This window comes from Oreochromis aureus, linkage group 19 (assembly GCF_013358895.1).
Source record: "Oreochromis aureus strain Israel breed Guangdong linkage group 19, ZZ_aureus, whole genome shotgun sequence".
Lineage (NCBI taxonomy): Eukaryota > Metazoa > Chordata > Actinopteri > Cichliformes > Cichlidae > Oreochromis > Oreochromis aureus.
In genome coordinates, this window is record NC_052960.1 from 28,033,987 (window position 1) to 28,104,695 (window position 70,709).

Sequence of the window (70,709 nt, forward strand, 5' to 3'; positions counted from 1 at the left end):
AATTGAGTATAATACAATGATGCCAGAAAAGAGTATTGCACTTAGTTTTATTGCTGTTGCACATGTGTGGATGTGTGTGTTTGATCAGTTGAAGTCTTTGTTGTAGAGTCTGACAGCAGTAGGGAGGAGAGACCTGCAAAATCTCTCCGTCCCGCATCGTGGGTGCCGCAGCCTGCCACTGAAGGAGCTGCTTAGTGTTGTCAGAGTCTCCTGCATAGGGTGGGAGATGTTTTCCAACATGGATGACAGCTTAGCCACCATTCTCCTCTCACTCACCACCTCCACTGGGTCCAGAGGGCATCCTAGAACAGAGCTGGCCCTTCTGATCAGCCTGTTCAGTCTCTTCCTGTCAATTTCAATTCAATTCAATTCAATTCAATTCAATTCAATTCAATTCAATTCAATTCAGTTTTATTTATATAGTGCCAAATCACAACTACAGTTACCTGAAGGTGCTTTATATTGTACAGTAGACCCTATAATACATACATACAGAGAAAAACCCACCAATCAAATGACCTCCTATGAGCAAGCACTTTGGCGCCAGTGGGAAAGAAAAACTCCCTTTTAACAGGAAGAAACCTCCGGCAGAACCAGGCTCAGGGATGGGTGGGGCCATCTGCTTCGACCGGTTGGGGTGAGAGAAGGAAGACAGGATAGAAGACATGCTGTGGAAGAGATACAGAGATTGATAACAAGTACAATTCAATGCAGAGAGGTCTATTAACACATAGTGAATGAAAAAGGTGACTGAAAAGGAAAAACTCAATGCATCATGCCTATTGCAGCATAACTAAGGGAGGATTCAGGGTCACCTGATCCACTATATGCTTTAGCAAAAAGGAAAGTTTTAAGCCTAATATTAAAAGTAGAGATAGTGTCTGTCTCCCAAATCCAAACTGGAAGCTGGTTCCATAGAAGAGGGGCCTGAAAACTGAAGGCTCTGCCTCCCATTCTACTTTTAAATAGTGATATGGTACTATAAGGTCATTAAGATAAGATGGGGCCTGATTATTTAAGACCTTGTATGTTTTTCCACAGGAGCACAACAGCCACACACAAGCTCAAATCTACCCAACAACAGATGGGCATGCCTGCTGAAGCTCAAACAAGAATGTGTCACAAGGTGGAACTCCAACTTTCATATGCTAAAACGGATTCTGGAGTCCAAGGATGCAATCATCTCTACCCTGGCAGTTATCAATGCACCCTCTGAGCCAAGAGGAATGGGAGGTACTACAGGAGGCATGCACTGTTCTGGAGTCATTTGAGCAGGTCACTGTGGAGATCAGTGCAGACAGGTGAGTGTGCAAATGTTATTGCATTATTATTATTATTAGTAGTAGTAGTAGTAGTAGTTATAGTAGGAGTAGTAGTAGTTGTTGTTGTTGTCGTTCTTCTTCTTGTTCTTGTTGCATTACTGGTAATGAAAAGCAGATCAGACATGATCATAAATAATAATATACTTCTGAATTTAAAAAAGCATAATTTTAAAACTTGTTATTTACTCTTTTTCAGCCATGAGACAGCCTCCAAAAAATTAATTCTGTGCAAGGGTCTGCAGAGCAGTGGCGGTCCTAGCCTGTTTGGTGCCCTGGGTGAACACCCCTTCTGGAGAGGCAGATGTTGTCCAAGATAAGGACAATCATCGATAATACCTCCCACCCACTCCATGACGTACTGGCTACTCACAGGAGCACGTTCAGTGAGAGACTGAGATTATCAAAAAGCACAGCTGACCGACACAGGAAATCATTTCTGCCTGTGGCCACCTCCCTGTACAACTCATCCATCTAACACACTGTAAACACTGCAATAATTACACCCGTTTTAGACACGCTCTTTTCTACTCTGTAATATTCTTGTCAATTTTGTGTAAAATCTGTAACATAATGTATTGTTTGGAGTTTAGTCTGTTACTGTTACTATTTTTAGAATTTCTTCTTGGACCAAATGTAACCCACATAATTTCCTTAGGGACTAATAAAGTATTCTGATTATGATTCTGGTTGTTTCAGGACACATGACCTGCCATTATCCAATTACACATCTGCTTACCTATATCTTTTGCTCGTTTCGCCTCCTCTTCTTTTCTCTTTTTTCTAAACTGAGCACCTGATGGCTTTGAACTTTTCTTGTCCATCTTCCATAGGCTTTAATTTTGCACTCCAGTATGAACACCCGTCCCCCAACCCGAGGATCCCCACAACATAACCTAATAGACCTACACCTTAGTTCACAGATATGCTTTGTCTAGGGTTTATTTCTGGGATTTCGCACAACCCAGGATTCAAATCATGAATACATAATGGGCTTGGATTTACAACATTATAAATAAAATGTGCTCTATTTGGAAGCAGCCGGCCCCCCTCCCCTTTTGACAGGTTGTGTTTGAGACTTTAAATCATCAAACTGTAAATTATAAATTTTAAATTGTTATTGATCCCTTTACCCCTAGCCCTAAAGTGTGTATTTATTTTCTTACTCCTCTTATATTTATTGTTTGTTTACTTGCACTGCTGTAACTGGAGCCTCGTCATCTCGTCTCACTATACACTTATTTTGTTTTATTTTGCGAGTTGGTTATTAGCTGCGACGATCAATTGACCAAGCTGGCATCGGTGTCCCCTGGCACGAAGCGCGTAATCTCACTGACTTGGACTTCCCGGATCACATCGCCCTGCTGGGCTCGACTCAGGAAGACCTCCAAAAGCCCTGCAGAGGGAGGCAACGAAAGTTGGATTAAGAATCAGAGCCAAAAAGACCAAGGTACTCCGAGTTAGCTATGCACGTGCCCGCGTTCCTGTCATGATCAACCAACAACGTGCTGAAGAGGTGGAGAATTTCACATATCTTGGCAGCATCATCTCGAATGACGGGACCTCTGATCGGGATGTCGACGTCAGAGTAGGGAAGGCGGTCGGTGTCCTGCGACGTCTCCAACCTATTTGGAACTCGACCTCCCTGAATGTTAGGGTCAAGATCAGACTATTCAACTCTATCGTCTTTCCTACTGCACTATACGCTAGTGAAACCTGGCGCTCAACAAGTGCAATTACTCAACACCTGAATGTGCTTCAACAACGTTGCCTGCGGCGAATCCTGAGAATTTCCTACCGGGACCGAATAACAAATGAAGAGGTCTTACGAAGAGCAGGCACCCGCCCGGCAGATAATTACTGACAGAAGAAACCAGATCAGCTCCTCAAAGCTGACGCACTTGGTATATCTAAATCCCAAGCTTTACCTTAATTAAAGGTCTGGGTGTTCATTTTTTTCTTTTTGTTTTGCATATTGTAATCTATATTTCATTGTGTTGTGGTTTGCAGTGTTTTGTGTTGTTTCACTTTAAATTTGTTTGAAAGGAAAAAGCTGAAATTTTAAACAGTTAAAAGTTGAATTGCAAATAGTAGGTTTTTGTATTTTATAATTTATTTTTTACATTTTATGTGAAGTGAATAAATAAAAGCATATTTATAAAATAAACATAGAATAGAATAGAATAGAATAGCTTTTTATTGTCACTGTTACAAGAACAATGAAAGGCAGTTTGGCATCTCTCCATGTGTGAAGTACACAATAGCGTAAGTATTTACACAATAACAGACAAATTTACATTTACACAAGAAAGATATGTACAAGTTATACATACACCTGCAAACATACACGCACATACATACATATATGTATATATACATATATGCATCCGTACATACATACACACACATATTTCCACATACACACTTACATCTATATACATACACATACATGCCATCTGAGGAGCAGGTGCATTGAGAGGTGCAGTGTGATCAGTGATATTGCACATTGAGTGAGGGGGTGCTGTTCCAACTATACTAAATAAGGTTATAATAAATACAGTTTAAAGAGGTAGGGTGTTGGTTGCATTGAAGTATAAATAGAAATACGATTTATAAATAGGGTGTAATGTCCATGAGTGTTGGCAGTGCAGTTATCCTCCAATCAGGGTGACAGCCTGTGGGTAAAAACTTCTGATGAGTCTGTTTGTCTTCGATCTGATGGACCTGTAACATTTACCAGAGGGAAGGGGGGGTAAGTGAGTGTCCAGGGTGAGGCACGATCTGATATCGTCGTGTTGGTGTTGTTCCCAGATCATCATACTAAATGTTGTTCCAGGAGCAACATTGCAAGTGACCAATCAGAATGTTGTGATGTCATACTTTTGCGACTTCGGGAAAAACCGCCGTAAAACAAAAAACTGTACTTAAGCTGCGAGAAACCGCCTCTGTCCGCCGATCAACGGACCCTGACCCTAATCCTAACCCTTTAATAAACGGTAAGCAGAATTGATATTGTCCTTGCCACATTGGAATTTCATAAATGCACAAATGGCTTGGCGCGCAAAAGAATAACGTCAGAACAATGTGATTGGTCACTTGCAATGTTGAACCTTGAACAACATTTTGATGATGATCTGGGAACAACACCAACACGACGATATCAGATTATCCCCAGGGGCGAGAGGGGTCTTTGATGATGATGATGCTGGCTTTCTGCTGAAGTCTGCCAGTATAGATGTCTCTGAGGGGGGTTAGTGAAGTGCCGATTGCCCGCTCTGCTGCCCTCACCACCCGCTGCATAAAAACACGTTATTTGCATTAGTAATTCATTTTGTGCATAGTTTTATATTGCTGTTGAAGTGCCGGTGCTCTAAAAAGAGCCGGAATTCCCATCACTACAAAATTAATTGCGAACATTGGTTGAAGATTTTTTTTTTATTTTTACTTTGTGAAAAAATCGAGGACGGTCCAAGCGGAGCAGTCTGACAGACCGCCCTACTCTGGCAAAACGTCCTACCGTACGTAGTTTATGCCCATTTCAGCTGCCACATCATAATTCCAGCATAAATTTAGGACGGTTTGCCACTGAATTTTGTGTTGTGCGCATGCGCAGAAGCAACGGCTAGAATGGTTTGTCAGTTATTCCCAGAACACCGGAAATAAACTTAACTTAAAGGTAAGTACGGGTGTGTGACGGGTTTCAATGTCACGTGGCCGCTCAGCTGCGCTGTCATGTGATAGAGAATGCGTCTCCATAGCTAGCGCTCAGGATGGACTGCAGAGAGTCGGCGCTATTAGTGTCCGTTCTCTTTCTGGCTTTGGATTTGTGCTCTGCTCAGAATTATGTCCTGAGCGATGACGGGGGGCTGGGAAGGGTCTTTGACGGAATTGGAGGTTTAAGCGGCGGAGGGGTGAGTTTAGTGTATTTTTAGGGGCGATCGTGGCTCAAGAGTTGGGAGTTCGCCTTGTAATCGGAAGGTTACCGGTTCGAGCCCCGGCTCGGACAGTCTTGGTCGTTGTGTCCTTGGGCAAGACACTTCACCCGTTGCCTACTGGTGGTGGTCAGAGGGCCCGGTGGCGCCAGTGTCCGGCAGCCTCGCCTCTGTCAGTGCGCCCCAGGGTGGCTGTGGCTACAACGTAGCTTGCCATCACCAGTGTGTGAATGTGTGTATGAATGGGTGAATGACTGGATATGTAAAGCGCTTTGGGGTCCTTAGGGACCAGAAAAGCGCTATATAAATACAGGCCATTTACCATTTAGTAGAGTACTTCCTTGTACGACACTGCCTCCACAGGAACAAGCTGATCTATGCATGCCTGCATATTTCATGTTTCTCTGATTAACTGATCATTTTACTAACAGAACATTTCTTCTTTTCCCCAATGTAGGCGACGTCTCGGTTACTGGTGAGTTATGCCGAGCCGTACCGCAGCCAGATACTAGACTTCCTGTTTAAGGTACGGCAGAAGCAACTCATGCACACAGTTCAGTTTAAAGCACTGGAACTCACCTCTCCGTGTTCCTATTTTCAGCCAAACTTTGGAGCTTCTTTGCACATTCTGAAGGTGGAGATCGGAGGAGATGCTCAAACTACTGGTAACATACATTTAGTCACACTACAAATCCATGACAGTTACTTATTTGTAACTTGTTACAATTGCATTTCTCTGCTGCCAAGTCTGAAATGCATTATGACCCTCAGCTAAAGTCTGGCAGAATGACACAAATTCCTTCTTAACAAGGATAAACTTGTGACATCTGCTGCATATGGTTCTTAAAGTCTTGTATGGATAGGATGTTGGCTATAATCACCACATATTTTGGTGCTGTGGTCATGATAGATACTTTGGATCATAGTATAAGTTTAAGAATAAACGGATTATCTCCATTTTTTCTTTGTTTTTGTTTTTTTTGTTTGTTTGTTTTTTTTGGTGTTATTGAACCTCTGACTTGATCAGATGGAACAGAGCCGTCTCACATGCACCATGAAAATGATGAGAACTACTACAGAGGCTACGAGTGGTGGCTTATGAAAGAGGCCAAGAAGAGGAACCCAAATATCACACTCATAGGTAAGGAGGAACATTGTTTCCTTTTCTGTCTGATAACTTGACAACAGTAAACCATGGTTAAAGTAGACATCAGAGGGAAAATGTCATAGCAGGAAGCTGTGATTTAGAATCTACATGTGTTGTTACAAATGACGACTCCTGCTTTTCTTGGCATGAGCACATTTGGTATTACTGGCAAGCCTCATGGAATTTCTGCCAGAAGTAGTTTTGATATAAAGGTTACAATTCAATGTATGCAGTTATTTTATATGGAATGTAAATAATACAATAATATTATTGAAAACTTTAACAAGTCTGCTCAGTTTGTTGGATAGAGGGTGGGGGTGATTGGAAATTTGACCAGATAGTGAAATAATATTAAATGTAACACAAAAAGAATGATAGTCTTTTCTTGTGTGTCTGCTTCTTTTCATATAGGTTTGCCCTGGGCGTTTCCTGGTTGGGTGGGCCATGGCAAGAACTGGCCCTATGACTACCCGGATGTCACTGCAACATATGTGGTGAACTGGATCCTTGGTGCCAAGCAGTACCATGACCTAGACATTCAGTATGTTGGGGTGTGTATCCCACTTCTCAGAATGAGAAGAATGCAGAATGCTGCTCTGCACACACCCACAAAATTCATTCAGATTCAGAAGACTTTATTTATCCTCGAGGGGAAATTGAGAGACTGACCTTGCCGACCATACATACAGTACACAAACATAACATTGGGGGGACAGGTCAGGCTAGGTAGCTGGCCGATCAGCTGCACAAGCAGAGACCCAGAACTGAACAATGGAAAATACACAACATCAGGAAAGACAAGGAGAAAAAAGAACTGCCCCCAGACTGAGCTCCAACAGGGAGATCAGTTTGAGAACAGAAAAAAACACCTCTGCACATAGCACATGAAAAACTCTTAATACACCATAGAAACACATGACAAGCAACAGGGATGGGTAAAATGGTAAATGGTAAATGGCCTGTATTTGTATAGCGCTTTACTTAGTCGGTAAGGACCCCAAAGCGCTTTACACTACATTCAGCCATTCACCCATTCACACACACATTCACACAGTGTGTGTGAATGTGGGTAAAAGGTGAGAGACAGCCAGTGTAGACAGCGCTTCCAGGCCTGCAGCATGTGCGCTGGTCCCCTTTGATCCACCGTCTGCATCGGGAGGGAATAAGCGTCGAAGGCGTTTGGAAGGGGAGGGGGGATGAGTATATTCATGCCTATAAATCTCTGTGTTGAAGTAGAGATGATTATCCTTACAAAGGCTGCTTCCTCAAAAATTGAAGCTTGGTGGCTTTTGCCCTGTTTTGACCTTTCTTCTCATAAGAGGATTATAATTAATTCATATAACTATTAATTATAATTCTTGGTGTCATTTCAAACACACACGGTAATTTTAAGGTCTGGTTAATGTGTTTTATTGGCAGACTGTTTAAACATCTGACTGCTTGCATTATCTCTTAGTATCTCTGGTATTCTCAGGATTTTAATAACCAAAAGTAGTAATGGCCAAAACTTTTAAACACTAAGCAGCTTAAAATTAGTTGGATTTGAGAGTTATTTGCAGCCAACTAGTGACAGTAAATTACAATAATGTAAGTCCCGTTACCAATTTCTGTATTTCATCAAATAAAAACCAAGATTCAGAACAAAGATGGACCTCCAGTAGCAGTAGCAGATGTGAATCTGGTCAATGTGACCAAGTGAAGGCCAGCTCACAAACTCAGGGAGGAAAAAGGAACTAGTTATGTTAATGTTAAATGTCTCTCTCTACATTAACTTACATGGCTTTGATTAATTTATGTTGTCTTAATCCTGTTCGACTGTTGTTGCATGGAAGTAGCCCTGCTAGAAAATGAAGGGTTTCTGTCCACTAAAGTTTGACTTTAACAGTCAGTGGGAACGTATCAAAACCTGGCTTTGTGACAAATGACATTTATTATTTGCTTAGTACTGAAGGCCTGCCTGGAATATAAAAGTCATCTTTTGCCGTTGAGGTAAAGAAAGGCTGTTTTCATTATTTTACAAATACTGTGTTCAGTTTCCTAGTAAGCCTGTTTCATCAAAGCTTTACCACGTGATACTGGACTGATGGATTTACCTTAGCAGGAAATTGAGCCTGCAAAAGTTTGTTTTCAAACTAAAATTCTCTTTCATCCATTTAGATCTGGAATGAGAAAAGCTTTGACAACAAGTACATTAAGGTAAACATAACTTACTGTAATCTTTCACTGTACTTTTGTCATAACAAGTAGCCTGCAGTGTAAATTGAAGTAGAAAAACAGCCACTAACATGGAGTTGTCTTACTGAGAGATGCAGTGTGACGGTGTTTGGGAAGATATTAAAGCTCTAGCTGAGTTCCACTGAGAGCATGTCTTTGTCGCCAAAGGTGCTCCGGAACATGCTGGATAAAGTTGGTCTACCTGGTGTTGGCATCATCGCAGCAGACGGCGATTGGAGTGTCGCTAATTCTATGATCCTTGACCCATATCTTAAAAATTCTGTTGATGTGATTGGGTGAGTACACAGTCTCAAGAAGTTTGAAATGAAATGCTCCCACTGCGTAAATCATTGGACCAAGTGGCACAGTGAAAGCAGAATTTTTACCATGTGCTATAAGTTTACTTGAAGGCTATTTGGTGCTTGACAACTGATTGCGTAAATGTGAAATGTCCACTGAATTTGGGTGTGTCTCTGTTAAAGCACACTCTCCTTCCACAAGTACCCAGCTGAATGTTTGTGGCTGTTATTCTGCTGGACTTAAAAGGTAAAAGTCACAGCTGAAACATGTGTAGGTGTGTTACTGCCGTCCTGTAAAATATTTTCAGATCTGCAACATTTCTTAGGTGGTTTTAAAGCTGCACTAAAAAAAATGTTTAAACATAAATATTGACCCAATACAGACAGTAATCATAAGTGCTAAGAAATTATGTTTGTTGAATTTAGAGTGTAATTTGCATCTGTCTTACTTGGGTGACAGCATGTTGATGTGCAACGGTAGGAAAAAACGAATCACTACAGTTGTGCCACACACTTCTAAAATCAAGCACCTAGGCATGCAGACTGCTTCTACAAACATTTGTAAAAGTTGTTTTTCAGGAGTTGGGTTCAGCCTCTTATTTCCAGTGAAAAGAAACAGTTAATGCTTCAGTATACCAAGACATTTTGAACAATTTCACGCTCCCATCTTTGTGGGAACAGTTTGGGAATAGCCCTGTTCTAACATGACAGCAGAGAAGTGCTTAACGTAAGGTCCACAAAGACATGGATGAGCGAGTTTCGCAAGGAAAACTTTGACTGGCCTGCAAAGTCCAGACCTCAACCTGATAGAATACCTTTGGGATGAGTTGGAGCAGGCCTTCTCATCCAGTGTTGGCATCTGACCTTGCAAATGTGCTTGATCGTTTAAAGGAGGAGTGATATAGGTCATCTATATCCACTGTAAACAACCACCTTTGAACAGAGGGTCGATCGGTGTATATATGGAGGAGGATCGGAGAGAGGTACAGTGACTCCAGCCAACTTTTAAAACACAGCAAGGAGAGAGGGCTGGCAGAAAGTTGCTGACAAATTGAACTCGTAAATAATTTATTATATCATATTCCATTATATCCTCTTTCACATTAGAGCCACAACAGGACCCACTAGAACATGGGAACAAGTAAAAGTGAAATATAAGAATATTCTACAGAATGGTAATAGTTATCACTTATATTGCTTTTAGTCTCTTGAAAAGAGACCCTGAAATAATCTGTTTGTTTGTTTATAACAGCAACCAAGAAAAGGGCAGAGCAAATAAAGACAGGTGGTGGTCCTGCACCCCCTCGTGTGTGTGTGTGTGTGTGTGTGTGTGTGTATGTGTGTATATACATGTGTGTGTATACATATATATATATATATATATATATATATATATATATATATATATATATATATATATATATATATATATATATATATATATATATATATATATATATATATATATATATATATATATATATATATATATATATATATATATATATATATATATATATATATATGTATATGTATATGTGTGTGTATATATGTGTATATATATACACATATAGATATATATAGATATATATATCATACTAAGCAGAGACATTCACCGGCTCTAACCATCATTAGAGGAACTTTGGCGCCACCGTGTGGCTGAATAAAATTACTACACTATGACGGCAGCCAGCGGCACACGCTTTAAATCACCACGTGAAAATGCACTACTACAATTTGGTAGAAAGTAATTCAAACCGTGGCAATCCTCGAAATTGAAAATAAACATATTTAAGGTAACTTTAGGTCATTAACCTAGCACTCGGAGCATCACCATAAAGGATTGCAAACAGGAACACAGCTTACATGATGAGACGATAACAAAACCAACCCGAATGTACTACCTCTCCCTTTGGTGTAGCAGCGCGCCACATTATACTTATGCCTTCATCATTTCCCGCAACCCCATTCAAAACGATATTACAGGAACGGAAATCTCAGAGCATTTTATAAAAGGAGACATTTGAGTTAGTGAGGCTTATGAGGTCACTGAACAAACTGCTTTCCATCATAGATAACCAATCTCATCCACTCCACAATGCACTAATGAGGCAGCAGAGCTTGTTTTCCCCCAGACTGGTTAGCACTGCATTAGCAGATTTTTTTTTTTTTTTTTTTTTAACATGATGATCTATCCAACTATATAAATTGATGCTTGCATGTCCCGTTTCCTGCCATAATATAATGAAAAAAAGAAAGGTTCAAGACTTTACAGTAACACTGTAGCATCAGAGAGCACCAAAATGTATCAAATATTATATGAAGGACTAGGAAGCATAACCTCAATGATGACTTATAATAAATTGTCCCAAACATGGACAGGATCAATGAAATGTTAACTGCAAACGACATTGTGTACTTTGCTTCAGACAAAGGACAGTCTCACAGTCATAAGCTACAGTTTCTACAGCAGATTTGCTAACCTGTTTACTGTTTCGTTGATGATTTCTCATAAATGCATATCAAACCTAGATTTTCTCATTTTAAAAGCAGCTAGTATAATAGAGCCTTTAAGTTAAAACTCTTTGCTCTTAGCTCATGCCACTCCACGTGTTGTCAAAAAGGCTTTTCAGATTGGCTAGTAAACAGTGCAGCATTTAGTTGTCTCTAAGCCAGATGTCTCTCAGTAGTTTGTCCCTCGTATTACATCAAGTCTCGGTAAAGGCAACTTTAATGCCACCAGTTTCTTGAGAAACTAGTTCTGTATATACAAGTTTTATATGGAAGCAGCAAACATTGTATAGACAAATTCTGAATTGTGCTAGCTGTGTCTTACGTGATAGGGTAGGATCTTCCTCTGTGCATAGTTTGTATACGTAGCCTATGTTCTCTATCCTCAGCAACTAAAACTTCAGCCAGCTGTCATCTGATGGTTGCTGCTTAAAAATGAAACACTTGGATCACTAAATGCTTTCCTGTGTGATGTAATATGTATACTACTAGCAGTAAAAACAACATCCTTTTCCTGATAGCACTATAGCACAGAGTAGTTTGTTTTTCTTTCTTTTGTGTTTAAACAAAGTGCAGCATTTAATAGCTTCTAAGACAGATTTCATCCAGGTTTCAGAGCCCATCACAGCACAGAAACAGCTGTGGTGAAGGTCAAAAATGATCTTCTTATGGCCTCTGACAGTGGACTCATCTCTGTGCTTGTCCTGCTCAGTGCAGCGTTCGATACTGTTGACCATATTAGAACGATTAAAGCATGCTGTAGGTAGGTATTAAAGGTACTGCACTGCAGTGGTTTGTATCATGTCTATCTAATAGTCTCCAATTTGTTCATGTAAATGGAGAGTCCTCTTCACACACTAAGTTTAAGTATGAAGTTCCACAGGGTTCTGTGCTCCGACCAATTCTGTTTACACTACCTGATATCCCTTGGGTAGTATCATTAGAAGGCATAGCATACATTTTCACTGCTATGCAGATGACACCCAACTCTATCTATCCATGAAGTCAGGTAACACACACCAATTAATTAGACCGTAGGAATGTCTTAAAAAGAGAGCTCATAAAGATGTCTCATAATCACCTTGATGAACTCTAATTTTTCTTTTGCTTCTAATCTCAGAAAAATGGTATCTAACTTGATGCTTGGCCTGGATGGCATCCTGCTTCTCACATACAAGGTCTTGAATAATCAGGCCCCATTTTATAGTACTGTATCACCCCATGAGAGCACTTTGCTCTCCGAATGCTATCTTACTTGTTGTTCCTAGGATATTTAAAAATAGAGTGGGAATTATATTCCTCTCTCTACATTTAATTATTAGTTATTATTAATCTGTGGCTCTCTTCCGAAGCGTGTCTTTTTCCTGTTTTCCTCACCTAAACCAAACCGGTCACAGCAGATGGCCCCCATCCCCTGATCCTGGTTCTGTTGGAGGTTTCTTCCTGTTAAACGGGCGTGCTTCTTTCATACTGTCTCCAAAGCGCTTGCTTATAGTGGGCTGTATGATTGTTGGGGTATTCACTTTACCTAACAATATAAAGCACCTTGATGTACCTGTTTTTGTAATTTGGCGGTATATAAATAAAACTGAATTGAATATTCATTCAATTGCTTATAGTTAAGTATAGTAAAAGCCAGTTCTATTTTCCAAAGCTGGTTAGGGTTATGGTTACTTTTTTTTTTGTTTGGTAGATCACACATGATGTTTTGTTTGTGTGTGAGTATATACAGAGAGAAAAAAAATAGCTGAAGATTTGATCTACTGTAAGGATATATACATAGATGGATCGATATTCAAGGATAAATCTGTTTTGTTGTTGTTGTTGTCTTGCTTTTTTACTGCATTTAATGTTCCTAACCCTTTACCATGTGAGGAAATGAATACAAAGAATACAAAGTGGCCTCCTTAAAACTGTGAATTCCCATACTTTCTGAATAGAAAATATTGTTTAAATATCTATAGCTGAGAAATTTTGTAAGCACAATACCAAGTATTTGTTAGACTGCCACAAACACACACAAGTGAAATAATGGCAAAGGACTGTTTGACAAATAAGCATAGTCTATCCTTCATTTTTCTGCTGCCCAGAGCTTATCATCAATATCCACAGCTTGGGGTCATTGGTGAGGGTAAATTTACACCTTTGCTCAGTTCCTCCCTCACCACACTGGACTGGTACAGCGTCTGCAGCACTGCTGATGCCACATCAATCAGTCTCTCCTACTCCACTCTTGAACAAGACCCCGAGATATTTAAACTCCTCTCCATGGGCCAGTTCAGTTCAAATCAATGCTGTTTTATTTATATTGCACCAAATCACAACAACAGTTGACTCAAGGCACCTGATATTGTAATTTAAAGGCCCTACAATAATGCAGATAAAACAGAGAAAGCCCAACAATTAGATGACCCTCTATGAGCAAGCACTTGGCGACAGTGGGGAGGGAAAAACTCCCTCTTAAGGAGCAGTCATCTGCTGTGACTAGCTGGGAGTGAGGTGAGGGAGATGGGTCAAAAACTGTGAAAGAGAGTCAGATATTAACAATAGCTAATGATTAAAGATGAATGATTATGCAGATTAAACACAGAATAAGTTGAAAAAGGGCAGCTTAACTAATGGTTTTAAGCCAAAATTACAGCTTAAAAGTCCAGGATAGGATAGGTACTTTTTTTCACAATTGTAAAAAGTTGATCAACATTATTTGATCAGAGCATTTGTTCACTGTTCATCAAAACATTGATCAGTAATTTTACTAATAGTCACAGATCTAAGTACAGAGCAGAAACAGCTCTTTAATATTGTTCTTGCAAGTCCCTTTGTGAACACTTTTACCATTTCAAATAAACAAATATTTAAACTTAATGAACAAAAATTAAAAGAATTTCAAGAAAGCTGTGCAAAAATATTTGTCAGACATTTGATAGATGCGTAATGTTTCCTTGTGGTCTGTAAGTCCAGGCCCAGAGACCAGAGTGATGGATCTAAAACAGACATAACTAAAGTTAATCCAGTGGTTACCTGCACAGAGATAACCAAAAACCATAAAAAACTTAGCTGCTGCAAGCTTGGTGTGTAACATAATATAATATAAGACCCTTTAGATTTACACAGCATGATCAGACATTAGTTCAGACCAATGAGCTGCTTACTAAAGACATCCTGTCACAGCTTCCTCTTCTGTCCACTCCACAGACTGTCTGTTCAGGTTCATCTAGATAATATTTCAGGCTCTCTAAACCCACAGTTACTGGAGCTCTGCAGCCAGATGTCTAAGAAACAATTGTACCTTTCTTAGGAATGATGCATGCTTAAATCATAGAAGCTATGTAATGCTGTGCAACAGATTAATGGGACAGCAGTGCAGAGGATTCAGAGCTTGCCTTAGAATCCTCAGGTTTAAAATATTGCTTCAACATTAAAGTAATCCTGTGACACAGCAAACAATAACACTTGATTGTTCCAAACTTTATTTTTCAAGTTGTAAACAAAAAGAGTTTTAAAAAGTGTTTCTGTCGCTGTCCCAGTGTAACTTCAGGAACCTGAAGTGTCCATCAAAGTGACTGATTCCTTAATGACCCTGTCCTTTGGGCTCCGCCTCCAGGCAGTCAAATTGTGAGCAGAATTTATCTCCGAGCACAGAGAGCTACCCACAGTAATGGGTACTGTTGCAGCACGGGCAAAGCAGACACTATTGCGTACATGATAACTTCTTTGTGCGTGCAGGGTGCTGAGTTCTACACACGCTGAATTTAATTGCGACCTTGAAATTAAATTGTTTCCCAGATTATTTTTTTGCTTGTGCATTTATTATAACATAAATATAGTTCCATGTAGTAGAGACGGAGAGAAAATTGATATAATGAGCCTTGCACTCTACAATATGAACTGTTACTTAAAGCAACTTCAGCCTAACATGACTGGGCCTTAAAACTAGATAATACTACAAGCACAATCATTGCAATTATTGCACAAATGTAGTACAGACCAAGATATTTGTTTTAATGTTCTTCTTTCTTTTTTGTTTTTAAATTGATAGAACAAAATGATGTTGCCATGATTTGTGAGCAGAGCATAAATATGCCATTTGCACTCATAATATTAATTGCCCCGTGGGCGTGGCTAGACACTACGTGGACTTCCATAATTGAAACCAATCAAGAGGTGGAATTGACCACATTCTTCTTTCTATTGCAAAAAATGAGAAAGAAGTGAAGGATTAAATGGATTTAAAAATAGATTTTTTTTTTTTTTTTTTTTTTTATCATATCATCCAATTTGAATAATATTGTAATTCTTTTCTGTTTTTCTTTTTAGATTTGTTTTTTTTCCCCTCTGGTAAACTAGTCTGCTTCAAAGGCTATAAAATACAGGCTTTACAATCTGTGACTGTTTGAGACTCAGCCTTAACTGCGTTTGTAGGGTTGGGTGTTTTTTGTTTGTTTGTTTGTTTTACTGTATGGCAACAGCTTGAATACAGAAATCTGAACTGTGATTACCAAGTTTGACCTTTTGTATGTGGTGATCAGGGCTCACTATCCAGGTACCACCACAATAACAGAGGCCCTGAAGACACAGAAGAAGTTGTGGTCGTCAGAGGACTACAGCACCTTTAACAATGAGGTGGGAGGAGGCTGTTGGGCTCGGATCCTCAACCAGAACTATGTCAATGGACAAATGACTGCGTAAGTTAAAAAACAAGCAGTACATGCTAGCAAAATATTAAGCATTTCACAGAATGTATATCAAATTTGTTGAATTTTAATCAGTTTGATGGTAAGTTTTTTTTTTAGTTAGAATAAAGTGTAAACTTGGTGAATACATGCTTTGGACAGACTGTTAAACCTTAATGTGGAACAATCTCATTAATGACTGATCCTTTCCCCAGCACCATCTCCTGGAATCTGGTGGCCAGTTATTATGAGGATCTCCCATTCGGCAGGGACGGGCTCATGACAGCTGAGGAGCCCTGGAGTGGCAACTATGTGGTCGAGTCTCCAATTTGGATCACGGGTCTGCATTATAGTCTGCGTACAGAGACAGATCAACATAACATTTCTCATAATAGCAAAGTTATTAGAGAGTGTTCTGTTACTTATTTATGGTAGATCATTAAAGGTCAGCAGTGTACTTTTAAATCCAGAAAACATGACACTAACCCTTAAAGTTCTGAGTAAATAAAATTCACTATATGTCACTACATTTTTAGTGTTGACTGTATGTTGCATACTGATGGGCTAGACGGCATGTCATTAGAAGAAATCTCACTTGTGAGACAGATTTGATGGGTTGGTGAAAGTTTTGGCATGAGAGCAAGCTGATTTATTTTAGAAGTGAATTAGTTTGATAGTTGTTGGGCCTGGCTGAGCAATTGTTTTGTAATCCTTTGTTTTCAAATGTTTTCCTTGCAGCTCACACCACACAGTTTACCCAGCCAGGATGGACCTACCTGCAGACTGTTGGACATCTGGCACAAGGTGGAAGCTATATTGCCTTGACTGATGGGAAGGGAAATCTCACTGTTGTCATAGAAACGATGGTAAGTTAGTTGCGCGTGCACAGAGAGAGAGAGAGAGAGAGCGAGAGCGAGAAAGAGAGCAGGTATCGAAATAATAATATCAGAATAGACCCACCCAGGTTGGAGACAGAAACACTGGAAGAACATATGGGAGAAGGACGCAACAGATAACTACAATGCTCAGTGGCTAGTGGATCTAAGAGCTGACTTCATGAGCCTCCTGAACAGGATCCAATAAGGATCCCCAGAAGGGACTAGTCCCATCCAACTACTGGGCAATAACAGGCCTCAACAACACATGGAAGCTCTTGTCAGGCATCATAGCGGCTAAGATGAACAGGCACATGGCTGAATACAGGAGTAGGGAACCAAAAGGAATTGACATAAACATCAGAGGGCAAAACACCAGTTCCTGGTAGATGGAGCAGTCTGTAGACTGTAAGACCAGAGTGACCAACTTGTGCACCACCTGGGTTGACTATAAGAAAGCCTACCACTCAATGCCTCACACATGGATCCTGGAGTCGCTAGAACTGTACAACATGACTGACAACAGGACCCTAAGAGCTTTCATCAAGAACTGAATGGAAATGTACTATTGGCTTAATGTTGGCCTCTACTTTTGTTCATTACAAGTCATGCCAAATACAAGCAGAGAGTCTTATCGTCTTATCACTAAGCGGAACAGAGCTTTCAGTCTCTCGGTTCCTCGGCTCTGGAACTCACTTCCTGCAGTGATAAGAAATATAGATCCCCTTCCCTTATTTAAGTCACAGCTCAAAACCTGTTTGTTTAAACTGGTTTACTGGCTTTGTTACAGATCTTATTTGCTGTCAAATCTTGTTTATTTGTTGTTTTTTTATTTGTTGGGGTTTTTTTTGTATTTTCATTTATTTTAATCTATTTTAATCTACTGTTTTATTGATATCTTTTTCTCTTTGTAAGGTGACCTTGGGTTTTAGAAAGACGCCCTCAAATAAAATGTATTATTGTTAGTAGTAGTAGTAGTAGTAGTAGTAGTAGTAGTAGTATCATCATTAGATGGTGAGTGTCAGAACCACTATGATGACACTCATAACAACAAGAAACGACAAGATCATCCATGAGTACATCAGGAAGATAGCCACAGCTGACTGTGTGCTTAGTGAAGACCTCAAACAGCAGAAACCTGTGAGAAGAGTATCAAGAAGAGGAACCATAATGGAAGGACAGGCCCCTGCACAGCATGTACTACCTGCAGACGAAAGAAGCAGCCGACACAGAGGAATCCTACCAGTGGCTAGAGAATGCTGGACTGGCACTAATCATGGCGGCACAGGAACAAGCTCTAAACACAACATCCATAGAGGCAGGGGTCTACCACACCAGGCAAGACCCTGGTGCAAGCTGTGCAAAGGTGCCCCTGAGACAATCCAGCACTACACAAAACACTAAACGGTCAAGACCATTTATCCCCGCTTCTTATTAAATATGCAGCTTGTTGACTTCAAAAATAAGCTTAGAATTTGTTAAAGACTAGGGAGGACATTAAAACCATTTTAGCTGACTCTGTAGATACTTGTAGACAGTGTTTGTTTGTGTATGTGTAGCTCAAATATATATATATATATAAATGTATAGCTCAAACACAGGAACATTATCTGCCACATCCAACTCTGCTTTCTAATGTTATGGAATGCTCCTTTTAACAAAGCTTTTTGTCTCCTTTATAGACTCACAATCATTCAGTGTGCATAAGACCTCCACTACCTCCCTTTAATGTAACATCCCAAAATGCAACTTTCCAGCTAAAGGGGTCTTTTGTAAGTTCATGTCATCTTCTTGAATCTGCTGAGAATTTATGACTTGTACATCTGTCATGTTTAAGATTATTTATTTCTTCTTAGGCATCCATTAAAGAGCTCCAAGTGTGGCGGTCACAGTTTGACTTTAAGACGAGCAAGGCTTCCTTTTTTGAGAAACTAAAACCACTGAAGGTACTGTTTACACGCTGAAGAAAGATGCACCTCAGTGATATGTTGGCACCAGTTTGTCAACTGTAACACTGTCTTTATATGACATTAGCTTGTAGATGGCTCGTTTACCCTGAATCTGGCTGAAGACGAGGTTTACACACTGACCACTATTAGTACAGGAAGCAAAGGCAGCTATCCCGACCCACCTCCCTCAGCTCCCTTCCCTAAAGTGTACAAGGATGACTTTGATGTTCGTAAGTTAACCATGTGCATGACCCCACATCTCACCAAATTCTTAACGTCTATTAAAATGACAGAAAAAGTGACCTTTATGTTAAATCTGCTTCTGTGTATGTATAGGAAGCCCACCTTTTTCAGAAGCTCCATACTTTGCTGATCAGACAGGAGTGTTTGAGTACTACATTAACCTGACTGATCCTGGACCTCACGTCTTCACCTTAAGACAGGTTCTGACAGAAAGGCCCATCACATGGGCAACGGATGCTGATCAAACCATTAGTGTCATCGGAGACTATTACTGGTGAGTAGTCCTGTGACTACTATGATTACTTTAGATGGGTTAGTCACTACTATCACTAACCAAACTAAAGTAATCCATGGGGTGTCTGTGGCTCAGGAGGTAGGCAGACACACACACACACAAAATATATATATATGTATATATTTTTTCTCCACCCTGTTACATTGTTATTTTATACAGGCAGAACCTGACAGTGACATGTGACGTCTTCATGGAGAAGATGAATGCTGGTGGTGTGTTCATAGCAGCCAGAGTGGATAAAGGGGGACAGTCAATCCGCAGTGCTAAAGGAGTCTTCTTCTGGGTGTTTGCTGATGGCACCTACAAAGTTACCAATGATCTTGGTCAGTACAATCTGTCTCTGCTCCAACCTTAAATGTCTTTTAGACCCCATTCCTATAAGAGTGCTCAAAAATGGCCTACTATTAATTAATGATTGAGTCTTAAAAAATGATCAATCTGTCTTCATTATTGGGCTGTGTACCACAGGGTTTTAATGTTCCACTAGTTAAACCATTACTTACAAAGCTACCACTTGATCCCGCTGTCTTAGCTAGTTCTAGGCCAGTCTTCAACCTTTTGAAAATTGGCCTAACATTAAAATTAGATTAGTCAACTCTTTCTCAAATTTTTGAAAGAATGGTTCTAAAACAAGTAACTGATCATCTACAGAGGATTGATTTATTATAAGAGTTTCACTCAAATTTCAGAACTTATCACAGTACTTAAACAGCATTGGTTAAGGTTGCAAATGATCTCAGTGCAGCTTTCCATACTGTTCATAATATTCTATTAGAGCAGTTAAAGCATGCTGTACTGCACTGCAGTGGTTTGAATCACATTCATCTAATAGATTCCAATTTGTTCATGTTAAGGAGTCTTCTTCATATACTAAGGTTAATTATGGAGTTCCCCAGGGTTCTATGGTTGGGCTAATTGTATGTACATTATGCTTGCTTCCTTTAGGAAGTGTCATTAGAAGGCATATCATACATTTTCAGTACTATGGAGATGATACCCTGCTTTATCTTTCTATGAAGCCAGATGACACACCAATATAGTTAAACTGCCAGAATGTCTCAAAGACATAAAGAGTTGGATGACCTCTAATTTCCTGCTTCTAAATTCAGATAAAACTGAGGCCATTACAGTCAGCCACAAAAATCTTAGAAATATAGTTTTTAACCAGAGGCTTACTCTGATTGGCAGTACCTTGGCCTCCAGTAACACCGTGTGGAATCTTGTAGTTGTTTCTGACCAGGACATGTCCTTCAGTGAGCATATTAAACAAATATGTAGGACTACTTTCTTCCATTTTTTGCAATATCTTTAAAATGAGAAATATCTTGTCTCAGAGTGATGCTGAAATACAGGTTTATGCATGTATTACTTTTAGGCTGGACTACTGTAATTCATTATTATCAGGATGTCCTAAAAACTCCCTGAAAAGCCTTCAGATGATCCAAAATCCTGCAGCAAGAGTACTGACAGTACTGACAAAGCTCCTTGAGGTCCTGGTGTTAGGATTTGGGACTCACACTTAACTCCAAACTGAAAACCAAAATCATCACTTGTAGTCTTTTATTTCATAGACAGTTTCTACATAATTTCCATAGTTGGACAGTTTGTTGTCGCTGTGCCTCTCATCACTGTTCTTTTGTCAACAGTTGGCGAGACTGTACTTGCAGAGGGACAGTCTGGTACTGAGGTATATGGCTGGTACACCTTGTCACTCACTGTAAAAGTAAGTAGACACTTTTTACTAATTGTATTTTTTTTTTTATACTGTCACTTCTTTCAATTTTATTATGATTAATAGAGTTTTGAATCCAATAAACCATGTGAAGACTTGAAGATTAGATCAACTCAGATTAGCTACTCTCATTATTAATAGTATCTTGGGTGAGCATCTAAATCGCACGAGAGATTCAAGATGATGTATTAGCAAGACAAAGCAAACAATCTGCCCTTTTCCTACTTGGATTTTATGTGGAGGTTTTTTGGTGATTTGTAGGTCCATTGTGTTAATACAGTATGTCAAAATCAAAAAATAACAAAAGTTACACTTGAGGTTGTACTGAAAAAAGGCAAGGCAAACGGTTTCTGATCATATATGAAGACAAAATAAAAAGTAGTCTGAAGTGAAGGATTATAACCTTGACGACACAATTAACTGGGGGCAGTAATCAGCCCTATTGCTGGTAGCTGTGCAGGAAAAATCCTTTCTGATGTAGGTTATTGTGTTGACACATTGTAACTACACTTTTCAGCAAAATGCCTGTCTTGTCACAGCCACATTAATTTGACTATGAAAAGTCACATTGTGTCTTGTAACATGGATTTGAAAAATGTAAAAATGTTTTTTTCTCTTTCCTGAAGGGACAGTATGCATCAGGGTCACTGAATGGATACCCTCTGTGGAAGAATGCTGTGGTACTGACCCCAAAGGCTGGCTGGGCTGCCATAGGAACACGCTCATTTGAACTGGCCCAGTTTGATAACTTTGCTTTGGTGGCAGAGTGATTAATTTACTTTAAATCATGATTTACACTATGCTATGAATGTTCTGATTCATTTATGGACTTGATTAGTACTTTACAGCCGATAGCTTCAAGCATGTTTGTAAAATTTGGGGCGATGTATTGACAGAAATGGGTTGTAATATTTAATTAGCATGTAACCACGCGTAATTATCATTGTGGTTTCTGTTCAGGACTGAGTCTTAATATGACAGGATCATTCCAAGAAAAACAATGTCTTTCTACAGCTCACAGCCAACAAAACACTGGTTTAAGACCTTTCTTTGAAGAAATGCCTTCAAATAAGGACTTCAAGATAAGGCTGGAAATGTGTTGGGGGCATAACTTGTAGTGAGTCGTCTGTTTGTAGCACATTAGAATCCATCACACTTGTACAGCCTGGTGTTAGAATCAAACGACCATATTAGTATTTGGTGTTAGCCGTGTAGTTGGCTTGTCACTACCATAGGAGCATCCCTCAGTTTCTCAGTGGGCTCCACCCCTCACTTGTTGCATCTGTTTTCAAAACAGCTAAGTTTCAACACCCCAAACTTCTTGGAAGTAATTCTTAATGTCTTGGCGGTTGCCTCCATCTCCATCTTTTTATATACAGTGTATGTGGAGGAAAAAAACGTATCAGATGGCACTGAATCCTGGAACTTTGTTTGATGTGATTGTAAATGATTTTTAGTGTGACTTTATCTTGTCTTAACTGCTTTGAATAAATCAAATAGAAAGCCAAAGACAAGTTAGTGTAGTGTAACCTGAGCCTCCTGCAGAAAACAAGTTTACTAAACTGATATTGTGATAACGCCAGACCCTGCAATATTTGTTCATTCATTTCTTTTAATGAAAAAAGGCATTATTTATTATATATTAGCAATATTATGTGTTTAGACACTCGAGCAATAAATTAAAATCAGATAGTTTTTTTTTAATAAGGACCACTGTATGGATGGTGGACAATCAAATACAAAAAAACCCCCCACTGGCCAGTGTGTTTCATCCGTGACTCCCCATTATCATGTCTGCTCCTTACTCCCATATAGCCAACTGCACAGTATCCAGGATAACCTGAGACAGCCAGACACGTCAGCACAAGCACTACATTTTAATTTACATTCATAAAATCAGCTAAATTTAGGGTCCAATCCTGATCTGTTTCCTATGTTTTGAATACCCTAGTTGTCAAAAGTGGAATAACACTGGGATTTGGTGTAGTCAGTAGAATGTCCAGGTTAGGATTAGATATACAAATTCTGTGGTGAATGACAGGAAAAACTACTGGTCTAGGTGTTAGTCTTACTCATTTTTCCAGTCCTAGATTGTCCAAACTAATGTAAACTTCTGAGTACCATGGCCAAAAGAAATCAAAATCATATTTCAGCAACTCTTATAAAACTGTTGCATCCCATGAATATGAGAATTTAAGCAGGCTTACCAAAGGTGATCACCTGTTTTGTTTTTATGTTGTTTTTTGTTTATTTTTTTAAACACTCACTCCAAGTCCAATCATCAAACTCTTCTCAAAGTTCCATTCTTCCATGTCGGTCCAGTGTCAGGCTTCCAAGCTCCAAAGTAGAGCTTTCAAGTTACTCTGCAGCTATTTTCAGTGAAGAACCTTACACATACAGAACAAGACGGAAAAAAGTAGCAACAGGTGCCTCTGTTTTCTTGCAGTTTGCATGAGGCTTCATGACACGACAATAAACAAATTCCCCACTAAAACTTAATAATAATATCAATGTTAAAGAGGTAAGTATTTCTCAGTTGCATTGAATAGATAGAATAAACTGTAAAAAACTAAACTGTAGAAAACTAAACAGCAGAAAGAAGAAGAGAAATAACAATTTTAACATAAACCAGTGACACACTCCGGGGCCTGATCAACCCTGGCAGGGCCTCCTTGGATGAGGGTGTCTAGTGATAATGGCCGAAACACCCGATGAATCCAAGGTCCACTACTGACGATGTGTCCCAAATTTTAATATGATAATTTAGATCAGATCTCTAATCCCTAAACCTAACCAAGGAAAAATGGCAGATTAGCTGGGTAAAAGAACAAAAGTCGAGGCACACAACGATGGGTGCCGCTGGTAAAGTTTCTGGGCTGCTTTTCCTCATAACAGTCATCCCCCAGTATTTTCTCCATTTAAAGCAGTGCATTGTCAGGGATTGTAACATCTAGTCCTTTTACTGAATGAGAAGAAAGCTCAGAAGCTGTTAAAAATAGGGGGATTAAAGTCAAGGATTTAGGTTTAGGTTAAGCTCCATGGCACTAACAAAATTTTAGTTTTTATTTGGGGAGGGGAATTTAAGGTATAAGGTTTCTTAACTATATTCAGACTAGTGCTGTCAGCGTTAATCTCGTTAAAATGACGTTAACGCCATAACCGCATTAATGCAGCAAATCTATGTTAGCGAGTTACCGCGGATCGCCCTGTGCATGGGGCTGGACAGCGTCAACACGTTAACGAGCTAACCGTGCTAATGCATTGACACCATGCAGCCCCACATACGGATGATCCATGCTAACTCGCTAATGGAGATTTGCCGCGTTAATGTGGTTATGATGTTAACGTCATTTTAATGAGATTAACGCTGACAGCACTAATTCAGACGTAGACAGCATATTGAGTGGGTTGGTCATCACGTACCACACTGGATCTGGCAGATCTGCCCTTTATACTAATACAAGTAAATAGACAAACTTTATAAATTGCCTTTCTACAAAGGTATTGCTCATCATTCACACATCGCTAATATATTTTGGGAAACTGATAGGCAACAAAAATATAGTTGAAGAAGTCTATATACATTATAGCCTCACATTGAGACTATCTCTCCACTCCGTTACGTATTCTATATGTACAGGGAATGTTCCCCTCCATTAGTAAGGACATTTGGATATTTCTTTAAGACACCACAGCTTACCAGGCCATGCCCGAAGCTTGTCAAAAACAGTTCCATTATATCTTACTTACCTTACTGGAGGCTTTAGACCAATAAAATAGTTGTAGAATTGTTTGTTAGCAACAGAAAAAAAGTAAAATTAGAAAATGAAAAAAGAATGAAAAGATGCTCATTAGTGAAACAAAGACAGACACTATTAAAACAGCGGATAGTGATGCTATTTTCTAAAGAATTGATTGGTCAATGACCGGTCATTTTATACGTGTTGATCTCTAATCTTGATCTTAACCTGGTCTGAAGCAGACAGAGGTGGGGTGTAGTTCTGTGCCTCAAAGCAAGCTAAGAATTTGTTTAGCTCATCTGGTCAGTTCCACCTCTCTACCGGATGAGCTAAACACATTTTTTGCTCACTTTGAGTTACAGAGCTACACCCCCGCACAGAAGACCCCCAACGACCGGGTGGTGACGCTATCCCCAGACAGTGTGAGGATATCCCTTAGCAGGATCAATAACCGCAAAGCCCCAGGTCATAATAGCATCTTTGGACGAGCACTGAGGGACTGTGCTGTGGAACTCAGAGATGTCTTCACAGACATCTTTAATACATCACTGAGCCAGGTCATTCCCACATGCCTCAAACCCTCCACCATCATTCCTGTACCGAAGAAGTCTCCCATCCTGTTACACTCACCTCTGTCATTATGAAACTTTAAACGCTTAGTTATGCATCAAATCAAGACATGTCTTCTCGCCAACCTGGATCCATTACAGTTTGCACACCGGTGAAACCGCTCAACCGATGATGCAATTTCAACTGCCCTCAGCCCTTACACATCTGGACACTAGAGACTCATACATTGTTAGAATGCTGTTCATAGACTTCAGTTCAGCATTCAACACAATTATTCCCCAGCAACTCATTCATAAACTGGATCTGTTGGGGATCAGCACTTCGCCATATAACTGGCTGCTGGATTTCCTGACAGGAAGACTGCAGATAGTATGGGTTGGCAGCAACACCATCATCACAAGAACACTGAATATGCAGCATCACACAGCTCCAAACTATTCATCAAATGTGCAGATGACACAACTGTGGTAGGTCACATCAGCAACAATGATGAAACCTACTACAGGAGAGAAGTTAAACATCTGTCCGAGTGGTGCAGCAACAACAACCTGTCCCTGAATGTGGAGAAGACTAAGGAGATCATCACAGACTTCAGGAGAAATCACACCCTGCACACCCCACTAATCATCAATGGTGCTACTCTGAAGAGGGTAAGCAGCACCAAGTTCCTGGGTGTTCACATCTCAGAAGATCTCTCCTGGTCAAAAAAACACAACATCACTTGTCAGTAAAGCCCAACAACGACTGTACTTCCTCCGAAAAACTGAGGAGAGCAAGAGCCTCAACCCCCATTAAGAGCACCTTCTACAGAGGCATTGTTAAGAGTATCCTCACCAGCTCCATCACTGTGTGGTATGACTCCTGCACTGGGTCCTGCTGGAAAAAGCTACAATGAGTAGTAAGAGCAGCAGAGAGGATTGTGGGTTTTTCCTTCAGGACATTTATTGCACCCGCCTCACCCGAAAAGCCCTCTGCATTACAGGTGACTACAGCTTCGTCCATCAGGATGCTGAATTCTCTCCCTGCTTATCAAAAAGGAAAGTTTTAAGCCAAATTTCAAAAGTAGAGTTGGTGTATGTCTCCTGAATCTAAACTGGAAGCTGGTTCCATGAAGAGAGCCCTGAAAGCTGAAAGCTCTGCCTCCCATTCTACTTTTAAATATTCTAGGAACAACAAGTAAGCCTGCAGTCAGAGAGCAAAGTGTTCTAATTGAATGATATGGCACTTATAAGGTCACTAAAATAAGATGGGGCCTGAGTATTCAACGACTTGTATGCAGGATTTACAATTTGATTCTGGATTTTGCAAGGAGCCAATGAATGCTCTCTCTTTCTAGTCACTGTCAGTACTCTTGCTGCAGCATTTTGGATCAACTGAAGGGTTTTAGGGACTTTTTAGGACATCCTGATAATAACAAATTACTGTAGTCCAGCCATAGAGACATAAAGGAGTACAGACTCTACTCTGAGCCATGAGGCCCGTATTGCCAAGCAGGAGTTCATCTTAACTACTTAAATACTATGAAGATTGTTCACTTCTGACCTGGGTATATCACCTTGGTAACTCGTGCTGAAAATCAAAAGTCAAAGTACGCTTTATTGTATAAAAACAATATGTACAGATCATACACAGGAATTTGAAAATGCCATGCTCCCACAGCCATGAGTGTTATACTAAAACAACATAAAAGAAAAAAAAGATAAAAATCTTATATGCAATATAATACAATACAATACAATCTTATATGTGTAAAAACACCCAGCACGCCCCTACGGGCGGTTTATCCTTCAAGCTCGGGTCCTCTACCAGAGGCCTGGGAGCTTGAGGGTCCTGCGCAGTATCTTAGCTGTTCCCAGGACTGCGCTCTTCTGGACAGAGATCTCCGATGTTGTTCCCGGGATCTGCTGGAGCCACTCGCCTAGCTTGGGAGTCACCGCACCTAGTGCTCCGATTACCACGGGGACCACCGTTACCTTCACCCTCTACATCCTCTCGAGCTCTTCTCTGAGCCCTTGGTATTTCTCCAGCTTCTCGTGTTCCTTCTTCCTGATATTGCTGTCATTCGGAACCGCTACATCGATCACTACGGCCGTCTTCTCCTGTTTGTCTACCACCACTATGTCCGGTTGGTTAGCCACCACCATTTTGTCCGTCTGTATCTGGAAGTCCCACAGGATCTTAGCTCGGTCATTCTCCATCACCCTTGGGGGCATCTCCCATTTTGACCTCGGGACTTCCAGGTTATACTCGGCACAGATGTTCCTGTACACTACGACGGCCACTTGGTTATGGCGTTCCATGTATGCCTTGCCTGCTAGCATCTTGCACCCTGCTGTTATGTGCTGGATTGTCTCAGGGGCATCTTTACATAGCCTGCACCTGGGGTCTTGCCTGGTGTGATAGACCCCAGCCTCTATGGATCTTGTACTCAGAGCTTGTTCTTGTGCTGCCATGATTAGTGCCTCTGTGCTGTCTTTCAGTCCAGCTTTGTCCAGCCACTGGTAGGATTTCTGGATATCAGCCACCTCCTCTATCTGCCGGTGGTACATACCGTGCAGGGGCCTGTCCTTCCATGATGGTTCCTCGTCTCCCTCCTCTTTCTTGGGTTTCTGCTGCCTGAGGTATTCACTGAGCACTTTCGGTCAGTTGGGGCCATCTTCCCAATGTATTCTTGGATGTTCGTTGTCTCATCCTGGACTGTGGTGCTGACACTCACCAGTCCTCGGCCCCCTTCCTTCCGCTTAGCGTACAGCCTCAGGGTGCTGGACTTGGGGTGAAACCCTCCATGCATGGTAAGGAGCTTTCTTGTCTTTATGTCAGTGGCTTCTATCTCCTCCTTTGGCCAGCCTATTACCCCAGCAGGGTACTTGATCACGGGCAGGGCGTAGGTGTTGATAGCCCGGATCTTGTTCTTACCGTTCAGCTGACTCCTCAGGACTTGCCTGACCCTCTGCAGGTACTTGGTGGTTGCAGCTTTTCTAGCGGCCTCTTCATGGTTCCCATTCGCCTGCGGGATCCCCAGGTACTTGTAACTGTCCTCTATGTCTGCAATGTTGCCTTCTGGTAGTTCGATCCCCTCAGTTCTGACTACCTTTCCTCTCTTTGTTACCATCCGACTACACTTCTCCAGCCCGAATGACATCCCGATGTCATTGCTGTATAGCCTGGTAGTGTGGATCAGTGAATCGATGTCTCGTTCACTCTTGGCATACAGCTTGATGTCATCCATGTACAGGAGGTGGCTGACAACCGCTCCGTTTCGTAGTCGGTATCCGTAGCCAGTCTTGTTAATGATCTCACTGAGGGGGTTCAGGCCTATGCAGAACAGCAGTGGGGACACATCCCCATTGAGTTCCTGATGAAGGCTCTTAGGGTCCTGTTGATCTTGTACAATTCTAGGCATTCCAGTATCCAGCTGTGGGGCATTGAGTCATAGGCCTTCTTGTAATCAATCCAGGCTGTGCACAGGTTGGTCAGTCTGGTCTTGCAGTCTCGGCTGACTGTTCTGTCTACCAGTAGCTGGTGTTTTGCGCCTCTGGTATTCTTGCCAATCCCTTTCTGTGCCCCGCTCATGTATTGACCCATGTGCCTGTTCATCTTAGCCGATATGATGCCTGACAGGAGCTTCCATGTAGTACTGAGGCAGGTTATTGGTCGGTAGTTGGATGGGACCGGTCCCTTCTTGGGGTCCTTGGGGATCAGGACCGTCCGACCTTGGTTAGCCATTCCGGGTGTCTCTCGTTAACTAGCAGCTGGTTCATTTGTGCTGCCAGGCGCTCGTGGAGTGCAGTCAGCTTCTTCAGCCAGTAGGCGTGAACCATGTCGGGCCCTGGTGCTGTCCAACTCTTCATACTGGAGACCCTTTCTTGGATATCTGCCACTGTGATGGTTACTGGACCCTGTTCAGGAGGTTGCTGTGGTCTGCCCTCAGATCCACTAGCCACTGAGCATTGCCGTTATGGGTTGCGTCCTTCTCCCATATGCTCTTCCAGTATTGCTCCGTCTCCAGCCTTGGTGGTGCTGTTCTGTTATTGTTCCCTTGCCACTGAGAGTACACCTTTGCTGGTTCTGTGGAGAACAGCTGGTTTATTCTCCTGCCTTCTATTTCTCTGGTGTACCTCCTCAAGCGGCTGGCCAAGGCTGTGAGTCTTTGCTTGGCAGTTTCCAAGGCCTCAGGTATGGACAGCTTGCTGTATTTCTTATGCACCTTCTTTGTCGCGCCTTTCTGCAACTCCGTTAGTTGGCTAACCTCCCTTCGTGCTACTTTGATCTTGCCCTCTAGCCTCCTTCTCCATGGAGGGTACTGCCCCTTGTGGCTGTTCAACTTGTAGCCAAGCATCTCACTGCCGTAGTGTAGATCAGCTTGTTAGTGTCGGTAATCGTCCGTAGTGCTGCATTAACATCATCTAGCAGACCTTCTGAGGGTACTTCACGTAATCTTGGTAACCGCCACGGGGATCCAGGTTTCAAGCTTGGCCATGATCCTATCTTTCAGGTCAGTTCCTCTCGCACTCAACGATCCTTCTCCTATCGCACTTGGGGCTATGTACCCAATCTCGGGTGGGGTGATGATATCTCCCCCTGACCTGGCGTCCTGACTCCTCCTTGCCGTAGCATTTATGTTGTACCTCGTCAATCTCTAGCTGTGATAGCAGTCCCTTCTTTCGAATGTTGGAACACTGAGCTACTAGTTGTTTCGCCGTCATTGTGGATGTTGGGTATCGAAGAATCCATAGGCCCCTCATCCTATTCATGTAACCCCTTCCGCCAGGGTTACTTGCGTAGTAGCATTCCAACAACGCCCTGTTTTCATCTCTTGCCCACCGATGCCTTCTTGTTCCAGTAGCCCACTTGTCGTCAGGGTGCCCTGGTTCCTCAACACCTGACGCGGACCTTGTTGATCCGGGCGACGTCCGAGCCGGCATGCCGTCATATTTATCTGTCTCGCTCATGTCTGCGGTAGGCTTGCTTAGCATAGGGGGTCTAGCCTTAGGACCCTTACTGGATACAGACGCCCCAGGCAGGAATCGAACTTGCGATCCTCTGCTCCAAAGGCGTGTAGTCCGATTGTAAACACATCACGGCAGAACCGACGATGTTTACATGAACATGCTCTTCAGCATCTCTTTATTGACCACTTTTCACACACACAGCCGGCTGTAGCTTTCCAGCGCACAGCCCGACACATACAAACAACAGCAGAGAGAGCAAGCCCGTGAGGCGTGATTGCGGATGCCACTCAGGTACGTCTGCCTCTTCTGCAGCGTCACTGCGGGCCACGCCCCATGGCTTAATATTAACCGGTAAAATAAATATTATGCAGATATGTTGAAAATATTTATTTTTAATTTTTTAGGAGCATAGTGCTTTTTTCCAATTATTTTTTAAATTCTGGTCAAGGCTCCACTCCGGGAAGCCCAGAAGGCGATATAAGGATGACGGCTCACTGTTTTTCTTTTGCTACATGGATAATTTAAGTTCAGCTTTTTAATTCATTTAAAAGACACCTTCAACTGGTTGACTTTATTTTTAGTTATTATTTTTTAAGGGTTGACAATGTGTTCATTACATAAATAAAATTTAATTTTCTCCATAGCACTTCATGGATTTCATAAGCAACACAGTATAGTTGTTTATACAAAGCATGTAGGTAAAAAAAAAACAAAAACAAAACAATATACACAGTGTTATTTTCATTTTAGATGTCAAAAAGTATTTGCGGCTCCCAGTGTTTCCTTTTCCGTAGAAACCAGGTCCAAATGGCTCTTTGGGTGTTAAAAGTTGCTGACCCCTGCCCTAGAGGGAGGATAAAAGAAAACCCCACGATCCTCTCCGCTGCTCTTACTACTACTGTAGTACTACAGCTCATCCAGTAGAGAGGTGGAACTGACCAGATGAGCTAAACGAATTCTTAGCTTGCTTTGAGGCACAGAACTACACCCCACCTCTGTCTGCTTCAGAGCAGGTTAAGATCGAGATTAGAGATCAACACGTATGAAATGACCGGTCATTGACCAATCAATTCTTTAGAGAATAGCATCACTATCCCTGTGCTGTTTTAATAGCGTCCAATGTCTGCGTTTCCCTAATGAGCATCTTTTCAATTTTTTTCATCTTCTATTTTCACTTTTTTTCTGTTGCTAACAAACAATTCTACAACTATTTTTTTGGTCTAAAGCCTCCAGTAATGTAAGTAAGCTATCCTGGAGCTGTTTTTGACAAGCTTCAGGCATGGCCAGGTAAGCTGTTGTGTCTTAAAGAAATATCCAAATGTCCTTACTAATGGAGGGGAACTTTCCCTGTACATATAGAATACGTAACGGAGTGGAGAGATAGTCTCAATGTGAGTAAATATATAACATTTAATGTATATAGACTTCTTCAACTATATTTTTGTTGCCTATCAGTTTCCCAAAATATATTAGTGATGTGTGAATGATGAGCAATACCTTTGTAGAAAGGCAATTTATGAAGTTCGTCCATTTACTTGTATTAGTATAAAGGGCAGATCTGCCAGATCCAGTGTGGTGGACGTGATGACCAACCCACTCAATATGCTGTCTACATCTGAATATAGTTATGAAACCTTATACCTTAAATCCCCCACCCCAAATAAAACTTTGTTTACTCCCATGGAGCTTAATCTAAACCTAAATCCTTGACTTTAATCCCCCTATTTTTAACAGCTTCTGAACTTTCTTGATATTATTATTAAGTTTTAGTGGGGAACGGTGCCTTGTTTATTGTCGTGTCATGAAGCCTCATGCAAACTGCAAGAAAACAGAGGCACCTGTTGCTACTTTTTTCCGTCTTGTTCTGTATGTGTAAGGTTCTTCACTGAAAATAGCTGCAGAGTAACTTGAAAGCTCTACTTTGGAGCTTGGAAGCCTGACACCGGACCGGCATGGAAGAATGGAACTTTGAGAAGAGTTTGATGATTGGACTTGGAGTGAGTCCTTTTCATTCAGTAAAATTAAAATTTGGGACACATCGTCAGTAGTGGACCTTGGATTCATCGGGTGTTTCGGCCATTATCACTAGACACCCTCATCCAAGGAGGCCCTGCCAGGGTTGATCAGGCCCCGGAGTGTGTCACTGGTTTATGTTAAAATTGTTATTTCTCTTCTTCTTTCTGCTGTTTAGTTTTCTACAGTTTAGTTTTTTACAGTTTATTCTATCTATTCAATGCAACTGAGAAATACTTACCTCTTTAACATTGATATTATTATTAAGTTTTAGTGGGGAATTTGTTTATTGTCGTGTCATGAAGCCTCATGCAAACTGCAAGAAAACAGAGGCACCTGTTGCTACTTTTTTCCGTCTTGTTCTGTATGTGTAAGGTTCTTCACTGAAAATAGCTGCAGAGTAACTTGAAAGCTCTACTTTGGAGCTTGGAAGCCTGACACTGGACCGACATGGAAGAATGGAACTTTGAGAAGAGTTTGATGATTGGACTTGGAGTGAGTGTTTAAAAAAAATAAACAAAAAAACAACATAAAAACAAAACAGGTGATCACCTTTGGTAAGCCTGCTTAAATTCTCATATTCATGGGATGCAACAGTTTTATAAGAGTTGCTGAAATATGATTTTGATTTCTTTTGGCCATGGTACTCAGAAGTTTACATTAGTTTGGACAATCTAGGACTGGAAAAATGAGTAAGACTAACACCTAGACCAGTAGTTTTTCCTGTCATTCACCACAGAATTTGTATATCTAATCCTAACCTGGACATTCTACTGACTACACCAAATCCCAGTGTTATTCCACTTTTGACAACTAGGGTATTCAAAACATAGGAAACAGATCAGGATTGGACCCTAAATTTAGCTGATTTTATGAATGTAAATTAAAATGTAGTGCTTGTGCTGACGTGTCTGGCTGTCTCAGGTTATCCTGGATACTGTGCAGTTGGCTATATGGGAGTAAGGAGCAGACATGATAATGGGGAGTCACGGATGAAACACACTGGCCAGTGGGGGGTTTTTTTGTATTTGATTGTCCACCATCCATACAGTGGTCCTTATTAAAAAAAAACTATCTGATTTTAATTTATTGCTCGAGTGTCTAAACACATAATATTGCTAATATATAATAAATAATGCCTTTTTTCATTAAAAGAAATGAATGAACAAATATTGCAGGGTCTGGCGTTATCACAATATCAGTTTAGTAAACTTGTTTTCTGCAGGAGGCTCAGGTTACACTACACTAACTTGTCTTTGGCTTTCTATTTGATTTATTCAAAGCAGTTAAGACAAGATAAAGTCACACTAAAAATCATTTACAATCACATCAAACAAAGTTCCAGGATTCAGTGCCATCTGATACGTTTTTTTTTCCTCCACATACACTGTATATAAAAAGATGGAGATGGAGGCAACCGCCAAGACATTAAGAATTACTTCCAAGAAGTTTGGGGTGTTGAAACTTAGCTGTTTTGAAAACAGATGCAACAAGTGAGGGTGGAGCCCACTGAGAAACTGAGGGATGCTCCTATGGTAGTGACAAGCCAACTACACGGCTAACACCAAATACTAATATGGTCGTTTGATTCTAACACCAGGCTGTACAAGTGTGATGGATTCTAATGTGCTACAAACAGGCGACTCACTACAAGTTATGCCCCAACACATTTCCAGCCTTATCTTGAAGTCCTTATTTGAAGGCATTTCTTCAAAGAAAGGTCTTAAACCAGTGTTTTGTTGGCTGTGAGCTGTAGAAAGACATTGTTTTTCTTGGAATGATCCTGTCATATTAAGACTCAGTCCTGAACAGAAACCACAATGATAATTACGGCGTGGTTACATGCTAATTAAATATTACAACCCATTTCTGTCAATACATCGCCCCAAATTTTACAAACATGCTTGAAGCTATCGGCTGTAAAGTACTAATCAAGTCCATAAATGAATCAGAACATTCATAGCATAGTGTAAATCATGATTTAAAGTAAATTAATCACTCTGCCACCAAAGCAAAGTTATCAAACTGGGCCAGTTCAAATGAGCGTGTTCCTATGGCAGCCCAGCCAGCCTTTGGGGTCAGTACCACAGCATTCTTCCACAGAGGGTATCCATTCAGTGACCCTGATGCATACTGTCCCTTCAGGAAAGAGAAAAAACATTTTACATTTTTCAAATCCATGTTACAAGACACAATGTGACTTTTCATAGTCAAATTAATGTGGCTGTGACAAGACAGGCATTTTGCTGAAAAGTGTAGTTACAATGTGTCAACACAATAACCTACATCAGAAAGGATTTTTCCTGCACAGCTACCAGCAATAGGGCTGATTACTGCCCCCAGTTAATTGTGTCGTCAAGGTTATAATCCTTCACTTCAGACTACTTTTTATTTTGTCTTCATATATGATCAGAAACCGTTTGCCTTGCCTTTTTTCAGTACAACCTCAAGTGTAACTTTTGTTATTTTTGATTTTGACATACTGTATTAACACAATGGACCTACAAATCACCAAAAAACCTCCACATAAAATCCAAGTAGGAAAAGGGCAGATTGTTTGCTTTGTCTTGCTAATACATCATCTTGAATCTCTCGTGCGATTTAGATGCTCACCCAAGATACTATTAATAATGAGAGTAGCTAATCTGAGTTGATCTAATCTTCAAGTCTTCACATGGTTTATTGGATTCAAAACTCTATTAATCATAATAAAATTGAAAGAAGTGACAGTATAAAAAAAAAAAATACAATTAGTAAAAGTGTCTACTTACTTTTACAGTGAGTGACAAGGTGTACCAGCCATATACCTCAGTACCAGACTGTCCCTCTGCAAGTACAGTCTCGCCAACTGTTGACAAAAGAACAGTGATGAGAGGCACAGCGACAACAAACTGTCCAACTATGGAAATTATGTAGAAACTGTCTATGAAATAAAAGACTACAAGTGATGATTTTGGTTTTCAGTTTGGAGTTAAGTGTGAGTCCCAAATCCTAACACCAGGACCTCAAGGAGCTTTGTCAGTACTGTCAGTACTCTTGCTGCAGGATTTTGGATCATCTGAAGGCTTTTCAGGAGTTTTAGGACATCCTGATAATAATGAATTACAGTAGTCCAGCCTAAAAGTAATACATGCATAAACCTGTATTTCAGCATCACTCTGAGACAAGATATTTCTCATTTTAAAGATATTGCAAAAAATGGAAGAAAGTAGTCCTACATATTTGTTTAATATGCTCACTGAAGGACATGTCCTGGTCAGAAACAACTACAAGATTCCACACGGTGTTACTGGAGGCCAAGGTACTGCCAATCAGAGTAAGCCTCTGGTTAAAAACTATATTTCTAAGATTTTTGTGGCTGACTGTAATGGCCTCAGTTTTATCTGAATTTAGAAGCAGGAAATTAGAGGTCATCCAACTCTTTATGTCTTTGAGACATTCTGGCAGTTTAACTATATTGGTGTGTCATCTGGCTTCATAGAAAGATAAAGCAGGGTATCATCTCCATAGTACTGAAAATGTATGATATGCCTTCTAATGACACTTCCTAAAGGAAGCAAGCATAATGTACATACAATTAGCCCAACCATAGAACCCCTGGGGAACTCCATAATTAACCTTAGTATATGAAGAAGACTCCTTAACATGAACAAATTGGAATCTATTAGATGAATGTGATTCAAACCACTGCAGTGCAGTACAGCATGCTTTAACTGCTCTAATAGAATATTATGAACAGTATGGAAAGCTGCACTGAGATCATTTGCAACCTTAACCAATGCTGTTTAAGTACTGTGATAAGTTCTGAAATTTGAGTGAAACTCTTATAATAAATCAATCCTCTGTAGATGATCAGTTACTTGTTTTAGAACCATTCTTTCAAAAATTTGAGAAAGAGTTGACTAATCTAATTTTAATGTTAGGCCAATTTTCAAAAGGTTGAAGACTGGCCTAGAACTAGCTAAGACAGCGGGATCAAGTGGTAGCTTTGTAAGTAATGGTTTAACTAGTGGAACATTAAAACCCTGTGGTACACAGCCCAATAATGAAGACAGATTGATCATTTTTAAGACTCAATCATTAATTAATAGTAGGCCATTTTGAGCACTCTTATAGGAATGGGGTCTAAAAGACATTTAAGGTTGGAGCAGAGACAGATTGTACTGACCAAGATCATTGGTAACTTTGTAGGTGCCATCAGCAAACACCCAGAAGAAGACTCCTTTAGCTTTTGCGGATTGACTGTCCCCTTTATCCACTCTGGCTGCTATGAACACACCACCAGCATTCATCTTCTCCATGAAGACGTCACATGTCACTGTCAGGTTCTGCCTGTATAAAATAACAATGTAACAGGGTGGAAAAAAATATATACATATATATATATTTGTGTGTGTGTGTGTCTGCCTACCTCCTGAGCCACAGACACCCCATGGATTACTTTAGTTTGGTTAGTGATAGTAGTGACTAACCCATCTAAAGTAATCATAGTAGTCACAGGACTACTCACCAGTAATAGTCTCCGATGACACTAATGGTTTGATCAGCATCCGTTGCCCATGTGATGGGCCTTTCTGTCAGAACCTGTCTTAAGGTGAAGACGTGAGGTCCAGGATCAGTCAGGTTAATGTAGTACTCAAACACTCCTGTCTGATCAGCAAAGTATGGAGCTTCTGAAAAGGTGGGCTTCCTATACATACACAGAAGCAGATTTAACATAAAGGTCACTTTTTCTGTCATTTTAATAGACGTTAAGAATTTGGTGAGATGTGGGGTCATGCACATGGTTAACTTACGAACATCAAAGTCATCCTTGTACACTTTAGGGAAGGGAGCTGAGGGAGGTGGGTCGGGATAGCTGCCTTTGCTTCCTGTACTAATAGTGGTCAGTGTGTAAACCTCGTCTTCAGCCAGATTCAGGGTAAGCGAGCCATCTACAAGCTAATGTCATATAAAGACAGTGTTACAGTTGACAAACTGGTGCCAACATATCACTGAGGTGCATCTTTCTTCAGCGTGTAAACAGTACCTTCAGTGGTTTTAGTTTCTCAAAAAGGAAGCCTTGCTCGTCTTAAAGTCAAACTGTGACCGCCACACTTGGAGCTCTTTAATGGATGCCTAAGAAGAAATAAATAATCTTAAACATGACAGATGTACAAGTCATAAATTCTCAGCAGATTCAAGAAGATGACATGAACTTACAAAAGACCCCTTTAGCTGGAAAGTTGCATTTTGGGATGTTACATTAAAGGGAGGTAGTGGAGGTCTTATGCACACTGAATGATTGTGAGTCTATAAAGGAGACAAAAAGCTTTGTTAAAAGGAGCATTCCATAACATTAGAAAGCAGAGTTGGATGTGGCAGATAATGTTCCTGTGTTTGAGCTATACATTTATATATATATATATTTGAGCTACACATACACAAACAAACACTGTCTACAAGTATCTACAGAGTCAGCTAAAATGGTTTTAATGTCCTCCCTAGTCTTTAACAAATTCTAAGCTTATTTTTGAAGTCAACAAGCTGCATATTTAATAAGAAGCGGGGATAAATGGTCTTGACCGTTTAGTGTTTTGTGTAGTGCTGGATTGTCTCAGGGGCACCTTTGCACAGCTTGCACCAGGGGTCTTGCCTGGTGTGGTAGACCCCTGCCTCTATGGATGTTGTGTTTAGAGCTTGTTCCTGTGCCGCCATGATTAGTGCCAGTCCAGCATTCTCTAGCCACTGGTAGGATTCCTCTGTGTCGGCTGCTTCTTTTCGTCTGCAGGTAGTACATGCTGTGCAGGGGCCTGTCCTTCCATTATGGTTCCTCTTCTTGATACTCTTCTCACAGGTTTCTGCTGTTTGAGGTCTTCACTAAGCACACAGTCAGCTGTGGCTATCTTCCTGATGTACTCATGGATGATCTTGTCGTTTCTTGTTGTTATGAGTGTCATCATAGTGGTTCTGACACTCACCATCTAATGATGATACTACTACTACTACTACTACTACTACTACTACTACTACTACTACTACTACTACTAACAATAATACATTTTATTTGAGGGCGTCTTTCTAAAACCCAAGGTCACCTTACAAAGAGAAAAAGATATCAATAAAACAGTAGATTAAAATAGATTAAAATAAATGAAAATACAAAAAAAACCCCAACAAATAAAAAAACAACAAATAAACAAGATTTGACAGCAAATAAGATCTGTAACAAAGCCAGTAAACCAGTTTAAACAAACAGGTTTTGAGCTGTGACTTAAATAAGGGAAGGGGATCTATATTTCTTATCACTGCAGGAAGTGAGTTCCAGAGCCGAGGAACCGAGAGACTGAAAGCTCTGTTCCACATAGTGATAAGACGATAAGACTCTCTGCTTGTATTTGGCATGACTTGTAATGAACAAAAGTAGAGGCCAACATTAAGCCAATAGTACATTTCCATTCAGTTCTTGATGAAAGCTCTTAGGGTCCTGTTGTCAGTCATGTTGTACAGTTCTAGCGACTCCAGGATCCATGTGTGAGGCATTGAGTGGTAGGCTTTCTTATAGTCAACCCAGGTGGTGCACAAGTTGGTCACTCTGGTCTTACAGTCTACAGACTGCTCCATCTACCAGGAACTGGTGTTTTGCCCCTCTGATGTTTATGTCAATTCCTTTTGGTTCCCTACTCCTGTATTCAGCCATGTGCCTGTTCATCTTAGCCGCTATGATGCCTGACAAGAGCTTCCATGTGTTGTTGAGGCCTGTTATTGCCCAGTAGTTGGATGGGACTAGTCCCTTCTGGGGATCCTTATTGGATCCTGTTCAGGGAGGCTCATGAAGTCAGCTCTTAGATCCACTAGCCACTGAGCATTGTAGTTATCTGTTGCGTCCTTCTCCCATATGTTCTTCCAGTGTTTCTGTCTCCAACCTGGGTGGGTCTATTCTGATATTATTATTTCGATACCTGCTCTCTTTCTCGCTCTCTCTCTCTCTCTCTCTGTGCACGCGCAACTAACTTACCATCGTTTCTATGACAACAGTGAGATTTCCTTCCCATCAGTCAAGGCAATATAGCTTCCACCTTGTGCCAGATGTCCAACAGTCTGCAGGTAGGTCCATCCTGGCTGGGTAAACTGTGTGGTGTGAGCTGCAAGGAAAACATTTGAAAACAAAGGATTACAAAACAATTGCTCAGCCAGGCCCAACAACTATCAAACTAATTCACTTCTAAAATAAATCAGCTTGCTCTCATGCCAAAACTTTCACCAACCCATCAAATCTGTCTCACAAGTGAGATTTCTTCTAATGACATGCCGTCTAGCCCATCAGTATGCAACATACAGTCAACACTAAAATGTAGTGACATATAGTGAATTTTATTTACTCAGAACTTTAAGGGTTAGTGTCATGTTTTCTGGATTTAAAAGTACACTGCTGACCTTTAATGATCTACCATAAATAAGTAACAGAACACTCTCTAATAACTTTGCTATTATGAGAAATGTTATGTTGATCTGTCTCTGTACGCAGACTATAATGCAGACCCGTGATCCAAATTGGAGACTCGACCACATAGTTGCCACTCCAGGGCTCCTCAGCTGTCATGAGCCCGTCCCTGCCGAATGGGAGATCCTCATAATAACTGGCCACCAGATTCCAGGAGATGGTGCTGGGGAAAGGATCAGTCATTAATGAGATTGTTCCACATTAAGGTTTAACAGTCTGTCCAAAGCATGTATTCACCAAGTTTACACTTTATTCTAACTAAAAAAAAACTTACCATCAAACTGATTAAAATTCAACAAATTTGATATACATTCTGTGAAATGCTTAATATTTTGCTAGCATGTACTGCTTGTTTTTTAACTTACGCAGTCATTTGTCCATTGACATAGTTCTGGTTGAGGATCCGAGCCCAACAGCCTCCTCCCACCTCATTGTTAAAGGTGCTGTAGTCCTCTGACGACCACAGCTTCTTCTGTGTCTTCAGGGCCTCTGTTATTGTGGTGGTACCTGGATAGTGAGCCCTGATCACCACATACAAAAGGTCAAACTTGGTGATCACAGTTCAGATTTCTGTATTCAAGCTGTTGCCATACAGCAAAAATAAATAAATAAATAAGATAAAATAAAAATAAAACAGCATCTACAAAAGGAGTTAAGGCTGAGTCTCAAACAGTCACAGATTGTAAAGCCCGCATTTTATAGCTTGTGAAGTGAACAATTATGTCTATTACTTCTGTTCCCTGAAGGAGGGGAACCAGTAGACATAAGTATGGGATATCATGCCTTCGCGTGTCCTGCCTGCAGAAACCTTTATTCACGCCTTTAAGGCAGATGACCTGTGATGACACCTGCGCATCCCTCAGTTCGATAGCCACTCTTCACCGAGCAAAACTGCTCAGTGGGACCACCTTGTGTTGTACCTCGGTCCTCTCCTTCAGGGAACAGAAGTTATAGACATAACTGTTCGTTCCCTTTCAGTCGATTCACTCGGTACAACACATAAGTATGGGACCTATACACGCCCCGCAGAGCAGCCACCGAACTGGAATCGTACCACCAAAACCTTAGTGTGCGGTAAACCCAGCAGAAAGGACTGTATGAGCGACCGAAGGGGCTGTAACGTTGAACCGATAAAACCGCACAAAAGTGTGCGGTGATGCCCAACTAGCTGCTGCACAAATATCAGCTATAGGTGATATTTAAAAAAGAGCCCATGAGGTTGCCATCCCCCTGGTGGAGTGAGCTCTCAGCCCAGGGGGCAAAGCAAGACCTTCGGTGCTGTACGCCAATGAGGTAGCTTCTATAATCCAGTTGGACAGCCTCTGTTTAGACAGAGCTCTACCTCTGACTGGATGAGTGAAGCAGACAAACAGCTGGTCACATAAACGCACATTCTGAGTACGCTCAATGTAGGTATGTAGCGCATCCACTGGACAAAGAGAATGCATCCTCTCCTACTCAGATGCAAAAGGAGGGGGCCAAAAGCTCAGCAACTCAAACTCCACTGAGCTATAACATGCAGGCATGATCTTGGGAAAATAGGCAGCATTTGGACGTAACCCACAGATATGTGTATGTGCACAGAGAGCGCATGAAGGTCACCCACTCGCTTTGCCAAAACCAAAGCGAGAAGTAATAGAGTCTTATATGAGAGAAATTTCATATCCACAGACTCAATGTGTTCAAACCGTGAGCTACAAATGGCCTCCAGCAGCAAAGATAAGTCCCAAGCAGGGACACTGGACCTAAGCATGGGTCTCAGCCGCCGAACCCCTTTCAGAAAATGCATGGCGAGAGGATGTGCACCTGGTGTCACCCCGTCAAAGCCAATATGACAAGCAGATATAGCTGCTACATAAACCTTAATTGTTGAAAATGAAAGGCCCTTATCCAGCAGCTCCTGCAGGAATGTGAAAACATCCACAATAGAGCACTGAAATGTGAGAGTGTGGCGATCCTGGCACCATTGCTTGAAGGCTCGCCATTTGTAAGCGTACATACAAGCCTTTAGTGGATGAGGCCCTAGCGCTCTGAATTGTCGCTATCACATTAGGTAGCAGACCCTTAGCAATCAAGTTAATTAAACATGAAGGCGCCACAGATCTGGGCGCAGATGAACCACTTCTCCTCCCGCCTGAGAGAGGAGGTTCCTGCGGAGAGGAAGCTGCCAAGGACTAGCTGCTAGCAGGCTGATTGTCTCTGGATACCACGACCTTGTGGGCCACCAAAGGGCCACTAGAATCAGAGAGAAAGACTGCCACCGCATTCTCTTTAGAACTGGAAATATCATTTCTACTGGGGAAATGCATTCAGGAGCACGTCTGGCCATTGGTGCGCTAGCACGTCCGTGCCCAAGGGTGCATCGTGGTTGATTATGGAGAAGAACAGGTGGCAGTGAGTATTTACCCTGGAGGCAAAACGATCTACTTGCACCTTGCCAAATAGATCCCAAATCTGAGCCACTATCAAAGAGAGAAGAAGGTGAGAAGGAGAGAAGGTCTAGCCCCAGGTTCCGGTGGCCCGGAACATGGGTTGCTCTTACAGACAGAAAATAAACACTGCACCATAACAGCAGAGAGCAGGACAGCTTCAACATTTGAAGGGAGCGTGTTCCTCCCTGCCTGTTTATGTAAGAGAGCACTGTTGAATTGTCTGCCCTGACTAGGACATGCTGGCCCTCCAGGACTGGATGGAAATGTTTGAGAGCTAAGAACACTGCTAACAGCTCTAAGTGGTTGAGGTGCAGCTCACGCCGGGATGCGGACCAGATCCCTCTCGCTGATGGATCCTCGCACAGCGCTCCCCACCCCCTTAGGTCCCTGGAGGGCGCCCTGAACCAGCAGCCCAGGCTAGCATGCAAGACGTGGTTACCGTCAGCCTCCTCCCAAGGTGATGCGACGCACACAGGCGGTGAGAGACAGCGAGTCCAGCATTGAAACGCTCTCATCTTTAACAGTCCAAGCGGCACTACGGCGATCATAGATGCCATCATGCTCAAGAAATGTAATATCGTCTAGAAACGCAGTCTGCGTTCCAGCTGAAACTGAACGAGGCAGCGATGAAACGCAGCCACTCTGTGCTCCGACAAACGTGCGCGGCTGGAAAGCAAGCATATTTCCAAACCAATGAAAGAAAAATCTGCTGACTCGGGATTAGCAAGCTTTTTTGAAAGTGCACAGAGAAACCCAGTGCCTGAATGTGTGACAAAACCAGTGACAGCTGTGCCTCCGCCTGCTCTCTGGAGCAAGCTACGAGAGCCCAGTCATCTAGGTAGGCTAAGATGCGGATGCCTCTCTTTCTGGGGGGGCAAGCGCTGCATCATTTTGCTGGCACATTTGGCACAGGGTGTGAGGAGCAAGCAACAACCCAAATGGCAGCACCAGGTATTCGTAGGCTACGCCCTCAAATGCAAACCTCAGAAACTACCTGTGGTTTGGGTGTATAGCCACATGAAAATAAGCATCTGTTAGAACGATTGTTGCAAACCAATCTCCTCTGCCGACTGCATTCAAGAGCTGTCTGAGTGTTAGCATCTTGAACTTGTACGTTGTAGATACTTGTTCAAGACTGGCAGGTTGAAGATGGGACGAAGACTTCCCCCCTTGTATTGCTCTTTTCTGCAATAGCGCCTTTATGTCCTACCTCAGTATCATTGCTGCTTTGATGCCGACAGTAGTGTTTACATCTCTGTGGAAATGAGCCAGCTTGACCTGGAACTGCAACCGGTAACCCACAGCAACAGTTCGCAGCACCCATGGAGAGGGGGCACAAGCGTGCCAGTGAGGGAAGTGAGCAGCCAGCCGGCTGCAGCATGCTCCAGGCTGCCTGGCGTGGAGCTTAAACCGGAGGATGTGCTCCCGCTGGCGGCACACTCACTGCAGCAGTGGGCACCGGTCTCTTGCCAGTCGACAGAGTAGCAGCGGGCCTGTGAGAGCTAGGTGTGGGCCTGGGCTTCGCCTCACATCTGGGGAAGATGTTCCGCAAAGCTTCTGTCTGCTTCTTCCTCAAATCGAATCTAGCCTGAATGACTCCAAGTGAATGTCCGAATAGCCCAGCCACAGACACTGGTTCATCCAGATATTACAGCCCTGTCCCTATCCGGGACGGCAGAGAGGGTCAGCCACAGGTGCCTCTACGCCACTAATGTCGAAGCCATCCCTTTCCCCAGAGAGAGCGCTGCACAGGGGGATGCACAGAGGATGTAATCTGTGGCGACTCTGACCTCGTTTAGAGGAGGTGCCAGCGGGCTATCATCAGAACCCAGCGATCCGAGCTCCACCAGGCACATCGCCTGGTACGTCTGGAGCATGGTGACGGAGCTCATGGCGTGAGTAGTGCTGTTCTGAACACGATAAATCTTCTCCCATTGCGATGCAAAGATTCTGCAGTGCTTGGACGCAAGAGTTGCGGGGCCACCGACACAATGGTTAAGGGATGGGGCCAGATAAACAGCCAGAGACGGCTCCATAGGAGTTGGGTTAGCTAAGCCAGCCTCCTTGGCGCCATCCAACTTTGCACTGTCCATAGCTGGGAACAGTGACGTGGGTAGACAGAGGTTTGTCCCATGATGCTGTTTAGAGATGGCACGATACCACTTTTTTATGTCCGATACCGATATCATAAATTTGGATATCTGCCGATACTGATATGAATCCGATATAGTGTGTTTTTTTAATCAATAAAACTGTTTTTTTAATATCTTGCTGCATTTTGTATAAGTTCATACTCAAGTTTAAATAAACAACAACACTAAAGCTATTCTGTTATACCTGTATGTAAAAAATACACTGCGCCCAAAATATTTCATAGTTCAGCAACACTGATCAATCTAATAAACTTAATCCTCCCTATTCTGGTATTTTAAAGAGTACTTAGCAGAAATATTAAGCAACCTAACTAATAGGGTTGCAAACTCCCAGAAAAAAAAAAAAAAAAAAAAAATAGGGAACCACCCCCCACCCTCCACCTCATGATGCTTAATCGATGTAATCAACTTTAATTTGATGCAGGGTGAAAAAAAATGCACAGAAGTAAATTATTTTTCAAGAATAATTAAATAGATTCAACATCTTTCTTCAACAGAATTGCAGAATTCACAGATGGTACCTTCTCAAAGAAAAAAGTACTATAGCTTACTAGGGTATATTAGACTTAACAGTTACTATATACAGTAATGGACTTCTATACATTTTACATCAGATTAAAACTTTGGGTGTAAGATTCAGATAATTATTTATTAAAAGCGAGACATTTTAAATGAGAATAAGAAAGAAAAGTATGTCTTTGTGCCCCCTTTTCCCTGTTAATGCCCTATCGGCCCCCCTGGCTACACTTTGCTAGATCCGCCCCTGCACAGTTACCAGCCGTCAGCTACGTAGAAAAGGATCCTGGTGTAGAAAGTAATATTAAATAAATTCTAACAACAGCTTATCAAGCTTAAACGTGCTGCTGTTGTTCAGCCGCTGGTTTCCTCTTTCTGGTGCAAAGTGGGCCAAATACAAAGAAGAGAGACGGACTCGCGACAGAAAAGCCGATCAGCTGATCATTAAGCAGTTTCACGATTGAAGTAGCCGCAGGAAGGTGAGGGAGAGAGAGGCAGTCGCTCCATGTATCGGTTGTTAAGCTTAACATGGGAACGCTTTACAAACATTCAGAGATGAACTTACACACTTGCTTTACTTCTCTCTGGGAGAACTTCCTCGGAGATGAAATGCTGGTTTGGTAGCGAGGCTCCAAATACACACAGCCGCTCTATCACGTGACGCAGTGACGCACGTGACCCGATACCGATACGTAATATCGGATCGGTCCATCTCTAATGCTGTTAGCTCACAGATAAGGCCTGGGAACATGGAAAGGCGGTTTTTGGTCGTTGTGGGATCTAGGGGGAGAAAAAAGCCCATGAACCACAACAGCTTCTGAGCGGGCGGAGGAGAGGGCCAGTCCGCCTGCACCTTCTCAGAAGCACGACGAAACAGGGGGGAAAAAAGAGATGTCATCATGGGCAACCAGCGCAACAGCGGCGGCACACTGGGCTGACACTGAGCTCTGCTGCTCATCCTCTGCCAAACCATGGATGTCCATGCCAATGTCCAGCACGACATCGTCTTCCTGGGGAGTGCTGGTGGGCTTCAACCCAGGCATGGTTCCGGCTTGTCTTTGGCTAACCCATCAACACATTTCATGTAGTCAGCCCAGCGAATTGCGGGGGACGTCGACCGGATAATCCTTGTCTTCGGATTCGGAGCCGGGGCTTCCAGACTCGGAAAGGAGAGGGTCATGCCATGTGACAGCCGTCTGTCCCAGCACTTTTTCCATAAAAGTCACCCATCTTTCCAGGGACGAGCACCAGAGCTGGCGACAAAATGCACAGGCTTCAGGCTCCGTCAATACTCTCCTAGGGTGGATGATCCCCAGGCAGACAGGGCAGTCATCGTGCTGGTCACTGTCATGGAAAGAGAAACCACACCCCTGAGGACAGGGGCGAACAGAAGATTTCTGCTTTGCTCACGTACCAACTGCGCGTTGGAGGCTAACACCAACAGGGCTAAGTTCAAGTCGGCAGACAAAGGAGCTAACTAGCAGCAGCTAGCTAGTCCAACTCAGTAGAGGTGTTCTCAGCGAGGGGACGAGCGTAAGAACTGAGGGATGTCTGTGATGACAGCGGTTATATCTGCAGGCGGGGATGTGTGCATGTTATCACAGGTCATCTGCCTTAAAGGCGTGATTAAAGGTTTCTTCAGCCAGGACACGGGAGGACATAATATCCCATACTTATGTGTTGTACCGAGTGAATCGACTGAAAGGGAACGATTAGTTTACCAGAGGAAAAAAAAACAAACAAACAAAAAAGAAAAACAGAAAAGAATTATAATATTATTCAAATTGGATGATAGAGTTATAATAATCATATTTTTTTAAATTCATTTAATCATTGACTCCTTTTTCATTTTTTGGTATTGAAAGAAGAATGTGATAGTGACAAAGAAGAACACTTTTTTAAAACTGTATTTGTTTACAACTTGAAAAATAAAGTTTGGAACAATCAAGAGTTATCGTTTGCTGTGTCACTGGATTTCTTGAGAAGAAATATTGATGAAGAAATATTTTATACCCAAGGACTCTAAGACAAGCTCTGAATCCTCTGCACTACTGTCCCATTAATCTGTTGCACAGCATTACAAAGCTTCTATGATTTAAGCATGCATCATTGCTAAGAAAGGTACAATTGTTTCTTAGAGATCTGGCTACAAAGCTCCACTAACTGTAGGTTTAGAGAGCCTGAAATATTATCTAAATCGGGGGTAGGCAACTCCAGGCCTCAAGTGCCAGTGTCCTGCAGGTTTTAGATGTTTCCTTGATCCAACACAGCTGATTCAAATGACCTAATTACCTCCTCAAAATGTCTTGAAGTTGTCCAGAGGCCTGGTAATGAACTAATCATTTGATTCAGATATGTTGACCCAGGGTGAGATCTTAAAACCTGCAGATCGCCGGCAATCGAGGCCTGAAGTTGCCTACCCCTGATCTACAGTCAGGTCCATAAATATTGGGACATCGACACAATTCTAACATTTTTGGGTCTATACACCACCACAATGAATTCCAAATGAAACGAACAAGATGTGCTTTAACTGCAGACTGTCAGCTTTAATTTGAGGGTATTTACATCCAAATCAGGTGAACGGTGTCGGAATTACAACAGTTTGCATATGTGCCTCCCACTTGTTAAGGGACCAAAAGTAATGGGACAGGATAAGAACAATAAATCAAACTTCCACTTTTTAATACTTGGTTGCAAATCCTTTGCAGTCAATCACAGAAGTCTGGAACACATAGACATCACCAGACGCTGGGTTTCATCCCTGGTGATGCTCTGTCAGGCCTCTACTGCAACAGTCTTCAGTTCCTGCTTGTTCTTGGGGCATTTTCACTTCAGTTTTGTCTTCAGAAAGTGAAATGCATCAATCGGATTCAGGTCAGGTGATTGACTTGGTTATTGCAAAACAGTCCACTTCTTTCCCTTCAAAAACTCTTTGGTTGCTTTTGCTGTATGCATTTGACTGAATATGAGCAGGTAATATTGCCTGAAACACTTCAGAATTCATCTTGCTGCTTTTGTCAGCAGTCACATCATCGATAAATACAAGAGAACCAGCTCCACTGGCAGCCATACATGCCCACGCCATGACACTTCCACCACCATGCTTCACTGATGAGGTGGTATGCTTAGGATCACGAGCAGTTCCTTTCCTTCTCCATACTCTTCTCTTCCCAACACTCTGGTACAAGTTGATCTTGGTCTCATCTGTCCATAGGATGTTGTTCCAGAACTATGAAGGCTTTTTTTTAGATGTCGTTTGGCAAACTCTAATCTGGCCTTCCTGTTTTTGGGGCTCACCAATGGTTTACATCTTGTGGTGAACCATCTGTATTCACACTGATGGAGTCTTCTCTTGATTGTTGACTTTGACACACATACACCTACCTCCTGGAGAGTGTTCTTGATCTGGCCAACTGTTGTGAAGGGTGTTTTCTTCACCAGGGAAAGGATTCTTCGGTCATCCACCACAGTTGTTTTCCCTGGTCTTCGGGGTCTTTTGGTGTTGCTGAGCTCACCGTTCCTGTGTTCCTTCTTTTTGAGAATGTTCAAAACTGTTGTTTTGGCCATGCTTAATGTTTTTGCTATCCCTCTGATGGGTTTGTTTTGTTTTTTCAGCCTAATGATGGCTTGCTTCACTGATAGTGACAGCTCTTTGGATCTCATCTTGACAGTTGACAGCAACAGGTTCCAAATGCAAATAGCACACTTGGAATGAACTCTGGACCTTTTATCTGCTCATTGTAATTGGGATAATGAGGGAATAACACACACCTGGACATGGAACAGCTGAGAAGCCAATTGTCCCATAACTTTTGGTCCCTTAACAAGTGGGAGGCACATATGCAAACTGTTGTAATTCTTACACTGTTCACCTGATTTGGATGTAAATACCCTCAAATAAAGCTGACAGTCTGCAGTTGAAGCACATGTTGTTCGTTTCATTTGGAATCCATTGTGGTGGTGTATAGAGCCAAAAATGTTAGAATTGTGTCGATATCCCAATATTTATGGACCTGACTGTAGATGAACCTGAACAGATAGTCTGTGGAGTGGACAGAAGAGGAGGATGTGACAGGGTGTCTTTAGTAAATAGCTCATTGGTCTGAACTAGTGTCTGATAAACAGTTCAGGTTGACGCTGTCATGCTGTGTAAATCTAAAGGGTCTTATATTATATCACACACCAAGCTTGTAGCTGCTGCGTGCTAGGTGTGGTAAGGTTTTTATGCTTTTTGGTTATCTCTGTGCAGGTAACCACTGGATTAACTTTAGTTATGTCCGTTTTAGATCCATCACTCTGGTCTCTGGGCCTGGACTTGCAGACGACAAGGAAACATCACGCATCTATCAGCTGTCTGACAAATATTTTTTGCACAATTCTCCTGAAATTCTTTTAATTTTTGTTTAAATAGGTTAATATATTTGTTTATTTTAAATCTTAAAAGTGTTCACAAAGGGATTAGCAAGAACAATATTAAAGAGCCGTTTCTGTTCTGTACTTAGATCTGTGACTATTAGTAAAATTACTGATCACTGTTTTGATGAACAGTGAACAAATGCTCTGATCAAATATTGATTATCAACTTTTTACAATTGTGGAAGAAGTACCTAACCTAAATCCAGGATGCCATACAGGCCAAGGTAATGTCATCCAAAGTAAGCATCTAGTTAAATACCATTTTTATGAGATTAGAAGCAAAATAAATAGAGGTCATCAAGGTCATTATGAGACATCTTTCTTTTTAAGATATTCCTAACTAGTCTAACTAATTGGTGTGCGTGATCTGACTTCATGGATAGATAAAGTTGGAAGTCATCTGCATAGCAGTGAAAATGTATGCTATGCCTTCTAAAGCTACTGCCCAAGGGATATCAGGCATAGTGTAAACAAAGTTGGTCCTAGCACAGAACCCTGTGGAACTTCATAATTAAACTTAGTGTGTGAAGAGGACTCTCCATTTAAATTGGAGACTATTAGATAGACATGATACAAACCACTGCAGTACCTTTAATACCTACAGCATGCTTTAATCGCTCTAAATATGGTCAGCAGTATCGAATGCTGCACTGAGGTCTAGCAGGACAAGCACAGAGATGAGTCCACTGTCAGAGGCCATAAGAAGATCATTTTTGACCTTCACCAAAGCTGTTTCTGTGCTGTGATGGGCTCTGAAACCTGGATGAAATCTGTCTTAGAAGCTATTAAATGCTGCATTTTGTTTAAACACAAAAGAAAGAAAAACAAACTACTCTGTGCTATAGTGCCATCAGGAAAAGGATGCTGTTTTTACTGCTAGTAGTATACATATCACATCACACAGGAAAGGGCACTGTTTTCAAAGCATTTAGTGATCCAAGTGTTTCATTTTTAAGCAGCAACCATCAGATGACAGCTGGCTGAAGTTTTAGCTGCTGAGGATAGAGAACATAGGCTACGTATACAAACTATGCACAGAGGAAGATCCTACCCTATCACGTCTACAGCTGTGCTCAGCTCAGGGTCTAGCAGCAGAGAAAAGGCAATGGGCTCCCACAGGTTGTCACTGGCTATGATCTTGACCCTCTCCAGACCACTCTTATCCAGAGTGTATCGCAGCAGCTGGTGCAGACAGTCACAGTCATAGAAGGAGATTGACAGCAGAGAAGACGGATTCACAGCTAGCACAGTTCAGAATTTGTCTATACAATGTTTACTGCTTCCATATAAAATTTGTATATACAGAACTAGTTTCTCAAGAAACTGGTGGCATTAAAGCTGCCTTTGCCGAGATTTGATGCAACAGGGCGGAGAAATTACTGAGAGACATCTGGCTTAGAGACAACTAAATGCTGCACTGTTTACTAGCCAATCTGAAAAGCCTTTTTGACAATACGTGAAATGGCACAAGTAAGAGCAAAGAGTTTTAACTTATAAGCTATATTATACTAGCTGCTTTTAAAATTAGAAAATCTAGGTTTGATATTACGTTATTAGAAATCATCAATGAAAACAGTAAACAGGTTAGGAAATCTGCTGTAGAAACTGTAGCTTATGACTGTGAGACTGTCCTTTGTCTGAAGCAAAGTACACAATGTCGTTTGCAGTTAACATTTCATTGATCCTGTCCATGTTTGGGACAATTTATTATAAGTCATCATTGAGGTTATGCTTCCTAGTCCTTCATATAATGTTTGATACATTTTGGTGCTCTCTGATGCTACAATACTACTGTAAGGTCTTGAACCTTTTCTTTTTTTCTTTATATTACACTAGGAAATGGAGCATAGATGCATTCACTCCAGCTGTCTCTTTACCAGGCCAGCTATCACAGTCATGTGTCTAGGAAAGGCAATTTAAGGTCGGCAGGGATTGAGGATGGTGATCGGCTTCATCTGCTTTTACACTAACTCTTGATATTTGGTATGGTTACCTTTACTCCTTAACAAGCTGCCTTTTGTTCTGTTCTGTCAAGATGATCCTAGAATGCTTCAGTAATGTTAATGGGTCAGTCTGTGACTGACAGTGTTTAACTATGTGTTTGTGGTGGGGCGTGGTCTGTGGGGCTGTGCGGACGCACCTGCACGGCATCCGCAATCACGCCCCGCCGAGTTAAAACATGGCGAATTGGGGTTTGTTGTTGTTTTTGTGGTATGATGCATGTACGGCTGACAGTCGGAATCAATAAAATGGCTCATAACTGTGATCTATGGACCCGCCGTGTTTCATTCACACCACACTGGTGCCGAAACCCAGGAGGCGGCACGGTGGGTCCTTACTGGAGCCAGAAAAGAGTGGAGCTCGTCCACATGGCGGCCATCCAGTGGGAGCAGGTGGCAGAGGCACACTGCCAGTAGGAAGAGCTGCGGGACCAGATGGAGCGGCATCTAGAGAGGATCGCGAGTCTGGCGATGCTGCTCCAGGCATCGTCGACACTAGGGGTGGGCGATATATCAAGTTTTTAAATATATCGATATATTTTTACACAAGATATGAGATGTGACAATATTGTTTATAACAATATAGCCTAGGTTATATTATAATTATACTTATGGAGGCACAAGTTTGCCTCTCTTTCGTCCACTTTTGTCTCTACGCTACGTTACTCTGCCTTGTCTCTCTCCTTCACTGAAGACAGCTCCCCCTCCCCCATCGCTTCACCTGCAAGCAACGACAAGATGGACACGTCAGCTATCACAGAGGAGCTTGTTGGTAAAAAGAAAACATTTGGAGATTACTATTTTAGTGCTGGCGGCATTTATCTTGTCAAAATGATGTTAACGCCATAACTGCATTAACGCGGTAAATCTTTACGAGCTTCAACGAGCTAAAAATGCTAACGCATTGACGCCGTGCATTTTAACGAGATTAATGCTGTCAGCATTACTTCTTTTTACTATTATCTGGAGTGTCAGATGAGTATTCTGTAGAGAATGTCGGGAAAGCGTCCCGACTAAAGGCTGGAGCACTAATAGTATTTTCACCATTTACAACAGCACCATAAAGTGCAAAATGAAGACTGTGTAAAACTGCGCGAAGTCTCCCAGCCTCCTGCCCCGAAACAAACCACCTTACAAAACTCGTATACCGTATTTTTCGGACTATAAGCTTACACTAAAATCCTTCCATTTTCTCAAAAATCGACCTTATGTATGAAAATGTGCCTTATGTATGAATTCTAGTTGTGCTTACTGACCACGAACCAATTTTATGTGGTACACGGCGCTCAGAAACAAAAATGTTTTAGTACGACTTTTGTAAGCTACAAAGCTGCACCGCTTGCTGGATTGTCGGAGCATTATGGCAACCGTAGTCAGTAGCCTCACGGAGTAATACGTACTGTGCTTCAACGTAATATTACTGTATTGTGTGTATATAAGGATCACAAATCGCACCTGTTAAGAGACATGGTTACGAAGCGGATTTCAAACTCAAGACTGTCAGTCACACAGTAGAACGTGGGAAGAGAGCAGCTGCAAAATCTGTCTGTCTTTGTTAATATGCTCAGTGTCTTTTTAGTTTGACTGCACAATTGTGAGCTTTTTGTTATGCACAAAAACAACATTGTTTTATTTTATGTATGGAGCATTATTATTTAATAAATGCTGATAATTTATTTCTGAGTAATATTTTCATGTACATCTAGGCTGTATGTTAATTAAAGTGCCTGTGTGAGATCTGGGACACAGCTTTGACTAAGAACTCTCTTTTTTGTTCTTACTTTATGGCTTTAAAAAAAATATTGAGCTATATATCGTATATCATCATCCAGCTAAAGAATATCGAGATAAGAATTTTGGGCCATATCGCCCAACCCTAGTCGACACCGCTGCCGCAAACCCCACCAGTGGAACCTGGTGGTAGGGAAGCGGTGGAGGAGCCGTGTGGGGCACCTCGGCAGCCAGAGGTGGTGGACGAGGCGCACGGGGGTCCACGCCTGCTGGAGGAGGGGGAACAGCCGGATGAACAGCTGCTCCCGCCGCGAGCGGTGGAGGAACCGCTCCAATTAGAGTTGGTGGACGAACTCACCTTTGTCCAGGTGTAAATCACACCTGGACAAAAAAAAACAAAAAAACAAAAAAACACTACATTGACAGTGTGTTTGGGATTTTTTGACATGCTTATTAATCTGTTCCAGATGTTATTAAATGGTAAATTAAAATAATACCGTACTTTCCTGCATTCGCAATTCCATCAATTTTGACAAGATCCTTGTCAAAATTGCAGCCCCAAACCATGCCAGAGCCTCCACTGTGTTTTAAAAGATGGCTGGAGTCACTGTACCTCTCTCCCATCCTCCTCCATATATACACCGATCGACCCTCTGTTCAAAGGTGGTTGTTTACAGTGGATATAGATGACCTATATCACTCCTCCTTTAAACGATCAAGCGCATTTGCGAGGTCAGATGCCAACATTGGATGAGAAGGCCTGTTCCAACTCATCCCAAAGGTATTTTATCAGGTTGAGGTCTGGACTTCGCAGGCCAGTCAAGGTTTTCCTCGCGAAACTCGCTCATCCATGTCTTTGTGGACCTTGCGTTGAGCACTTCTGTGCTGTCATATTAGAACAGGGCCATTCCCAAACTGTTCCCACCAAGATGGGAGCATGAAATTGTTCAAAATGTCTTGGTATACTGAAGCATTAACTGTTTCTTTTCACTGGAAATAAGAGGCTGAACCCAACTCCTGAAAAACAACTTGTTGCCCTGGTGGCATCCTATCATGGTATCACACTGGAATTCACTGGAGCTCCTGAGAGCGACCCATTCTTTTACAAATGTTTGTAGAAGCAGTCTGCATGCCTAGGTGCTTGATTTTAGAAGTGTGTGGCACAACTGTAGTGATTCGTTTTTTCCTACAGTTGCACATCAACATGCTGTCACCCAAGAAAGACAGATGCAAACACTCTAAGACTACGTTCACACTGCAGGTCTTAATGCTCAATTCTGATTTTTTGATCAAATCCGATTTTTTTGTCTGCTTGTTCACACTACAAATAAAATGTGACAGCAAACGCGCTCTAGTGTGAACCCTCAAAGCGGCCCGCATGCGCAAAAGAAGACGTCACACACAACACACTCTGTTTAGACCCAGACCAAACAGTATTGTTTGACTGATGGCCCTTAATATAAAGACTTGTTTCGGACTTTATGTTTCCCAATTTTGCTTTAAGTTGTAAAGTTATTTTGTTATTTACATATGGCCAGTGTTGGGTAAGTTACTTTAAATTAGTAACTTAGTTACATTACTAGTTACTTCTCTAAAAAAGTAACTCAGTTACTTCAAGTTACTCGTTACTTTCAGAGTAACTAGTTACTAGGGAAAGTAACTTTGGTTTTACTCAGAATTCTCTTGTTAATGTGTTGCTTCCGTAACTGGATACCCAGCAAGATTGCCAGTCTTCTAGCTTGCTTACTTGCCACAAGTGCACTGTGCCACCTACCAATAGAAAGGAAAAAATAATGCACACATTTCCACGAGAGAAATCCCACGCCTGGACCGTCGTTGACCGCCGCCATGATTCTAGCCTGCTTTTTACATCCAACACAAAAACTGCAGTCGTGGTGCTTTTGATTGTACTCAGAACTTGGAAATTCTGCCTTCTGAATAGGAAGATGTAGGTAACACCAGACTGCAGATGAGCTGCATCCAGGGCTGGACTGGGACAAAACAATCGTCCGGGCATTTTGACTAGAGACCGCCCGCCATTATAGGAAAAATCATAAAGCCTTTGAATGAAAACAAACACTGTTGTGACAGTGATGTACACTGTTCTGATGGTATATATGTATCAATCTATCAATCGTTTGTTGTAAGACTCAGATAATTATTTTTTAAAAGCGAGACATTTTAAATGAGAATAATAAAGAAAAGTATTTCCTTGTGCCCCCTTTCCTGTTAATGCCCTACCTGGCCCCTGGCAACACTTTGCTAGACCCGCCCCTGCACAGTTACCAGCTGTCAACTACTTAGAAAAGGATCCTGGTGTTATTTGTCTCTCAGAAACAGTTCATAACTTCCCTTCAACTCATTCATGTCACCTAAAAGGTAAACCTATTTCTCCATCACCTGTTCAGCTCTGATGATTCAGTAAGGACATCTCCTGGTTTCATCTTCATGTTTCCCTCTCACCAGATAACCAAACCGATATCATGACCAGCAGCTTTACAGCTGTGGCTCCAGCAAACATCAGCTGATACTAGAAATTAATATTAAATAAATTCTAACAACAGCTGATCAAGCTTAAATGTGCTGCTGTTGTTTAACGCGACATCCGCTGGTTTCCTCTTTCTGGCGCAAAGTGGGCGATAAATAAACAAGAGAAAAGCCGATCAGCTGATCATTGATCAGTTTCGTGATTGAAGTAGAAACGGGAGAGAGAGAATGAGAGAAGAAGAGGCAGCTGTGCAGCTTCAGCTTTGTGTCTTTTTCATTGTAGCTGAAGTCCGGGACAAACTGTGTTGCTTTTCACCTCAGTACGAAACGCCTAATATTTTCTCTGAATACCAGACGATTCTGTTTTTTAGGGGACGGTTGGCAACTCTAATAATTAACCGTATGAAGAAAATAAAGTTCAACATCAGTAACATAGCACCCACCCAGCTGTATAGAAACTCCGTCATGCTAGCTAGCACGCAGTGATACGAAAATGTCAGCATACCGAAAATAAACTCCACCTAAACTTGGTTTATATCTGACTCAGACTGCAGGTCATAACTTCTTACCTGAAGTTCAGTTCACCTGACACGCGGACGGCGGCCGCTTCGGGTCTCTCCTCTTGCCTCCTTTTCCTTCATCCACCTGCTGGCCTCCACCACTTGCTAATGTTATTGAATCTGTGGAAGCTCCGCGATATCCACCACCTAAGTAACGAGTAACGAGCCTATCTAAATCCCAGTAACGAGTAACGCGTTCCTGGTTTTGGCATAATAACTAGTTACCGTGCTCGTTACCACAATAATAACGTAGTTACTGTAACGCGTTACTTAATAACGCGTTAGTCCCAACACTGCATATGGCCTAATAATTATCCTTATTGCTGTTTTAGAGAGGAGCGGTGCTTCAAAGGATAGTTGCAGATTTCCGTCAGAATCTGCAGATTATACAGTACAAATAAAATGTTCACGTTTCTCCAACGTTGTCTTCCCAACAGTTTCACTAACATCTACACGGGATGGCCAGGAAGCGTTCGCGATGTCTTATCGGGCGCTTCTCCGGCGCTGATAATTGGCGTCTGTCTTGTGTCAGTGACGTAAAAGACGGATTTAATGCGACATGACCGTTCAAACAGCAGTCGCTTTCTAAAACATCAGATATGTATCGGATTCAGTACCACATATAAAAGTGACCCAGATCGGATTTGAAAATATCGGATTTGTGCTGTTCACACTGTCATACCATGATCGGATATGGGTCGCATAGGGTCAAAAAAGTCGGATTTGATGCGCTTTCGCCTGCAGTGTGAACGTAGCCTAAATTCAATAAACGTAATTTCTTAGCACTTATGATTACTGTCTGTATTGGGTCAGTATTTATGTTTAAACATTTCTTTTAGTGCAGCTTTAAAACCACCTAAGAAATGTTGCAGATCTGAAAATATTTTACAGGACGGCAGCAACACACCTACACATGTTTCAGCTGTGACTTTTACCTTTTAAGTCCAGCAGAATAACAGCCACAAACATTCAGCTGGGTACTTGTGGAAGGAGAGTGCTTTAACAGAGACACACCCAAATTCAGTGGACATTTCACATTTACGCAATCAGTTGTCAAGCACCAAATAGCCTTCAAGTAAACTTATAGCACATGGTAAAAATTCTGCTTTTACTGTGCCACCTGGTCCAATGATTTACGCAGTGGGAGCATTTCATTTCAAACTTCTTGAGACTGTGTACTCACCCAATCACATCAACAGAATTATTAAGATATGGGTCAAGGATCATAGAATTAGCGACACTCCAATCGCCGTCTGCTGCAATGATGCCAACACCAGGTAGACTAACTTTATCCAGCATGTTCCGGAGCACCTTTGGCGACAAAGACATGCTCTCAGTGGAACTCAGCTAGAGCTTTAATATCTTCCCAAACACCGTCACACTGCATCTCTCAGTAAGACAACTCAATGTTAGTGGCTGTTTTTCTACTTCAATTTACACTGCAGGCTACTCGTTATGACAAAAGTACAGTGAAAGATTACAGTAAGTTATGTTTACCTTAATGTACTTGTTGTCAAAGCTTCGCTCATTCCAGATCTAAATGGATGAAAGAGAATTTTAGTTTGAAAACAAACTTTTGCAGGCTCAATTTCCTGCTAAGGTAAATCCATCAGTCCAGTATCACGTGGTAAAGCTTTGATGAAACAGGCTTACTAGGAAACTGAACACAGTATTTGTAAAATAATGAAAACAGCCTTTCTTTACCTCAACGGACAAAGATGACTTTTATATTCCAGGCAGGCCTTCAGTACTAAGCAACTAATAAATGTCATTTGTCACATTTTACAACAAAGCCAGGTTCTGATACGTTCCCACTTACTATGTTAAAGTCAAACTTTAGTGGACAGAAACCCTTCACTTTCTAACAGGGCTACTTCCATGCAACAACAGTCGCATCTTTGTTCTGAATCTTGGTTTTTATTTTGGAAATTGGTAATGGGACTTACATTATAGAATTTACTGTCACTAGGTGGCTGCAAATAACTTTCAAATCCAAGTAATTTTAAGCTGCTTAGTGTTTAGAAGTTTTGGCCATTACTACTTTTGGTTATTAAAATCCTGAGAATGCCAGAGATACTGAGAGATAATGCAAGCAGTCAGATGTTCAAACAGCCTGCCAATAAAACACATTAACCAGATCTTGAAATGACTCTATGTTTGTTTGAAATGACACCAAGAATTATAATTAATAGTTATATTAATTAATTATATTCTTGTTATGAGAGGAAAAGTTAAACAGGCCAAAAGCCACCAAGCTGCAAAGCATTCGATTTTTGAGGAAGCAGCCTTTGTAAGGACCACAAAAGCAATAATCATTTCTACTTCAACACACAGATTTCTATGCATGAATTTTGTGGGTTTGTGCAGAGCTGCATTCTAATCTGAGAAGTGGCATACACACCCCAACATACTGAATGTCTAGGTCATGGTACTGCTTGGCACCAAGGATCCAGTTCACCACATATGTTGCAGTGACATCCGGGTAGTCATAGGGCCAGTTCTTGCCATGGCCCACCCAACCGGGAAACGCCCAGGGCAAACCTATATGAAAAGAAGCAGACACACAAGAAAAGACAATGATTATTTTTATGTTACATTTAATATAACTTTACTATCGGTCACATTTCCAATCACCCCCACTATCTATCAAACAAACTGAGCAGACTTGTTAAAGTTTTCAATAATATCAATAACATTATCGTATTATTTACATTCCATATAAAATAACTGCATACATTGAATTGTAACCTTTATATCAAAACTATTTTATTAGAATAAAAAAATATACAAAATACAAAAAAATCTCTGGATAGAAGTAAATGGGTGGAAAGTCCTGGCAGAAATTCCATGAGGCTTGCCAGTAATACCAAATGTGCTCATGCCAAGAAAAGCAGGAGTCGTCATTTGTAACAACACATGTAGATTCTAAATCTCAGCTTCCTGCTATGACATTTTCCCTCTGATGTCTACTTTAACCATGGTTTACTGTTGTCAAGTTATCAAACAGAAAAAGAAACAATGTTCCTCCTTACCTATGAGTGTGATATTTGGGTTCCTCTTCTTGGCCTCTTTCATAAGCCACCACTCGTAGCCTCTGTAGTAGTTCTCATCATTTTCATAGTGCATGTGAGACGGCTCTGTTCCATCTGATCAAGTCAGAGGTTCAATAACACCAAAAAAAAAAAACAATGGAGAGAATCAGTTTATTCTTGAACTTATACTATGATCCAAAGTGTCTATCATGACCGCAGCACCAAAATATGTGGTGATTATAGCCAACATCCTATCCATACAAGACTTTAAGATCCATATGCAGCAGATGTCACAAGTGTATCCTTGTTAAGAAGGAATTTGTGTCATTCTGCCAGACTTTAGCTGAGGGTCATAATGCATTTCAGACTTGGCAGCAGAGAAATGCAATTGTAACAAGTTACAAGTTAGTAACTGTCATGGATTTGTATTATGACTAAATGTATGTTACCAGTAGTTTGAGCATCTCCTCCGATCTCCACCTTCAGAATGTGCAAAGAAGCTCCAAAGTTTGGCTGAAAATAGGAACACGGAGCAGTGAGTTCCAGTGCTTTAAACTGAACTGTGTGCATGAGTTGCTTCTGCCGTACCTTAAACAGGAAGTCTAGTACCTGGCTGCGGTACGGCTCGGCATAACTCACCAGTAACCGAGACGTCGCCTACATTAAGGCACAAGAAGAAATGTTCTGTTAGTAAAATGATCAGTTAATCAGAGAAACATGAAACATGCAGGTATGCATAGATCAGCTTGTTCCTGTGGAGGCAGTGTCATACAAGGAAGTACTCTACTAAAAATACACTAAACTCACCCCTCCGCCGCTTAAACCTCCAATTCCGTCAAAAACCCTTCCCAGCCCCCCGTCATCGCTCAGGACATAATTCTGAGCAGAACACAAATCCAAAGCCAGGAGGAGAACGGACACTAATAACGCCGACTCTCTGCAGTCCATCCTGAGCGCTAGCTGTCAAGAAGCTGTGCGCGCTCACGCGTTCTCTATCACATGACAGCGCAGCTGAGCCGCCACGTGACGTTGATACCCGTCACACCGGTACTTACTTTTAAAAGTTTATTTCCGGAGTGCTCCGCTACGAACGTCCGCAATTTTTTTGAAAGAAGGTGAAAAAAAACAAACAAACCTTCAACCAGTGTTTGCAATGAATTTTGGGAGGACTACGAAGGATACACACGACCCATCCTTTAAATCCGGGGAAAAGGGGGACGCATTTGTGTACCTCATTTGGAAGAGGCTTTTTTGTTTTTCTTCTTTAATGATGCAAAAACTAGAATTAATATACAACAACATGGGTGCTGCAACATTCAGTTGGAGCAGGTGGTTACAAGAAATGAGCTTTCAAAAAAAAGGGAAGACAAAATAAAAGGGTTAATTTGGGCTTACTAACTAAATCATATTCTTCAGTTGTGTTGAACGATTTCACTGCATTTATTATTTTCATAAACTTAAAGGCTTTAAAGTATAAAATAAAATTGTTACGAAAGCCACCTTTGTATGTTTTGATCTGTGCATTTAAAATTTACAAAGGGTGAATATAACATTCACCAGAAATTCATCTTTGCTATTGTGCATAATGAATCTATAAACAATATCCCTTTTAGTGAAATCTTCTAAATGAGAGAACTTTGGGTGAAGCCAGTCATGTACATCAGTACAACAGTAAGTTATTCTACTGTATGTTAAAGCCAGCTAATAAAGTTTAGTTGATTGGGATGTGTTTTGTATTTGTTGTAAAGTAATGGGTTCATACATATATTTATTGTGAAACAAATTACAGTCAATCTAATTGAAAAACAAGATTGAAATGAGGAAAAACTATTAAAACGCACATTGGTTCATTAAAAAAGGCGGCGTATTTGTATTTTTAGTAGCCGTGATTAAGTTGTTTACTTAACAAGATTTGATTTTATTATATTACATTTTCAACCAGTGTATTCAATCAATTCAATCAAATTTGGCACTTCTTACTTAAATAAGACATTTGGCTTCAATACAAAGAAAATAAATCGAGCTGAGGTAATCTGAATAAATTTAACCAACAAATGCCAAGTGTGCTCATTTGACGTGATAAAGAGGGGATTATTGTACTTGATTTAATTACGTAGAAATGTGTTGCATGATTAAATTGTGTTCAACCAAAATGTTATTTTTTGTGTATGAAGAAATGGATCATTCAACATATCCATTAAATGTTTATATAAATTGGAAACTGGCGAGACCATCACTTCCTGGAGATTTATTTAGAGACAAACCCTCTACTGCTTCGTTCAACGCATTGAGAATGATATCAGCATCCCTTGACTGTGTAAACTCATCATCTATATGAGGAATAAGATGTCTGATATTATTAAAGAAGAAGCTAATGTCATCACTACCGAAGCTTGAAGAAGATAAGGTATTGTAAAAGGAAACTAGCTTTTTGGCTTCTCTTCCTCTAACCATTTAGCGCTCGACAAGGAAGGATATACAGGGGTGGCAAGTGCCACCCTAAAGTAATCTCTTGCTACCCCTAGTGCCACCATTTTAAAATGTACAATTGATATTTGCATTTCAAGTTATGAAAACAATTCTCTGAACAGGTTTGTGGTTTTTACAGTAAGAAGTATAACTTTTTCCCTTGTCGGTTTTTATGTTTTTGTATGATTTCAGATCAACTGTGTTAATACAGTATGTCAGTGAAAAAAATAACTGTAAATTCAGACATGCAACAATGTGCTGAAAGAATGATACCAAACAAGGCAAGGCCAAAAAATGGCTGACTTTTGTTTTAATCAACTACAGTTGAATTTCCAATACCCTTATTATTAAAAGAGATACAGCACTGTCAGATAAAATTAATCACAGATGATGACAGTAGCCAGTAATCTAATCTTGATTTTTCTGCAATGTTAGGTTTAGACCAAGAATATCGCTTTGTGTCTGGAAATGTAAGTCTTCAGGGGTCTGATAAACTGTGAGTGCCATCAGGGCTGGACTGGGACAAAAAATCGGCCCGGGCATTTTGACTAGAGACCGGCCCACCAGGTATTATAGGAAAAGCCATAAAGCCTTTGAATGAAAACAGTGATGTACACTGTCTTGTTGGTATATGTATGATTTCTATACATTTTACGTCAGATAAAAACTTTGTTTGTAAGGTTCAGATAATTATTTAATAATTATTTAATAAAAGCTAGACATTTTCAGGTGAGAATAAGAAAGAAAAGTATTTCTTTGTGTCCCCCTTTCCCTGTTAATGCCCTACCTGGCCCCCTGGCAAAACTTTGCTAGACCCGCCCCTGCACAGTTACAGCTGTCAGCTACTTAGAAAAGGATCCTGGTTTTATTTGTCTCTCAGAAACAGTTCATAACTTCCCTTCAACTCATCCATGTCACCTGGAGGCGGCACGCTGCGGCAGCGGAAATCATATGTTTTCTCGATTCCCGATAACATAACTGTTCATATTCATCCTTCTGAAATAAGTGTTTTTCTGGTTCAAAGTGATCTTGTATTGTTATTAAGGTCATCTTAGCTTATGAAAATTTTACGTCGCAGCTGTACGAGCTAGCTACGTGTTTTGTAAGCTGCTGTGCTCTTCACAAATAAAGCTGGAAGCAGCTCAGACTGTTAGAACTAGCACTGAGGCCTGTTACATTTGTACAGTGTTAGAGCAATGGCTGCAACCTACAGCCTTTTAAACTAGCGATTACAATGCTGACAGTAAACTCGTCAGTCCAGATGTTACCACATTACTTTGTGATACTTAGAGTTAAAACAACTGAGACAGGCTGATTAAAATAACAGCTGTCAGTTCTCTCATTCCTTATATGAAGACTGGAGATCGCACTACTGATTTCAGTTCATTTAATACAGGGAGTGCAGAATTATTAGGCAAGTTGTATTTTTGAGGAATAATTTTATTATTGAACAATAACCATGTTCTCAATGAACCCAAAAAACTCATTAATATCAAAGCTGAATGTTTTCGGAAGTAGTTTTTAGTTTGTTTCTAGTTTTAGCTATTTTAGGAGGATATCTGTGTGTGCAGGTGACTATTACTGTGCATAATTATTAGGCAACTTAACAAAAAACAAATATCTACCCATTTCAATTATTTATTTTTACCAGTGAAACCAATATAACATCTCCACATTCACAAATATACATTTCTGACATTCAAAAATAAAACAAAAACAAATCAGCGACCAATATAGCCACCTTTCTTTGCAAGGACACTCAAAAGCCTGCCATCCATGGATTCTGTCAGTGTTTTGATCTGTTCACCATCAACATTGCGTGCAGCAGCAACCACAGCCTCCCAGACACTGTTCAGAGAGGTGTACTGTTTTCAAAGAGTTCTCCAAATGTGGCAACAAATGCGTCCTCCTTTTCCCCAGATTTGAAGGATGGGTCGGGTGTATCTTTTGTGGCCCACCATATCCCAGGATTCATTGCCGGTCATACTGGAGAATTTTTCTCATAACAATTGCGGATGAAGCAGGAGTTAATGCGGGAGATGAATACACTTTTAAATGTAAGTATATGAAAATCTGGTGGTACAAAAGTTACATTTTTGTAGCGGTTGTGTTGTTAGGCTTTGGGCATTTGCTTATGGTTATTTTTTTAATTAAAATAATCTTCATAAAAAATTGCCCGTAACCTATCTTGTATGGTGGGTCCCGCAGTTTTTCATGTATTGCCGCTTACATACAGCTAATTTTGATTTTTTCAAATGAACCTTTTTTGTGATTTGTTTTAGGGAACAAAGACCAAACGGTTCAGTTTATTAAAATGAGAGGAGAAAATGAACACCTCTTCACTGGATTGAAGAATTCAGCCACTGTGGCATGGAGGTACAAGAATAAATCAGTTTACACATCATATTAACATGAGTATGGTTTTATTAACCCTCATGCTCAACAGAACCTGTGATATCCAGACGGTATATCTCTTGTGTTCTGTGCTGTGAAAACTTTTGGATTTAGGAATTAATATAGTTGCCATGGTTTTCTCTCTTCTCTTATTTTTTGTGTGTGATCAGGAGAGCTCTGGAGAAGATCGGCCTGCAGAGGACCCTTGGAGGTCAAAAAGAAATGGGATAACTTAAAAAAAATACAAAGTATGTATGTGTGTTATCAAGAAGATAATTCTTAAGAACACAAGTTAATAAATGTACAATTACTAAGAGTTGTTGTGTTGTTTTTATTTGTCTACTGTCATTTTTTATTTCCCTCTGCCTTTAGGATTACAAGTATCCAGGGTCAGGAGAGGGACTCAGTGAGAAGCCCACTGCTGCTACTTGGCCCTGGTTTGCCTCATGGGTGAGGCGATAGGACAGGAGGCCTAATCGAAGGCCTTCTGTCCTAATTTCCTCTCTCCCTGAGGACACTCCAGGGCCAAGCGCAGCAGTGGGTGACCAAAACGAAAGCAGTGAGGAAGGGTGTCAGCCACACACAACAGGGAAAAGAGGAAAAGAGATCGGGAGGATGAACTGCTAGACCTCATCAGAGGACACGAAGTAGCAAAGAGAGGCCGAGGAGAGCAGGGAAAGGATGGACAGACTGTTTTCAATTCTTGAAAGATTAGTTCCAAAATGAGTTATGCATTAAGAAATTTATTTTGATATATTTGTTACATTGTTATATGTGTTGGATTAGTTTAAAAGTTTTTTTGTTATGCATAAATTGATTCAAACAAACAGTAATTGTCACTGAATTCATTTTCTTTACAGGTATTCTTAACATTTTTAACATATTTAACATTTTAACATGTATGGCCAGTGGCGGTCCTAGCCTATTTGGCGCCCTGGGCGAACACTCCCTCTGGCGCGCCCCCCCCCACACACACACACACACACATATGAAGACAGAGAAAATATAGTATGCAAACGGCTACTAAACAGACATCATAATTCGTCATACAATGAGAACAGGACAAATCAACAATTGACAGTGACTAATTACTATTATATTAATATTATATTATTGTATATATTGTTTGGAGTTTAGTCTGTTACTGTAACTATTTTTACCATTTCTTCTTGGAGGAACTGTAACCCACATAATTAAGAAAGTATTCTGATTCTTAATGTTTTAGGATACATGACCTGCCATTATCCAATGACACATCTGCTTACCTGTATCTTTTTTGCTCGTTTCTCCTTGTAGGAGCCATAATTAAATGTATTGAATTTTAATGATCACTGGGTTTTCATTTGTTTGGTTGCTATGGTGATGTGTAACGGGAGTCACGTGGGTGGTAGCGGTGACATTAAGAGGGCGTTGTCAGTCTGTCTTTCACTGGTTTGATTTTGACAGAGCAGGGCTGGGTAGCTGTATTTTTGTTGACCGCAACACAACGAGTTTCCCCTTGTTGCATTACAGCCTGTGATGTTTTAAGAGTTTGAATCATGAGCCGATCACATTGCTCTGTAAACTTTTCAAGCACTTTAATAAACAAGCAAGCAATTCCACCTCTCGCATTATTGTGTAAAGTTGACAGCGCGTCAGGCAAATAGGCAGGCTCAGTCCCCGGCCTCTAGCGACTGTGGAAGTCGCTACACTCCTCTTCATTTCTTTTTTAAACTTTAAAAACGGGTTGTGTGTGAGACTTTAAATCAACAAAATATAAAATATACATTTTAAATTGTTATTGATCCCTTTACTCCTGGTCCTAAAGTGTATATTTATTTTTTACTCTTAAATATTTATTGTTCGTTTACTTGCACTGCTGTAACTGGAGCCTCGTCGTCTCGTCTCTCTCTATACTGGACTGTATGTAGCGGAGATGACAATAAAGTTTACTTTGACTTCAGCAGCGAGCAGGCCGAGGGCTCTCGCGCTCACTTTTCGTGTATTGATTGATTGATTGATTGATTATGCTTTTATTCATCCCGAGGAAATATAGAAAACATCGGTGCAAATTATAAGTCTGTATCATAATGTCTGGTGTTTTCGTGTTGTTGCTTTGTTTTTATTTTGTTTTATTTTGCGAGTTGGTTATTAGATGCTGCTCCAGCCAGCCAGAGAACCCCCCGCCGCCCCGCCCTCTCCTCCCTGTGCCGCAAGCAGCAGGCGTACCCCGCAAACGGAGGGCGCCCTTACTCCCAGCAAATGGGCGATAGAAAACCGATCGGTGCCTATGCCATCCCCAATATGCGCTGGCATGATGTCGGGGCAGCATGAGTACGAGCAATTTTTTATTTTTTTTTGCCGATGCCCGTGATGCCGCCCCCCACCACGATGCCGCCCCGGGCAACCGCCCGTGTCGCCCGTATCTAAAACCGCTACTGTGTATGGCACTAGCGACAGAAAAAACATGGAAGTAGGCTGCTTACTTCCGGCCTACCTGGCCTTCAAAGGACCCGCCCAATGTGGACCGGTTAGGTCGGGTCCTACCCCTGAATTTGGACACAGCCAACACACAGCAAAGAAAGAGCGCGACATGACAACAAGCTTGGGAAGACTGAGGACTAAAATACGCAGGCAGGAAAACAAGACGATGGGCAGTGTTGGGGAGTAACGGAATACATGTTCCGGCGTTTACGTATTTAAAATACCAAAAATGAGTTACTGCAGTGGTTCCCAAACTTTTTTTTGCCAGGCCCCCCTTTTTTTTTTACAAGAAAAATGTTCGCGCCCCCCCCACCACCACCAACACATCCTCCAAACACATACACCCATATTTTGTTTACAAACTCCATTGCGGTTTATTTCACACCTCAAACATTTAGTAAACAATTAAGCAAATACAAGTAAACGGCAATAAATTACAGGTAGTAATAAAATATACTACTAACTCTTTTACGCTATGTCCACACCTACACGGGTATTTTTGAAAACTCAGCTGTTTCTATGCGTTTGGGCTTTTCGTCAACACGTAAACGGCGTTGCGATTCACCGAAAACGGAGATTATTTAAAACTCCTTTTTGCGTTTATGTGTGGACGAGGAATACAGAGTTAAATCACGCAACGTCAAAGGTATGTGCCTCTTTTCACGTCACGCTGTGTGCCACGTTATTGTTTACATGAGATGAATTGCAGAATGGCAGATAGAGACAAAATACTGTTAATCTGACTATCTTCAGGTTTTACACGCTTACATACACACGCAGTTACTGTCCCTCCATTTAGAAAGGCAGAGGCGTCACGGTGTGATTATTTTACGTGTAGTTGTTTTTTTTTCCTGTGTAATAATATTCAACATTGCTATCAATACATTTTTCAAAAAATGCCTCTCTGTGCAAAATGGGTTCAAAAACAAAAACAGCTGTGGGATACTGTTTGTCCGTGATTTGAACCGGGGGAACAAATTACGGCAGGATCAGCCTGATATTATTTGTATCCCACTGTAACTTTACTGCATAAAGAGCTAACATGTCCAAAATGTCAGGAGTAGTTAGTTATTACAAGAAGTGTTTGTGAACTAAAAATCAAGAGTGTGGGATACTGTTTGTCTGTGATTTGAAGAGCCCAGCGCTGCTCCCGAAGCAGGGGAGACCTACCTTGGTACTTGTGCAGGTGAAGCCAAAGGGAAGATATGCTTCACCATATTTTCTAGTCTTTGGCTTGGAAGGAAGTTGGTTTGGAAACATATTTGGCGATGCTTCATCCCCTGCTTTACGTTTATGTGGGAGCCCTGTCAAAAACCTGTCCACAGTGTCCAAGCGCTCTTTTTTTTTTTTCTTTTCATACCGCGCCCCCCCTGCAATGGCTCTGCGCCCCCCCTAGGGGGCGGGCCCCACACTTTGGGAACCTCTGAGTTACTGTATTCCGTTACACAGCGGTCTTTCCTGTTTCATATGTTAGGTTGTGCCCTCTCTACTTTTGGTAATTCCATGCCGGTGGAAACCCAATCAAATCACGCATTAAGAGGCTCTAATGCCTGTGTCTCAATCTCGCGGCCCTTGTCACCTCTACCTGCGGCCTGCATAATGACGTGAAGAAATATTTTTTAAAATCATCATTAAAAAAATGATTTAATATGAAGTGAATAGACAGTGTTACAGGCATAGCCCTAAAGAATGTAGCCTCATGGGCAGTGTAGTCCGTGCTGCAGGGAGAATGGACTGCCATACCCATACCCCTGTGAGGAAGACGAAATGAGAAAAAGGCGAGTCATAAAGTACAAGTTGTCACCGAGCAGAAACGGGAGATGGAAGCATGTAAATATAATAATAACCACTGCAGCCAAAAAGAGTGCCTGACGAGCCCAGTTGTAAGTAAGCTATTAAGACTCAACTGTACACTGTGTTCGTGTTTTCCTCTGAAACAATAAGTTCCGTTGGAGCAGCCTTTCAACGCCTCTCTCTGTCTCTCGCTAGCAAAGTTGACCCAGACAACAAAGTAAAGCTAGTTGTCGGCTACGAGCCTAACATGAACCCGACGTATTAGCCAGAGGTCCCTTTACTATGGTTCAGAGTCGCAGACCTGTTTTATATACACGCGGAATAGTTTTCTATACGAGATCGCTGCAAAAAGTGCAGCCTTACCTAATGTCCACCCTACTGTTACTCATTTTATATTAAGATTTAAAAATCTAGTTGGTATTGGTATGGCGAGTAACCATTAGTAATAGTAATAAATCACACAGCAATAGTACATTCATGTAGTTGTAAAAAGCGTGGCAACATATTAAGTAATCCAAAGTATTCAGAATACCTTACTCTCATTGAGTAACATAACGGAATATGTTACAAAATACATTTTGTGGCATGTATTCTGTAATCTGTAGTGGAATACATTTTAAAAGTAACCTTCCCAACACTGACGATGGGGAACAGGTGGAAACACAGCTGGGGCAAATCAGACATAATGAGACAAGGGGAAAGCAAAACTAGACACACTGCACACAGGACAGGGACTATCAAAATAAAACAGGAAGCATGACTTTCTTAAAGACGCAGACTAGACACTGAGACGTGGAACGCAGGGAAGATGTATTGATTGACTGATTGATTGACTGAGCACTTGCAATGTTACACATACATGTTACCTGCAGTAAAATAGGACTCCTTTCGACCATACATATTTTGCACAAACATCATATTGGGAAGACAGATCAGAGAGAGGTAGGATGGTTCAAACACCAGAACCAAGACAAGTTCACAACACACGGAGACAAAAGGAAAACAAGAATACGGAGCTTGTTTCGACAGCCTCCCTGGCTGCCACTCGAGCTGCCGTGCTCGAATGGCTTAGTAGGCTGTGCTCCCCTGGTGTATTGCCTGCGTTTTGGGATCTTTCGTGCCATTCGGACTTCGCTGTGTATGATATGTCAGCCAGCGAGTGAGAGTTCTCCAACCTATTTTAGCCGGGTTTCTGTCTGGTGTATTGCCCGTGGTTTATGCGACCAGCGCTCCCTCTCATTGCTCGGTGGCTACATTGCCTAATGTTCTAGCGCTCCACACAGCATCAAAGAGAGCAAACACATGAAAGCTGAGAAGCCATACACACTGTAGGAATAAACAGTGAAGGGGAAATTTAAGTGGCGGCTCGTGCTTGGGCCCAGAGCATGCTTTATTGGCCAGAGAAGCCCCTGCATGTTTATCTTGCCAGCACAGGTTCGGGTTTTTGCCTCTAAGTGTGGCTAATTCCTCGCACCTAGCCTCACTCATGAAGGAGCACGCCATAGCTACTGGCTGCTCCTTAGCCTCATTTTGGGTGGCACGCCGCCACCTCTGGCTGTCGCAGTCCCGACTCCGGTCGGGTGACCGGGACTGCCTGATGTGGCTGCTGATTGACCCTACAGCCACCTCGCCATGCAGCTCAGGAGATTTCAAGGGGCCTGCTCAGGCGTAAGGCCAGAGTGGGGGGACCCAGAGCTTCTGGGCCTCAACCTGCCCCTGGGACTCCAACTTGGGGCCCAGGAGATCTTCGGCCCCAGCTTGAGGCCTTTTGCAGGTGGCCATACATTGGGGAGGCAGGGAGGACCTGGAGCCAAGACTCAGCTGTCCTCCACCTGGCTACCTCCATCTTGACATCCTTTGAGTCAGGTCTAGTGGCGAGCTGCTGCTGCAGGCTATGTTCCCCTGCCGTATTGCCCACGGTTCACTGGTTTATACGCCAGCTGGGCCTCGCTACATCTGACACCTCAGCCGGCAGTAGAGAGTTCTCCTGTCTGTAGCTCTGGCTCTCTATCCTAGTGAGGCAGGCAAGATGGCGCCAGCAATATGCTCGGCGACACGTCTGTCGACATTGTCTGTCAACTCTGCTAGCTTTGCTTTGGCTTTCGCTAACATTATCCTTTTCTATATTATACCAAAATGCCCTTGGTCTACGTGTGTACAATCACCAGCTACTTTTAGAAATCAAAGCATCGTATGATCTGGCTCTTAAACAAACAGCGACAGGGGATGATTATGGACCTCCTTCACCACTTTTTGAGCCCTGTAATCCAGCGTATCTGTGCCGGCACTCCAACACCACTTCCTGGAAGAAG

General features: G+C 41.5%; 1 protein-coding gene and 1 pseudogene across 1 annotated transcript; one reads left to right on the forward strand and one right to left on the reverse strand.

Moving 5' to 3' along the window:
- Positions 1–5,018: 5,018 nt before the first annotated feature.
- LOC116324212 (galactocerebrosidase) lies at positions 5,019–22,778 on the forward strand. Its single transcript, XM_039603357.1, has 17 exons — positions 5,019–5,230; positions 5,709–5,777; positions 5,853–5,916; positions 6,279–6,392; positions 6,810–6,949; positions 8,556–8,594; positions 8,781–8,908; positions 15,952–16,107; positions 16,311–16,435; positions 16,834–16,961; positions 18,653–18,742; positions 18,827–18,916; positions 19,005–19,149; positions 19,256–19,436; positions 19,617–19,780; positions 21,104–21,180; positions 21,816–22,778. The coding sequence occupies exons 1-17, from the start codon at positions 5,090–5,092 to the stop codon at positions 21,957–21,959; spliced, it is 1,995 nt and encodes a 664-aa protein (XP_039459291.1). The 5' UTR covers positions 5,019–5,089; the 3' UTR covers positions 21,960–22,778.
- An 11,523-nt stretch (positions 22,779–34,301) lies between these two features.
- On the reverse strand, positions 34,302–60,276 carry LOC116324211 (annotated as a pseudogene).
- Between the last annotated feature and the right edge of the window lie 10,433 nt (positions 60,277–70,709).

Bases quoted from the DNA above. Each gene is read 5' to 3' on its own strand.
- LOC116324212 (XM_039603357.1), top strand. From the start codon at position 5,090: ATGGACTGCAGAGAGTCGGCGCTATTAGTGTCCGTTCTCTTTCTGGCT. The intron at 18,743-18,826 runs GTAAGTTCATGT...ATTTCTTCTTAG, and splicing joins TCCAGCTAAAGGGGTCTTTT to GCATCCATTAAAGAGCTCCA. The intron at 19,437-19,616 runs GTGAGTAGTCCT...TATTTTATACAG, and splicing joins GTCATCGGAGACTATTACTG to GCAGAACCTGACAGTGACAT.